Raw genomic sequence first — 58,523 nt, forward strand, 5'->3', positions numbered from 1 at the left:
CACCTGTAAAATCAGAGAAGCCATTCCATTAAATAGAAATGAATATTAAAAGTCAACAGTACGATGAACCTTTTGAACCTTTTGAATGACTGAAAAGATGAGACTTTAGGAGGTATTTAAAGGCACTTTTTGACATATGCATATTTTGATGCTTACCTTTGCCTTGTGATGTGTACATTAGTATGTGTATGCATTAGGCCTGGTTGGCCAAAGGGTGATAAACCATTCATTTCTTCATTCAGTCCTCTGTATTTCTAGTTGCTGGCCTTCCACAGAGCCCTTCATGAGGCCGATTTGAAAGGCAGCACGGCACCAACTCAGGGTCAGCTGTAGACACAAACGTTTCCTTTCAGGCTCTGACAGCTGTGGATTTGGGCTTGGTTGAATTGCCATGGGCTCAATGGGTGATGTGCATGTCTGCCGCCACGTACAGCGGACAGCGGCAATTGCCTTTTGAGCCTCCGTTGTCAGCCGCAGCTGATCCACGGAGAGCATCCTCTGCTAAACTACTGACCGGACAACAGTGATGACAATATTAATCAGGCTGAAGATTTCAATGGGTTGAACAGGAAGAGGTGCAGTTGAGCAATTGGTAATAGACCCTTATAGCCAATGGGACAAATTATATGTAATGGAACTAGGGACAGGGGGAGTAACTGGATTTGGTTCCCATTTAAAGGTGGACCTAATTTGCACTTTCTGGGGGGCGGGGTGTGGAACACAAACTGAAAATCAGCCTCCTTCAAAATCCAAGCGCCTCTGAATCTTTCAATGTGGTTCTCCAGCCGAGAAGTGTGCGCAGAAATACAAAAACTAGGGTAATGGAGACATAAAACTGCACACTTTTCACAGCATGTGAAAATGAATCATATTAGGGGGAATATCAAATGAGTCATATTAGGGGAATCAAATGAGGGGAAATATATATGGGGAAACAGTACTCTGTGTTCTAGTAACTTCCAGAATGGAGTCTCGCAATGAACTCTACATGGGGCTCGCCTTGAAGACAACTCAGAAGCTGCTCCAAAATGCACCCACCGGATTACTGGCAGGGGTTGCCTTTAGAACTCAAAGGAGCAGCTGTTTTAAAACAGCTGCATTGGCTGCAAGTTTGCTTCCAGGCCAAATTCAAGGTTGGCGTTCAAAGCCCTAAATGTCTGAAAGACTGCCTACTTCCCTACAGACCCTCTCAGGTGCTGCAATTCACAAAGGTAGTTCTACCACCCTCAGACGTCTGAGATGGTGGTTGGTTGGGAGAGGGCATTTTCTATGGTAGCTCCTAGGGTGTGGAATCCCTTCTCCACAGAGGCTCATCTCACGGCTTTGCTATGTGAATCTCTTTGCCCTAGTCTTTGACACGTGAGATGCGTGTTTTTGACTACCCTGTGGCTATGATTTGTTCTAACTGTTTTCAATGCTGAATTTTAGATTGTTGTAACCTGTCTGGGGATCGGCTGATGCAGGGTAGGAATTCCAAAGGGGATTGTGTGTGTGCTATACCTAAAGGTTGGGTTCCATCAATGGCTGCTAGTCACTATGGCCACCCTCTGCCTCCCATAGCCAGAGGCAGCATTACTTCTGAATACCAGCTCCTGGGAACCACATGAAGGGGAGGGGCTCTTGTGCTCAGGTCCTGCTGGCTGGTTTCTCACAGGCATCTGGTTGGCAACTGTGAGAACAGGATTCTGGACTAGATTGGCCACTAGTCTTCTTACAGCATGGTCCTCTTGCAGGGTTGGGACTGTCATGAGGCCAACTAGGAGCCACCTAATGTGCAGACCTCAGAGGGGCACAGGTTAGTTATGTGCTAAAACAGGCATCCCCAAACTTCAGCCCTCCAGATGTTTTGGACTACAATTCCCATCATCCCTGACCACTGGTCCTGTTAGCTAGGGATCATGGGAGTTGTAGGCCAAAACATCTGGAGGGCCGCAGTTTGGGGATGCCTGTGCTAAAACATTTTCTTTTGTATTTGAGAAAGATAATCCAAATCGTCATATTCCTATGCATTGCTGTCTTATTACAGTTTGATAATATTTGTGATATAGCTAGTTCAAAATGGGGACCTCCAGAACAAATTAAGTTATTAACCCGAGGTACCACTGTACAGGGTGTAAAGGGATGCGGGTGGCGCTGTGGGTTAAACCACAGAGCCTAGGGCTTGCCAATAAGAAGGTCGGCAGTTGGAATCCCCACGAAGGGGTGAGCTCCCGTTGCTCGGTCCCAGCTCCTGCCAACCTAGCAGTTCGAAAGCACGTCAAAATGCAAGTAGATAAATAGGTACCGCTACAGCGGGAAGGTAAACGGCGTTTCCGTGTGCTGCTCTGGTTCTCCAGAAGCGGCTTTGTCATGCTGGCCACATGACCTGGAAGCTGTACGCCGGCTCCCTCGGCCAATAACGCGAGATGAGTGCCGCAACCCCAGAGTCGGTCACGACTGGACCTAATGGTCAGGGGTCCCTTTACCTTCAGTTCAAAATGACTAACTGGGCTTAGAAAAGTTGCAGAAAGGGCTATAAAGGAAAATTCCTTTGATGAAACCTGGTCTCCCTTCTTTTCATACAAAAGGGGGAAATAAAGTAAAGCTCTCCCACCAGCCTCACAAACCTCTCTGTGGGAGAACCTATGTGGACTGCCAATGTTTTAAGACCATGTGAAATGCCACCATAAACTTAATACTATGGTTGTTTTTTCTTTCTCTCTATGGAGACTGTATTGTATTGTGTTTTTTTTAAAAAAAGATTGTATTACTTATTCTTGGAATTTAAAATGAATTTAGCAGTTTCAAGTTTTGCTTTTCATTTTTTCTACAAGGCATCTGTTTTTGAAAATTGAAGTTAGCAATTTCGGTGTGTGTGTTTGTGTGTGTGTGTGTGTGTGTGTGTGTGTGTGTGTGTGTGCAAGTAGTTAGCCTTGCATAAAATGCAAAATGGCCGGGCACCAGCAGCACTGACCACCTGATAAGATTGTATCTCCTGCAGATTGTAGCAATCAATTGGGTATGTAATTGTGCAGCTGGTAAGAAACTAACAGTTCTCTATATTTTGTAATTCAATCGGACCCTTCAAAGAGACTTTAGAAACAGATCTTTTCCTTAAGAATTTTAGTAATTTCCTTGGAGACCTTCTTTAATTTAGGATAAAACAGATGCAGTGTCTCTTGTGCGCTCCTCATATATTAAATCCTGGACATCAGTGCAGTGCAGATTCAAAACAAAGGTCCTTTGTATTTTCCATTGCCAAATGCAGCAATTATAAACACATCTAGTTTTCTAGTTTTCTAGGCACCCCAAAAGCAAGCTTCCAAAATTGACACTAGAGGGAGCCACAATTTTACAAATCACACAGCTTAATTCAAAATCCACACAGTAAACAAACAAACAAACAAACAAACAAACAAACAACAATAATAAAGACAGACTCTCCAGGTGTCCCTTTTTCCCAGGGACAGTCCCAGATTTACAGAAGCTGCCCCAGTTTCTGATTTGATCCCGGAATGTCCCACTTTTCCTTAGAACGTCCCTATTTTCATTTGATCAATGTTGGATGGTATGGAATTATCTGACCCCTGCACCATCTGAAGGCAGCTCTGTATAGGGAAGGTTTTTTTAAAAAAATGTTTAATGTTTGTTTATTTTTTTTCATATATGTTGGAAACTGCCCAGAATGGCTGGGGCAACCCAGTCAGATGGGTGGGGTATAAATAGTTAAATAACAATAACAAAACAATAACAATTGAACAGGATGTCCCTATTTTCATCAGAGAAATGTTGGAGGGTATGTAATGACTTACATATACTGCTACTTGAGTCCCCCAAAATTGATTCCAGATTAACAGAAACCGATTAAGTCCCCCCTTTTTTGGCATGACTGAGGCTATATTCTTTTAATAAAGTTCCTGATCAGTTGAACTGAAATCTGCCAAGATCTTCTTTGATGGGGAATAAATGTGGGCTCGCAGTGGTCCATTAGGGACACAGGTAGTGCTGTGGGTTAAACCACTGAGCCTAGGGCTTGCCGATCAGAAGGTCGGCGGTTCGAACCCCCGTGACAGGGTGAGCTCCCGTTGCTCAGTCCCAGCTCCTGCCAACATAGCAGTTTGAAAGCACATCAAAGTGCAAGTAGATAAATAGGTACCGCTACAGCGGGAAGGTAAACGGCGTTTCTGTGCGCTGCTCTGGTTCTCCAGAAGTGGCTTAGTCATGCTGGCCACATGACCGGCTCCCTCGGCCAATAATGCGAGATGAGTGCCGCAACCCCAGAGTTGGTCATGACTGGACCTAATGGTCAGGGGTCACTTTACCTTTAAATGTGGGGCATAATCTGCTAGGCTACCTGATTGCTCACGAGTTCCCTGAGTAATGATTAGCTCAGGTGGGTATGAGTGGGATTTAAGGTTGGCTTCAGGCTTCTAGATGCCCCCTAAAGGCTTATAATAAGCATTATAATAAGGGATTCTCAGGGAAGAGAGAGGACAAACCTAAGGATGCCTCTTGAAGGAAGTCAAAAACAAGGGTGAGGAACCTGGGCCCCTCCCTTCTGTTGGATTTCTACTCCCATCAGACCCAGCCAACATGGCCAGAGGTCAAATATGTTGGCAGATGTGGTATAGTAAAATATATTCGGAGTCGAGAGTGAATTTCATGCTCTTTATTCAGCTCTTAGTCATCAAGGAGAAGAAGAGAAGAATGCCCTTTCCCCAAAACCATCTGCTTATATACATTATTTACACAATGGGCTTTGCGTGATTGGCTACTTCAGGGCTACACCTGTGGGCCAATCAGTTTGTGGATTGACTTCTGCCAGCAGCCTGATTGGCTGCTCCTGCAGGCCAATCAGGTTGCGGATTCACTTCTGCCAGCCGCCTGATTGGCTGCTCCTGCAGGCCAATCAGGTTGCGGATTCACTTCCACCTGGAGTTGGATTGGGTGGCTCCTGCGGAACAATCAGACTGCTGATTCTGGATCCTATTGTTCTATGATTCAGCACAGTACATAACATATAGCAACACTCAGAGTGCCGCAATGTGGTGGGGGCTGTGCTGAGGTCTGGTCTGTCAAGAAGACAAACTGCAGTCTGAGGCTAAGGCAACAAGGAGCAGCTGCCCCAGACTCTGAGGGGTTTGGTAGTGCAAAAATGGTGGTGATGAGTCTTTTTATCCCTCCTCTGCACCTGGAATTTTGACCAAGTCAATGCTGGAAAATGTGGAACAGTGACTGGAAGCTTTGTCCATTTATGGCTGCTCTGTAACAAAGCAAAAGAGCTTTGGTCTCAAATACGGAATGTCTACTTGTTAGGCTTTTAGTCTTGCTTCACAGGCGTTTGTTTGTGGTTTTAACTGTTTTAATGATCTTATGTGTAAACTGCCTTGAGGTGGTGGTTTAGAAGGCGATTATTAAATTAAATGTAATAATAAGAAGTACACTTCGATCTAGCTTGTGTCTTATTTCCATTATTAACCAATTCCTGCAAAAGTAGAGTTAACAAACTGCTGTCGCAGCAAGTTTGTGTAACGCAAGGTCACACTTCCATAGCCGGGTGGCATCAAAATGTTGTTGGGTTACAATTTTTCCATCAGCACAATGAGGCTAGATACTGGGAAAAGGCAAAATAATAATAATAATAATAATAATAATAATAATAATAATAATAATAATAATATATCTCACTCATTACAGAATAGGAAGTGAAAATGGCAACAGTGTAAAAGTTACTTAAGAGTGAAAGGAGCTCATATACTTAGTACATTTAGACAGAGTTGGACAATGATGACAGAATATTGGCCTAATGTTCAAGGACACATTGCAGCCAACACACCTCAAGGTGATGTGAAGCAAAACCAGTGTGTATGTGGCCCAAGGGCCAGGCATAGAAGCATGAGGGCCACATTCAGACCCCAGGCCTGAGATTCCCCACCTGTCATCTGACAGTAGCTCTCCAAGGTTTCCACATAGGAGACATTTCCCCCTCCCTACTTGGAGATGCTGGGGATTGATCCTGGGCACTTTTGGCATAAAGAGCAGGTGCTCTGCCACTGAGCTACAGCCTTTGGATCACGTCAGGAGCTTGAGGAAGCCAAGGACTGGCCACTCCCTCTCTTTCCTCTGGCACCTGAGTGACTTTTCTTTCTTCTCCGAAGCAAAGATCAAAATGGATTTCTACTGAGGCTTGGGGGTTTGGTTTTGTACAAAAGCAGAGCCCCTTTCCAAACTGCATGATTTCTCCAAGCCTTTCAAAACGCTGCGATTGCAAGCTGTTAGATTTGGGTAGCGAATTCTGTTTCCTTTTAAAACACACACACACACACACACACACACACACACACACACACACAGAGAGAGAGAGAGAGAGAGAGAGAGAGAGAGAGAGAGAGAGAGAAACCACATTCAATTCTCCCAGTATTGGCCTTTGGGGGATTTGCTGTGCTCACTGATTTAATCTGTCCTGACATCTCACCCATCTTATTAGCAAGGCAAGTGAAATGTCAAAAAACATCAAGTCATAAATAGGCTGCATTCTTGTCCTGGGGTGGTATTTGGGGTGGGGATAGGATGCTACACGTTGACACGCCAGAGAAACCCATTCTGAGCAGTAACAGTTGCCTCATGTTGAACTTGCTTGATCGATTAGCACAGCATGCTAAGTCCGGGGCAGTGTATCAATTTCAGGCTAACCTAGAGAGTTGTAACTGAATTAATGAATCGATTTGTATGGGCCTCTCTGTCAAAAACAAGCAAACAAACCCACAAATAATTCCTTCAGGGACGGCAGAAGGGGGGGGGGGAAGCAAGTAGTCCATTTCCACAAAGAAACATCAATTTGACATCTAGTGTTGATTGGATAAGGACTGTGCAGCGCTGAAATCTGTCCTCCCATTTCCCATAGGGTTTCTTCTGCTGCAAAAGAAATGTCCAAATTTAATTTAATTTTTTTTAAAACCTCCTTTTCAGGGCACTTTAGAATTTCTCTAGAATGATGCTAGGCTTGGCACTCCCTCCTTTTCTTTTTTGTTAAATACTTCTCTGACTCTGTGCAGCCTCTTCAGTTGCCTGCACTTCCTGAACTTTGAAGGGTGGGAAGAAGCCGTTAAGTAGAGTAATTTCACTTACTGAAATTGGGGTTGCTTGAATGCATTACTGTGTGTTCGATTCTGGAATGTTCCCCAGTAACTCTCGTGTGATAGGTTAACTCTGGTCACATGGGAGGCATCTTATTGCATCCTCCATTTTGTTTTCTGTGTGAGGGACTTGTAATGGCTGCATCTCCATGAACACTGAAGAAGAGACAGTGTTAGATATAATAATAATAATAATAATAATAATAATAATAATAATAATAATAATAATAATATTATTTATACCCCGCCCATCTGGCTGAGTCTCCCCAGCCACTCTGGGTGGCTCCCAATTGAATATTAAAACAATACAGCATTAAATATTAAAAGCTTCCCTAAACAGGGCTGCCTTCAGATGTCTTTTAAAATTAGGATAACTGCTTATTTCCTTGACATCTGATGGAAGGGCATAACTCTCTCTCTCTCTCTCTCTCTCTCTCTCTCTCTCTCTCTCTCTCTCTCTCTCTCTCTCTCTCTCTCTCTCTCTCTCTCTGCAATAAAGAAGGGGAGTTCTAATGTTTCTGTGTGAGTGTATGTGACAGAAAGAAGTTGATGTTCTCCCAAAGAAGCAGTAAGCAGAAGTCTGCTGGAAGGAGAAAGTGGAAACCTTCAAGAAGGAACTGTATGGCCTGGCTGCATGTGCAGAAGGCTGGATGCAAGTACTGGAAAGAGAGAAAGACGCAGTTTGTTTGAATGTTTAAGGAAGAAGCTGTAATCTTCAGCTAAGAAAAACCAAGGCCATGCTTGGACAAACATGCAAATTCAAATACTTTGCATATATTTTTCTTTAGCTAGATGTTCTGCAAGCAAAAGCTTTGGAAAATGTTAACAAGTGTTTGGGCACTGTTTTAATTTCAAGGAAAGGGGCAGTATTGCACATGATGTGGCTTCCTAGCTGCAATTCTGCTACTCTGCCGACAGAAGCTCCTTCGGAGGAGTTACCTCATCACTTCTTCCCCTGGGTTTTAGCTGAAGTGTAATCACCTGGGCAGAATGTGTGTGCTCACTCACACCCAACAGCAACTCGCAACCACAACAATTAGTGCACCCTTCACCTAATTAGGCAACGCAACACTCAGCTGCAAGCATTCTCTGCCTTTGCATCTATCTCTGTTTACGACAGAGCTCTATTTTACAACAGAGCTGGGAGAGTAAATGGGTCATCACACCAGTTCAGACAGACTATTCAAAGATTCCAGTGCTGATAATTTAATCCAATCCAGAGTGCCCGGCAACCCTTTTTGGGTGGTTTGATGTAGTGTTATGTCACAAATTTGCTTATTTTTACTTAAGGATTTATAAACTGCTCTAATACTAATCCTCAGAACAGTATTAAAACATTAAAAAGTCAAGAATTGAAATCTGCAAAAATAAAACAGACTAAAGCTGCAGCACAATCCATACTCTCGGAAGTAAGTCATTGAATTCAATAGATGGACACATCTGTCAATTTTGGTTTTTCTCTGTTCCTCAGTTTGCCAGCCTAAAATTCTGTTCTCCACATTTCTGCAGCTATTTTCCATTTATTTGTTTTTTAATCCCCATGAAAACTCATCAACATTTAGTGCAAATTTCTCTCAATAAAACCATTTGTGCATGAATTATTGACTAATGCATACATTTTTGCAAATATTTCCTCTTAATATAGTGCATCTTCTAATGTTTTTTTCACTGATTAATTCATCATTATGTCGTAAACAAAATCTGCCCTTATTCCCTTATGGGGTATACAAGAGCCCTTATGTATTTTGTTATGTGCAAATGGCTTTAGATACCTATTAGGTCTATATTATGGGACCCAGGTGGCGCTGTGGGTTAAACCACAGAGTCTAGGGCTTGCTGATCAGAAGGTCGGCGGTTCGAATCCCTGCAACGGGGTGAGCTCCCATTGCTCGGTCCCAGCTCCTGCCGACCTAGCAGTTCGAAAGCACGTCAAAATGCAAGTAGATAAATAGGGACCGCTCCGGCGGGAAGGTAAACGGCGTTTCTGTGCGCTGCTCTGGTTCGCCAGAAGCAGCTTTGTCATGCTGGCCACATGACCCAGAAGCTGTTTGCGGACAAACGCTGGCTTCCTCGGCCTGTAGAGTGAGATGAGTGCCGCAACCCCAGAGTCGGACACGACTGGACCTGATGGTCAGGGGCCCTTTACCTTTTTAGGTCTATAAATTACCATATAGCATATATTCAACACACAAAAAATAGTGACAATTTGTTGTTGACAAAAGACAGCTGAACAAATAAAGGGCCCCATTACCTTCAGTAGCTTAGGGCCTCATCAAACCTAAATCTGGCCCTGGACACCATCCACAAATTTCCACCCAAGGATCCAAGCAGAAGTGACTCACTGGGTGGAAGGGAATCTCTCTGCAAGCTCCCCAGCAGATGGGTCACTGTCGCTCATTGGGAGGGGCACATTAGCAGCGAAGGCAGTGTGGTGCAAGTGTGGTGGCAGAACCCGCCCAATGTTCCTCCTGGTGTATTTGCTTCTCTGTCACCTTTCCCTTCCCTCCTGGGAAGTAGCAGCGACCCATCAGCAAGGTAAGATAGCAACATCTGCGCCTGGATCTAAGTGATGGCGGTGAGTTGGAATGTAGGGTGATCTTGGCTGTTATAAAAACACCAGAAGAGCCCTCTGCTGAATGAGGCCAATAGCACATGTAGCCTAGCATCCTGTTCTCACATTGGCAAACCAGAGGTCTGTGGCAAACCGACAAGCAGGACCCGAGTGCAAGAGCTGTAGCTTCTAGCAACTGGCCTTCAGGAGTAGCACTGCCTCTGACTGTAGAGGCAGAGGAAAGCCATCATGTCTAGCAGCCGTTGGCAGCCCTCTCCTCCTTGAATTTGCCCAATCCTCTTTTATAGGCATCTAAGTTGATGCCCATCACTGCTTCCTGTGGGAGTGAGTTCCATAGTTTAACTACATGCTACATGAAGAGGTCCATTCTTTTTCTCCCTTCTGAAACTTCCAATATTCAGCTTTCTTGGATGCCCACAAATTCTAGTGTTATGAATGGGGGGGGGAAGACTTTCTCTATCCACTCTCTCCCTGCCAAGCATAATTTTATAAGCTTCTCTTGTGTCACCTCTTACCTGTCATTTCCCTAAGCTGAAAAGCCCAGAACGCTCATAGGAGCATCACAGTGCTATGGGCTGGCAATCTGGGAAAGACAATATATATGTCAGAGCATTATCTGCCAGAGAAGCGGATACTGTGCCCGGCCTGATCTACCTGTTAGACCCACTTCCTGGACTTGAAGCCTCTGGTGCCCTTTTGAGATGCTGTGAGATGCAGATTCATATGAACTGACAGTCGTCTTTCTTGCAAAGTTAGCAGCTTGTCGGAGAGCATCAAAAATGCCCTTTGAGCTTCCGCAATATCAGCCCTTTCAGCAGTTTCCTCTTTAGCCAGCATCCTATGGAGAAATGAATGTCATGGTCTACATTTAAGAAAAGCACTTCCAATAGGAATTGACTTCACAAGGGTTAGGGCCAGGGGCTCTGGAGCTTTGTTGAAGAAGACAGGCTAAGGCTGTGAAAATAAGGTTGAAGCAGGTCTATTATTATCCCTGGTTCCAGCAATAGCTCCTGCCTCCACCAGGTAGGCAGGCATGATTCAATGGTTCTAGATCAGGCATCCCCAAACTGCAGCCCTCCAGATGTTTTGGCCTACAACTCCCATGATCCCTAGCTAACAGGACCAGTGGTCGGGGAAGATGGGAATTGTAGTCCAAAACATCTGGCGGGCCAAAGTTTGGGGATGCCTGTTCTAGATTCTAGCTATGTTAATGGACTCTCCACCTTTATTGCATGTTCTGGCTGATTCCCTTCCAAGCCCTATACAGAATCCCTACTAGATGTGCCCAGCATACCCCCCAACCAAGCTCTGGTCACTCCCAGACATTGCATTCCATTGTATTCCAGGATTTCCATGTTCCTGGATTCCTTACACAAGGGTAAGTCAAGATGGCATTCCTGAGATGATCTGACCTTCTCTTTCCATCAGGGGCCTTAATAACCCCTCCTAGGGGCTGCGTGTGGACACCTTTGATTTATGTATGATTGTATTGCATGCTAGTCCTACTCAGAATAGACCCGTTGAATGTGCTTAACATAGGTCCATTAAATTCAGTGGGTCTACTCTGAGTTGGACTTAGTTGGCTACAAGCCTAAGAATATAAGGCGAGCCTGCTGGATCAGGCCAATGGCCCATCAGGTCTACAATCCTGTTCTCACTGTGGCTAACCAGCTGCCTCTAGGAAGCCAACAAGTTGGACCGAAGCACAACAGCACATTGCCCACCTTCAGTTTCCAGCAACTGGCATTCAGAGGCACAATGACTCTGGCGGTGGAGGTAGGACAAAGGTGCAGTGGCTAGTAGCTGTTGATAGCCTGGTCCTCTGTGAATCTTCCTATGTCTTCATCTGACTGGCCACTGTGAAAACAGGATGTTGGACCAGATGGGCCTTCGGCAAGGCTGGCCCACCCATGAGGCAAGGTGAGGTGACTGCCTCAGGTGGCAAGATCCGCGGGGCCAAGAGATCCCCCTTGCTTCATTTCCCCCTCGCTCCTGATATAGATCTTCACTCACACCTTCTTTCCTGGTGGGGAGAAAGAGTCACCATTTTGTGGCTTGCCTCAGGTGACAAAATGTATTGGGCTGGCCCTGGCCTTTAGCTTTTCTTATGTTGGGAGGATTGCATGCTCTCAGAGCAAAAACATGCTGCTCGTTTCCGACGCGGCTAATGTAACATGAATTTTTAAAAGTTATATGGGAATGGAGGTGGGGTGGGGTGGGGGGGAGAGAATCCAGAATATTACAGGCCAGTGAGCTTCACATCCACTCTGGGTAATTGGTGGAAAGCTTCATTAAAGATAATCAAGCATATAGAATAACAAGTCTTGCTAACCATTAACAAGGAATCCTGAAGGAGAGCCGAGAGAACTTGTAAATTCAAGCGTCTCTTCGTCTCCTTCCTGTTAAAAACTAAAACCTGGTGCACCAAGTTATTGACATCTGGGGAACTTGAATTGTCCAGATACCATTCTTTAAAATGTGAGGTTTGAAAGTGAGCTTTGGTACCCAACAGCTTCCTTTGAGCACAGTGGGATCCTTCTATATACTTTACCTTTTCTTCCTCCTGACCTTGATTCTCAAACTAACAGGACCTCAAGTGAAGTGTGCAGCAGAATATCAAAAAACCCAAACCAGTTCAGTTCCCCACATTTCCACAACCCTTTGCCCTTAAAAAAAGAAAAAAAAAGTCCTCACGAATCTTTACCATCATTTTATGGCCCATTTCCTGCAATGTGCACATTTTTGCAAGAAACTTCCCCAATAAAATGGATTTTTTTTGTATATCATTTTCATTAGTTTATGTATTTCTATGCACATTTACCCCTGATATACAGTACATTATATGTTGCGGCCCCAGAAGCATACCTCTATTTTCTCGAATCAAGAAACACAAGAAGGGCCTTTACTCTAGCCAGAAGCTCAGCCTTGCCCTCACTGGTTTTGGAAGGAACATTTGGAAAAATCCCGTATGCTCAGAGACTTTGTGCCTGCCCATTAGGGGAAATAGGAAGCCCCGAGCATTTATGTTTTAGATGTCCCTTATATGACGAGATACTCAGAGATACCATTGACCCTCAGTTGGAGAGGCTTGCTAATCTTTCAGATAAGTCTAAACTCAATTTTCTCCTCTTAGGCAAAGACCATAAGACGACCAGGATGGTTGCCAGATTCTGTGCGCAGATTTGCAGGTGCAGACCACCCCCTGAAACAAATTAGTAGGAAAACAGTCAAAGTCGGCCTCCATGGTGGCAGGGCCAATTTGTATGGTAGCCCAAATATTAGGTCTTTATGTGTATACGTGTTTATCTCAGATTTTAATCTTTAAGCTGTTGTTGTACAATGTTTTAAATGTATGTTTTATTCTTGTGAAAGCTGTCCCAGTTGTGCTTTTCAAGCTGGTCTTTGACTGTAATAAAATTATGATGATGATATGCACATTTGCCCCTGATATACATTATTTCTTTGCACATTTCTGGGCTGGAGAGTTGAGAATTTCAAAGGATAGCTATGTTTCCATTGGTACGTCGCTTCAGGAAGTTGTGAATTATGTAATTTTGCACCGAAATGTGAACCAAATCAAAGTTCTCCCCCTTCTTTACATTCAGAGCGGTGGGTGGGAAAAATAAGGATGACTGCCACCCTGAATCTAAGCATTCAAAAACGTGTGAGTAAAATGCATCTTTCAAGGAAACTCTTCTCATGAGCAGCTGTCCACATTTTGAAGTTCATTTCAGCTGTTTTTTGAACCAATGCAAGTGTAGATCTCAAAAGCATACCGGTACTTGAACCAATTTATTAATGGCCAGAACATTTTGAGTCTGAAACTCAACGACAATTGAAATAATGGACCAAAGTAATATCGCAGACTACCTGAAAAAAGGTATGGTAATTGCTCTGGAGGGAAACACCACTCTGAAATGATTATTTCTGAAAGAGTAGCTGGAACTATAGGTGGACTAGTCAGTCAATTCATTTTCACATTTGTAATTCTTCACTGGGGGTGGAGGTGAAATATGTTGTCTGCTTTTTACAGCAGGTCGACCAAATTTGCTGGTCTGGGACTTGAATCTCAGTGCTAACTCATTGGCAGAGCATCTGTAAAGGTGAAATTTACATCCAGCCCTTGCTCCACCCATCTTTCCCTCTGGTCTTGCTCACCAGTGGCACATGGCCCCTAGAAAATTGCTCAGGAGAGAATGATGAAGAGCTACCTACTGTCCTGGCAAAAGTATTGCAATCAGCGGATCTTGGGTCTTACTTTTCCGTGAAGCAACCAGGCTGCACCCCGCCCCCCCCCCCGGTGACTATCCATTACCTTAATTCCCTTTGAAACTTTAGCTCCGCACTTAGCCAGCATCTGAAGTTACCTGCTACCATATGTCAACAGCCAACAGGAAACTAATTACATCTCATCTTTTTGTATCCAACACCTTTGCAAGGTGGGAAAGTAGAATGGGCACCTTTGGTCCCTGTACAACGGAAAACAACCTTCCTTTTCTCTTTTACAGTCTGCAAGGTCATTGCACCAGGAATAGGGAACCTGGAGTGTTTGTCTATTTGCTTTCAAGCTTCTTTCATCACCTTTAGCTCTGGTGCACACCAAGGAGCCAGCCAGTCCCTATCAATTGGGAGAGGGCGCTCAGGGGCCATTGTATCAACAGCCCAGTCCATCCATCCCAGTCCTATTAGAACAGAGCTTCAACAGGAGCATGAGTCGTATTAGTTGGAAAATCCCCCCCAAACCACCTGGACCCATTAGCCTCCATAGGTGGACCATCCTAATAGGTTTCCCAAACTCTGCAGAAGGGAAAAGCCACTGGAAGTCTAAATCTCATCAAGAGGTTTATCTGACCATGAAGAAAAGCAGCTGATGTTAATATCCCCCCACTCTCCGATCACCCTCTTCTGACCTGGTTGAGATAACCAGACCCAGAGAATGGCATTCCACATGTGTTAGGTCAATGATATGTTGGGGGAGCTCCGTGGTCATCAACAGGGCAGCCATGAAGTCCTGAGCTGACCCAGAGTGAGTGACCATTGTCTCCCACAGGGAACAGTGGGAGAGCAACTGTTAACACAGAAATGTAGGAAGCCGTCTTATGCTGAGTTAGACCATGGATTCATCCAGCTCTGCATTGTCTACACTTCTATTCAGTGGCTCACCAGGGTTCCAGGTGGGGTTCTCTCCCAGCCCTACCTGGGGACGCCAGGGATTGAAACTGGGAACCTTTTGCATGAAAAGCAGGTGCTCTGCCACTGGCCTATGGCCCTTCCCCAGATGATTCAGAACTCCAAAATCCATGGCAAAATTCAGATGAGGAGCAATTTGGAAACGTAGTTAACAATACTGTATATGTATGTAAATAGCAAGAGAGAAGTTGAGAGTCAACTCATGCCTTGCAAATGTCCTCTGGGTTTGTCTGTAGTATTTATATCCTGCCCTTCACCCAAATTTTGCAGGGTGAGTTTCAGCACAATATACTCTACAATAGAGAATACCAAGTACACAACCTAGTGGATTAAAAAAACCCCGTACGAAATGACTTCTTGCATCTGAGAATATAACAGGTAGGATATTCTCCCATCACCCACGTAGGCCTAGTGAAACATGCATGTTTCAATTTGCCCCTGAAACTGAATGGGTCTTCAAGGTAAGAGTAGAGAACCTCAGACCCAGGGCTAAATGTGGCCTTCTAGGCCTCTCTATCTGGCCAAGGGCCGGCTCACCCATGAGGCAGGGTGAAGCAGTTTCTTCAAACAGCAAAAGGTCCTGAGGCCATGCCCCTATGGGCGCCCCACCCAGCCTGCTGCCTCGGCCACTGGCATCGGCACTGATTTCTGGCAAGATCTTGCGAGATGCGGCATGGAGGTGGCGTGGTGGCAGGAGGCACGGTGGCAGGGAGGGCTGTGGGGCAGAGCGAGGCAGCACTTCTCGCTTTGCCTCAAGCAGTGAAATGGGACACAGCACCCCTGACCAGGCCCCTGGGACTCACCCCAGGCAATGCCCCTCACTACGGTACTCTTCCTTCATACCCTCCTTGGGTATTTTAGCCAGGGTGGAATGTGCCTTTGAAGTCTGATAATGCCTCTTTCTTCACTAGATGGCAGGCAAAGAGGGGTGTGTCAGTGTGGGTAGAAACTAGCTGACTGCACAATGTTTTATCAACTGCTCCATTCACTTTGATAGCCTTCCACCTCCCCATGGAACAGTGAAACAAACATTCTCTCCCCCCCCCATCTGCTGTTGAAACTGAATGGAAGTGGGAGCTTGGTTGAATTCAGGAGGGAAATAATGAATGAGCACAGGAAGAGTGTTGGGGCTGGATCAGGCCAAAGCGGGCCCATCTAGTCTAGCACCCTCTTTCTCCATTAGGTCAGTTGGATGTCTCAAGGCAGAGCCTGCAAGCAGGACCTGGGAGCGACAGCAGCTCTCCTCACTTGTGATTCCCAGCAACTCATAGGCAGACACTGTGTTCCCAGTAATCTTCTCTCACTGGGCGCATTGCCACAATTTCCTGCACTGGTTTCTGAAGAGTCTCCAAATACAGCCCTATAAAAGCGGCCTTGCTGTGAACTAGCATGGCATATATGGAGGCACAAGTTAAGCCCTACATCATCTCCTTCTTGATGGAGGGGGGGGGAGAGATCGGCTTTTGTGGGGAGGGGCAGCTTTCCCTTTCCAAAGGTGAGCCCTTAACAAAACTCCCGTGCAATAGCCCACATTCAATATGGAACAACACACAGAGATACGGAGAAAGAGGCACTGAGGAGCAATAATGCCACGTCCAGCCTTGCCCTCTGCCTCCTTCTGCCTTTGCAGCATCAGCCAATGCGTGTACAAAAATACATTCAATGACAGACACAGTCAGCCTCGTTTTTATTATCCGCTCCCTTACTGTAAACCCTGTTGCTGCTGACAAGGCCTTTTTTTGGCAGCAAAACCCTCATTTCCTTTAGCGCTGAACCCTTAAGAGGCTCATCCGTGTGCTCGGCCGCCTTTCATTCCCCCCTCCGTTCGATGGTACTCTCATTCCCCTGCTGCCTGCACAAATCCTCTCGTTCATCTCCTCCTCCTCCCCCCTCCACTAGTCTCCCTCTCTCTCTCTTTCTCTCTCTTCCCCGCCTCCTCTTTAGCCTGCTGCTATCTGATCTACGATATGTGATCTCTCGGATAAAACAACACACTTCCAAGCCACGCACGCACGCTCCATCTCTTCAACACACGGGTACTGCTACTGAACAGCGGCGGCGGCGGCGGCGAAAAATGCCGTTCTCCTAGCAGCAGGAGCTCCCCCCCTACTTGGCTTGTGCCTGACGATGTGGCCATGTCCCCCGCTCTGCTGCCTACCTCCTTTGCTCTTTCTCTGCCTGCTCTTCTTACCCTCGGGGCACCTCTGCCCCTCCGCCTGTAGCTGCATGGACTACCACACCATCGACTGCCGGGACCAAGGGCTTCCCCGAGTCCCCAGCCCGTTCCCGCTGGACGTGCGGAAACTTCTCATCGCCAACAACAACATCCAGGAGATCCCGGGAGACTTCTTCATCTTCTACAGCGACCTGGTCTACCTGGACTTCAGGAACAACTCCATCGCCACCCTGGAGGACGGCACCTTCAGCAGCTCCAGCAAGCTGGTCTACTTGGATTTGAGCTACAACAACTTGACACAGCTGGATGCCGGCATCTTCAAGTCGGCGGAGAAGTTGATCAAGCTGAGCCTGGGGAACAATAACCTGGCCGAGGTGGACGAGGCTGCTTTTGAGAGCCTGAAGCAGCTCCAGGTCTTGGAGCTGAACGACAACAACTTGCAGACGTTGAATGTGGCCACTTTTGAAGCGTTGCCCAACCTCCGGACCATCCGCTTGGAGGGCAACCCTTGGCTTTGCGATTGTGACTTTGCCAGTCTCTTCAGCTGGCTGGAGGCTAATGCGCCCAAGCTCCAGAAAGGTAAATCTTTTCCAAAGCTTCCCAGGGCATGCTGCCTGCCACCCAGCTTTGTCTTGTTTTGTCTGTCTTCCTGTCTGTGTACAGGCTGTTCTTCGCGGACAGATGGTCTCTTTCTTGGGTCTGTTGATTCCGTGAGAGCAAAATATATGCCGTCTAAGGCAGGTTGGCGGTGAGTTTCTCCACTGGCAGGAGGGAGGAGGGGGCTCCTCCTGCATGCAATTAAGAACTCCTAATAATGAGAGCTTCTTATGCTCTTTAACTACATAGGGAGACAGGGGGCCTTGTCAAATAGGATAACCCATAATAGAGTCTCTTGGAGGTTGGTTGTATACATAAATAAGGAGCACTCCTGCCGCCGCCACTCCCGCCACATGCAATAAGCCTTCTGAATACTGAATGGTTGTGACACTGTGCTGGGAATATTCACTTTATTTGTGCTACTTCAGTTCACGCATGGAACAGTGACATATTCGTTGTGATTCCCACCCACCCACCCCCCCAAAAACCCTCCAGCTTTTGTGGATAACATGGATTTTGCAAACGTTGCGAAGTTGTCTCGAGGCACTTCAATAGTTTCTGTGTATTTATCCATTTTTAATAATAATAATAATACTACCTTGCAATTGTGCATTCTTTTTGTCAGGGAAGGGCACATTAATTATCCAAGTCAAGTGTAAGTGGGGGGGGATGGGCTCCGTGAGTTGATAGAAACAGGGGGTGCACCACTGAATTGCTAGGCTGGGTGAAGTACCACAATTTCCTGACAACTAGAAGTTCCAAGTGCAATGGAGTGGTGTGGATAGTTTTTTTTTGGGGGGGGGGAACCACTTAATTTGTCACTGCATTTTTGCCTGAAGTGATATTAGAGGCAGGTTTGCTGCTCTAGTGAAAGAACTGTAAGAATTGGTGTGTGTGTGTGTAGTTCAGCAGTTTCCACATCTCTAGAACTACACCAGATCTTTCTGCCACTTTGTATCAGCTGATGGAGGACAAAGCCTTATGACACAGCAAGCCGGCCTCTCCCCAAGGCCATCAGAGAGCTTTTAACAAAGCACTGCCAGAGCATCTAGCATTGTGGCTCTCCCCACCTTTTCTGAAGCACCTGCTCCTATATAGACACTCGCCTCCCTTCAGTATGTTAAGATCTGCAATTAGGCCATGGACTCCAGTTCCCCCTGTAATGTTCCATGGGTGCTGGGTTCCCTTAGAGATGTAAGGAGGCAACTTTTTCCATTTTCCCCTGCATTCATCCATGCAGCACTGTTTCCCTTCTGCTGCAGTTCGTTTACAGCATAAAGCACCATTCATTTCAACATCTGCTGTGATGTAATTTACATAATTAATTATGTAAATTATACCGTCATGTTATTTCACCCTATACATTTCAGTGCAAAGGGAATGCAATGCAAAAACAGTGGTGTTGTGGGAGCATAATCAATAGTATTTCACCTGCAGACTGGAAGCAACAAAAGTGACTAGCATAGCTGCCAAGTTTTCCCTTTTCTTGCGAGGAAGCCTATTCAGCATAAGGGAATTTCCCTTTAAAAAGGGAGAACTTGGCAGCTATGGTGACTAGGTGTTGGGTTCATTATTGGTTTCCAAGGGTCAGTTAAATGAAACCTGGCAATTTCTGCTTCTGTTTCCACTTGAGGTGGAATTCCCCAATGTGACAAGCTCCAATTGTTTCTATAGTATACTATAGTATTTCTGTACTATTCTATGGGATATTCTTTTTTCCTGCAGGGATAGTTTCTGATTGCTGCTACCTCTCCCTAGGAGAATCCCATATCCCCATTCTTCCTTTTGGGAAGATTTCATGGATGTCTTTTAAAATTCAACCCTGAAAAAACACTTACCTTCTTCGCATATATTTCTATATACATTGAAAGTGTTAAGTCTGTCATTACAGCCCCACTGGAGGATTTGTAGAGCCTTGTCACAATGCTGGATTTATAAACTCAAGAGGCCAAGGAAAGCTTAGTAATTGTATGGGGTGTGAAGGGGAAGCTTCTGAGAGTAAAGGGTGGGGTGGTGGTGGCAAGGGGTTGGTGAGTGGAGCCACACACCACCCCCAAATGGTAGCGATTTTGGGTAATGCTACCACTACTGCCACCTGCAGCACTTTCTCAAAATTCTAAATTTGCCCACTGGTCCAAAATGTTAGGTACTCCCTGAAGTAGATCCACCCAAGCTGATGCGACGGAAGGCACACTGTCACCTGCCTGTCCCAGATGTTGAATGACAGTGGCCTGTGAGAGGGTTCTGGTTAGGGCTCGGGGAGAAATTCCATTCAGTTCACATTCACCGCACTTCCTAAGACATGATTCTCCGAATTTTGAAATGCAGTTCTCCAAAATAAATTCATAAAAGTGTGTATGTATAAAATGCATATATTAGTGGAAATAATGTACAAAAATGAATTATACGGAGGATAATTATTTTCCAAAAATGTGTACCGCGTGAATATTGCATACAAAAAAGATTTATATTGGGAGAAATTTGCACTGAAATGCTGGTGAATTTTCATGAGAACTTCTTTTTTTAAAATAATAATAATAATTAGAAACTGATGTGGAAATGTGGAGAAATGATCTTGAAATTGGAAAAAATGAGAAACTGATGGGAAAACCGGCATACTTGTCCATCCCTAGTGCAGATGCAATCTCCCATCATTATATTTTTGGTCACACACACTTTCTCCTCCTCATCTCCAGACTTCAGTGAAACTGGGAAGGTGACAGAAATGCCTTTCTGCATTCACTAGTGTCTCTTTGGTTCTTGCAAATTAGAAAATTACTGGATCTCCTGGGGCTGACATCTGTATGGGGCCTTTTAAAGGAAGGAAAATATGCTAATGAAATTGATAAGCCCCCCCCCCCAAAAAAACCCTTGCCAGTTCCACTGGAGGACAAAGACTGGTCTACAGTGAAACTGACAAAGTTTCTAATCTGCTGCAGATGGATGTCCCCATAGAAAAGAGGAAAAGGATAGCCAACATGACGTTCTTCAGGTTTTGTTAGCATCTTCATTGTATATTTAAGGCACATTCCAATAAGGCAGAATCAAAAAGCAGAAGACGACTTCCTGGTGACCATTTTAATATTGTCTCTTTATTATAAAGTTAAAAACCAGCATACTCTATTTAATACAACAGATCCAACAAGTGCAGTGGTACCTCGGGTTACAGACAGTTCAGGTTACAAACTCCGCTAACCCAGAAATAGTACCTCGGGTTAAGAACTTTGCTTCAGGATGAGAACAGAAATCGAGCAGCGGCAGCACAGTGGCAGCGGGAGGCCCCATTAGCTAAAGTGGTACCTCAGGTTAAGAACAGTTTCAGGTTAAGAACGGACCTCCAGAACGAATTAAGTTCTTAACCCGAGGTACCACTGTAATAACATGGTTAAAATGAAGTAGAATAAAATGGTAGGCAGGCAAAATTAAAAGTTAGTGAATTTTTAAAAAGATAGAAAGTGTGTAGAAGCGACTGACGTATTTTGTAAGCTGTCGCACAAAATATTGTGACTAATGCTCCATTCTAATATGAGAGAGACATCTTTTGGGACACATATCCTGCTGAGAAACCGCATGATAACATCACCCTAAATATATAAGCATATTTTATACAAAAATAGGAGGCAAGTGATAATAGATGACTTGGTGATGACTGGCCAGTTATAGGACTGTTTCCTGATATAAGTTGAAAATGGCCACCACATGGCTGCATAATCCATTGGTTTGGTTTTGCCTCTTGAAACTTGTAGTGAGCTAGTGAGTTTTTCACTGGCTATGCACAGAGCTTTTTTAAAAGCATGTGTGAAGAGAGAGAAAATCTGGAGCAATTTACCATCCTTATGCTATGGGTTGCTTTGCCACAACCAGCAGATATATAATGAGAGCTTTACAAGTTAAGTCAGCATTATAATAAACATATCATATTATAATAAACCAACATTGATAATAAACATAGGTTGGCATCAAAGTTAACTGGCTTACCTACGATCTCTGAGATTCTGTTTAGGACTTGCCTCCAGAATTTGTGGAATATGTCCCTCTGGTGGAACATCCCCTCCAGCTTAAGGGAGTGCATCTAGTCATATGAGCTAAGCAAACTGGGGTTTATTTTTAAAGTGGCTCAGGAGATTGGGACTACAGCCATTCCTTTCCTGTTGCATTTCTGATGACACTGCCCCAATCCTGCCCAAAAAACCCCCAACACAATTTGCTCAAGAAGGGAATAACAGACGTTTCAGTTGGGCTGATATTCACTGGGATTCTGGCAGGAGAGGAAAGGCTAACACCATATTTATGCACCATGGTCCTGATCCTGATGCTCCCTTGCATGCAACTTTCCAGACTTCTCTCATTGCCCCTTGGGACTCTTCCCAGGCCACCCCCAAAAGGCCATGCCTTCTATGCCAGGTCACTTCTCTCCTCCACACCCTTCCCAAGTGCTTCTGCCTGCCTGAAATCTCTCCCGGAACTGTAATAATGCCTCTTTATCAATGGACGATGAAAAGAGGTACAGTATATGAGAATGGAACCCCCCAACTTTTGTGTGGTTGAAATGTATAGCCTACCCTAAAAAAATAAGAGTCACGCTCACTGCTCTGCCCATTCCCCTCCCTGACCACACCCACCAGTTTGGCTCCATAAGCACCATTACTCATGTCTACATCATTTAAAAAATGATTTTTATAAAGACACATGGACACTTCTGAATGGAGCAGTTCAACTTTCAAAACTTGGAAGGCTCAGGGCAGATAAAACCACAGAGGACGGGGCTATCAGTGGCTACTATCCAGGGTGGCTATACTCTGCCTCCGTTGTCAAGAGGCATTTTGTATCTGAAAACCAGCCGCTGGGAACCTGCATGTTTAGTCCGCAGAGCAAACCAGATGGGATCTGGGGCTGTTGGACTCCGTCTCGTTCCCCTGTATCCAGCCCCGCCACACCTAAACCATCTATCTAACCTTACTATGTTTATCTGACCAAGCTTAAATGATTCCAGATTCCAGCAACGCAGTCTCAACTGGTAATGACGCAGTCTCAATTGGTAATGAGCCCTGCTGCTCAGCTAATATGTTTTGGAGCACTGTATTCGATCTTTGAGTTCTAGATTTTTCCTCCTTAGATATCAGTCTATCTCCTCTCATTCTTACCCTTGACAAACAGAACAACCACCACCATAACAACAACTCCAAGAACCATTCACATCCCAGTTACGTTTTGTTCCTTCTCGTTTTTGAAAACGGCAGACACACAAAGGTGTTGTCCTGTTTTCTAAATGTTCACAGCTCCTCTTTGTCAAAGAAATAGCTCTTAGGAAGTTTGTGCGGTGACCTGTGGGCTTCCCATTGGGGCATCTAGTTTGGCCACTGCGAGAACAGGATGTTGGACTAGAAAGGCCTCTGGCCTGATCCTGCAGCAGGTTTTTTCATACGCTACCAGAAACAGGAACCCCAATCACCTGTCTCTTCTCAGAAAGAACATTAGATTAAGTAATCTCTCTGGAATTAGTATTCCCTCGATACGTTGCTGTGAGGATCTCCCAATCCAAATTTTAACAGTGGGTGAGAATAAAAAAAGGACGAGTTTGAGGGTATTTCAAGGACACAGCAAATGTAGTTACATACACCTTAGCTTAATTCCACTTGGGGATAAGATTAATATGGCTCCTTGGCTGGATGCTAACACCTTTTTTTCTTTTTAAAGACTTCTTGGAATATGTTTTGAAGGGGGGTGCATATCCTTTCCAGTGTGAAACCATTTGCTCCTCTGTGTGCTCAGTTCCCCAAAGAAGAACAGCAGCTAAGAGCAGGATGTCTGGCAGAACTAAAAATGCCAGCAATCTGGTCTAGTTCGATTGTGTTTTAATACGGGATTTCCTGCCCCGCCCCCCCCCAGCCCCGGAGCTGGGGTGCCTTCCAATAGCCTTCATGCAGAACCAGGGAGTCATAACTGTGTGTTTGCTGGGAAGCAATGCTCTGTAGAGGAAAATGCTGTTATCCTTGCACAGAAGTTCACACTGGGTGGCTCCCCCACCCACCCACGTAGGGATGCATTAACTCCCCAGCCCAACACAGAACCAGGGAATCATTTTCTGGTTTGGTCCAAAATCCCAACTAGGATTCAGCTGCGAGTGGAATTTATCCAGCCAGGTTCAGAACCATAAATATGTGTTAACTGCTTCAGAGGATAATGATAACGAATAAGGTTTCAACCCAAATGCCTTTCCAGACCTTTGGCAGTGTTTTAAAAATAATGGATCTCTCATATATATATATGAGAATGCCCTCCCATCAGATGTCAAGGAAATAAGCAACTATCCTATTTTTAAAAGACATCTGAAGGCTGCCCTGTTCAGGAAAGTTTTTAATATTTAATGCTGTGTTGTTTTTAACACTCAATTGGGAGCCACCCAGAGTGGCTGGGGAAACTCAGCCAGAATAATAATTCTTTATTATTATTGTAAATAATAAATTATTATTATTATTATTATTATTATTATTATTATTATTATTATTATTTTAAAGATTAGCCCCCACTCTAAAGAATCTTTTATGTTTCCTTTTGGTGATGGTGTCCTAGCTTCATACTTTTAAGTGTAAAAAGAATGTTTAACGTTTGAATGCAGATACACCCATTATCCTCTACGAGCTGCATTTATTTACTAGGGTGAATGTGCCCTCCAAAATGCAGATACAGTCGTACCTTGGAAGACTTCCAAAATGTTTGGAAACCAAAGTGCGGCTTCTGATTGGCTGAAGGAAGCTCCTGCAGCCAATTGGAAGCCACAGAAGCCCTGTCAGATGTTTGACTTCTGAAAATAGTTTGCAAACCGGAACAGTCACTTCCGGGTTTGCAACGTTCGGAAGCCAGAACGTCCGAGAACTAAGCTGTTCGAAAACCAAGGTACGACTGTACTTGGTAAAACAACATACAAAATTGCATTATGTTACAGGCAATTGCCTTGCACGACTGTGTATATTAGACAAATATGCACCATATACAAGAATGTCTATCGGGAGAAATTCGCACCAAAATGCTGGTGAATTTTCACGAGGACCATAATAATAATAATAATTCGCAAATTAACTTATGTGTGAACATGGGGAACTGAATTTAAGATTATGGGGAAAATGAGAAACTGTGTGCAATCAAACTGTACAGATTTGCCCATCCTTAGTCTCCACTATGTGTGTTTTGTGTGTTGTGGAGCAAGGGCCTTGGCTAAGAGCAACCATTAGCATGGCACCCAAACAAGCCCTTCATTGGCGAAGTGTCTGAGGAGAGCCTTCATTTGATGGACTCAACTGTGGTGCTACGAGAGAGTCTCTCCCCTCCCTTACCTGGAAAGAAAATGTCTCCCAAGGCACTGTAAGGCAGCAGAGATGGGGGGGGGGAGAGATAAGCGAAAGAAGGTCAAGGATGAGAGAAAGGAGACACCGCTGCCACACTGCGAGGACTACTTAAACTCTAATTAAAAGTAATGTTAAAAATGCATCAGCCATTAGTAAACAAGGTCACTCTTGCAGCGACTCAAGACATTCCCATAAAAGGCTTTAAATGGTCACCTCTACAAACCACTTAAATAAATATGGCTGGGCTGAAGTGCTGGGCTTGCCCTTGGTAACTTATCTGCATCTTGCTAAACCAATTTCTTGGGTACAAGAACAGACCTGGCATGCCTGTGGGTCTGTGGCTGAAGATGGGAGGCTGGGGCGCCTGTCTCGCTGAGTATCCATATTGACTTTAATTGCATTACGAATTGCATTATTATTATTATTATTATTATTATTATTATTATTATTATTATTACCCCGCCCATCTGGCTGGGTTTCCCCCGCCACTCTGGGCGGCTTCCAACAAATACCAAAATACATTAAAATATCAGAGATTAAAAACTTCCCTAAACAGGGCTGCCTTTAGGTGTTTTCTAAATGTCAGGTAGTTGTTTATCTCCTTGACCTCCGATGAGAGGGCGTTCCACAGGGCGGGTGCCACTACCGAGAAGGCCCTCTGCCTGGTTCCCTGTAGCTTTGCTTCTTGCAGTGAGGGAACCGCCAGAAGGCCCTCGATGCTGGATCTCAGTGTCCGGGCTGAACAACGGGGGTGGAGACGCTCCTTCAGATATATAGGACCGAGGCCGTTTAGGACCGAGACCGAATTCTGTGAAATTGCAATTGCGCGTGAAGACCCCCAAAATAAAGACACAATAGACACAGATTTTAGTTTAAGGTTTTTTGCATTAATTTGGGCCACAACTTTATTGATTACAGCATGTGAGTGGTTGTTTGGCATTGGTTCCAGACTACCTGAATCTGCACGGTGGCAGGAACAGGACTGACACTGGGCACCACCATATGTCAGTAAGGGAAAGCATCTTGGGGAAGCGAGAAGCTGGCTTCGATCTCACAGCTCACCCCAGATGCTCCCAGGGGCTCTGGCCAGGGCCCTAGCCCCTTGACTGGGGTAGGACAAAAGCAAGGCGAGCCCCTGGATTCCTTTAACAGAATTCTCTAGCAGCAGCAATGGAGGGGCAGGCACAGCCAACCACGTCCCCTCCCCAAAACATTGAACCAAATGCCTAACCACCAACCTTACAAAGTTGTGACGATTTGCTACACGGTAGGCAAAAACCAAGTGGCACCAGCCAATCAGCCAAGTGGCAAAATTCCTACCGGGCCCCTGCTCCAAAACAGACAACCCCTAGACAGGCATAGCAAGGCCAAAAGAACAACCCTAAATATAGGGAGAGGAGGGCGGGTGAGCAGATTAAATAGCCCCATAGCAGCCAATAGCCATCCCAACCAGCCAAATTTCTGCCCCAGCAACAGAGGGGCAGCCAATGGGGAGTTGTGGCCAACCAAATGGTCCCTCCCCACAACAGGGAGGGAGTTTACGGTGATCTCACTGCAACACATGCTCTCCATGATGGAGGAAATGACTTGCAGAAAACAAATGGCTAAGTGGTCTTTCACGAGTACCTCCTGTAAGTAAATAAAGATCCCCACCCCATGGCGCCAGATATGGCCACTTAATCTTGCGGTGCAGCAAAGCCCTTGGTGACTTTCAGTTCATTGGTTAGCTTCTCCAAGGAAACAATATACAGAGTCTTTTTATACCACACGGTCAGCGTAAAGGTCGAGGTATCCTTCCAGTCCTCAGTTATAGCTGGATGGACTGTGAGTAGGAAGAATATGATCAAAGGTTTGAACTTTGTGGGTTTTTGAGTGGACATATATACCAAGACGCGGGACACGGGTGGCGCTGTGGGTTAAACCACAGAGCCTAGGGCTTGCCGATCAGAAGGTCGGCGGTTCAAATCCCCGCGACAGGGTGAGCTCCTGCTGCTTGGTCCCAGCTCCTGCCGACCTAGCAGTTCGAAAGCACATCAAAGTGCAAGTAGATAAATAGGAACCACTACGGCGGGAAGGTAAACGGCATTTCTGTGTGCTGCTCTGGTTCGCCAGAAGCGGCTTTGTCATGCTGGCCACATGACCTGGAAGCTGTACGCCAGCTCCCTCGGCCAATAACGCGAGATGAGCCCCGCAACCCCAGAGTCGGTCACGACTGGACCTAATGGTCAGGGGTCCCTTTACCTTTATATACCGAGAACTTTTCCAGGTGCCATAGGAAGTGCTGGTGGTCACACTGGTCCCAGCAGGTGCCATCTTGACAACCCTGGCTAAGGTATAGCCTGGACTGACACACTACGTTTGCACTATGTTTGGGAGCCCCCAAATCCAGCCTTCAATAAAACTCTCTCTCTCACACACACATGCTGCATTCTGAAAATGCACAAACCTCAAACACACCCACTAAAGAGGAGAAAGTCATGGTCCCCCCTCCCCCCAAGACATTCATCTGCTCCATTTAGCTGTCAAAGCACAGGTTCCTGGGTTGTCTTCTGTAGGCACTTAGTTTTGATGTGTGCTTTCCATGTTTCCTTGTTCAGGTAGCTGCAGGCGGGATTTGAGAGCCACTTCATCTCCCGCTCAAGAGTTCAGGTCTTTATTGCTACATAGCCAAATATATCCCAGATGGTGGGGCTGGCGGGGAGTGGGGTGGATAGTCACTGCAGGCAAAACTACAGCCATGAAAGCACTAAGCAGGATGCATTTTGTTTGTGAACTGCAAGCAGGGGCCCCCCGGTTTGTGCAGAAATGGCTACAGATCAAATGGATTGAAGCATTTGGGATGTTTTTAGGAAGGGTGAGTAAGGGCTTGTCCACACTTCCTTGTGGACTCAATCGGGGCAGGTGGCAATTTGGGTTTTCTCCGGAATGGCATTTGCTCAATTTATCACTCAAGAGCAGGTTTTCTTTGAGAAAGGAGAGGGGCAAGGGGAAAATGGCTCAGACCATGAGACATACAATAGTGTGGACAAGCCCTTAAGAGGCAACATGATAGAAGTTTATAAAATTATGCATGGCAAGGAGAGTGGGGCTAGAGAAATGTTTTTCTCCCTCTCTCATAGCACTGGAGCTCATGGACATTATAGAATAGAGTCATAGTATCATAGAATTGTAGAGTTGGAAGGGACCACGAGGGTCAGGGCCGGCTCTAGGTAGAGTCCTGGTGGCGCGGGGCACCAGGACGCCGGGCCAGTAGGCAGGGCGTTGCGCGGCAAGCCATGCTGCGCTCTGCGAGGGTGGGGGCGCCGGAGCGATCTCCGTCCCTCAGCGCCAGGGCGTGTGACCTGCTCAAGACTGCCCTGACGAGGGTCATCTACCTCAACCCCATGCAATGTAGGAATCTTTTGCTCAATGTGGGGCTCGAACTCACGACCCTGAGATGAAGAGCTGAATGCTCATCCAAGCTGAATGTTGGAAGAGTCAGGATAGTGTTTAATTTGTTCTTTATTTCAGAAAGAAAATACACAACTTGATTTTTTTTTTTAAAAAAAACCACCTCAAAGTGGTTTTTCAAAAAGATAAAAAGAGAAAACCAGGGTTTTTTTCTTTTGCAACAGTACTTTAAAACATGCAGAAGTTAAAATACTAAAACATGCAGCATATAAACTACAGAACTCGCTTCCACAGGAGGCAGTGATGGCCACCAACCCAGATTGGCTTGAAAGCATAATAATAATAATAATAATAATAATAATAATAATAATAATATATTTATTTATACCCCACCCATCTGGCTGGGTTTCCCCAGTCACTCTGGGCGGCTTCCAACAGAAAAATGAAATAAAATAATCTATTAAACATTAAAAGCCTCCCTAAACAGGGCTGCCTTCAGATGTCTTCTAAAAATCTGTTAGCTGTTTTTCTCTTTGATCTCTGATGGGAGGGCGTTCCACAGGGCGGGCGCCACCACCGAGAAGGCCGAGAAGGCATAGCTGTCAAGTTCTCCCTTTTTTAAAAGGGAAATTCCCTTATGCTGAATAGGCTTCCTTGCGAGAAAAGGGAAAACTTGACAGCTATTCTTGAAAGAGGATTAGGCAAATTGAGAGGGTTGCCAGTGGCTGTTCTTCAGCTCCTTTTTAAAAAGCTCCTCAGTTAGAACAATGAAGAGTGAAATCTTGCTTTATTTTTAAAGGGAAACACCACTGCTCTGAGTAGAGCATCTGATTTGAAAGCAGAAGGTCCCAGGTTCCATCCTCGACATCTCCAAGTAGGGCTGAGAGAGCCCCCTTTCTGAAATCCCAGAAAGCTGCTGCCAGCTAGATGGAGCAAAGGTCTGACTCAGTAGAAGGCTGCTTCTGAAATCCCCATGTTTCTCAGTTCCCTGGGCTCCAATGCCTTCAGCAGAAATGCAGGAGGCGGCAATGTGGGGTTTTCATGGAGGCAGCACTTTGTGGAAGGCTCAGCCAGACTCAGTGAGCAGATCACACGCAATTCCTGCCCCTTATACAGAAGTAGAGATGAATGGTCTTTCCCACCACCACCAGTTCCAGGCTTATCCTTCCTTTCACTTGCTTTGCTCTGCTTTCCGTTCCTCATACATTTCAGTTTCACTAGAAAGACAATTCAGGAATGTGAAGGAAGTGTGCTTTGCGCATGCCCCTTCTCCCTTTTCCTTCTTCTGAAGAAACCCCGTTCTTTATACGACAGGAATTTGCACTTCCAATCTTAGCCATTGCCAATTAAAGTTCAAGCTGAGTTGGTGCCCTCCAGGTTTTCTGAGGCACTGCCTTTTTGGTGCCGAAAACCCTCCTGTAAACGAACACACAAGTGGCGAGAGCGTTACAGATAGGTCACTTCTGTTATTTTGGTCCTGGGTCGCACATTATCTAATGATTTCAGCCCAGAGGGCACAGCCGCATGCTTGTGCTGTGCAAATCTCCTCCCCTCACTTTTTTTGCGGCCTTGTTTGAAGGACGCTGAACACTGTGTCGCCCACCCAATGCTGGCAGGGCTGTGTGTAGCTTCCAAAACTACCTTTTGGAAGGCTGTGGTGTTCTGTGGCTCGCAGAGCTAGTAGAAGCTTTGGTGAGGCCCTGGGACAAGATGGTGGTCATGTGTTTCCATCACTGTGAGGCGACACATGACCCTGCTGTCACGGTCCATATAGTCAGCTGTTCCATCCCTATTTAGAAGTGTTGTTTGTGCATTCTCCTAATGCAAGGGCCATAGAATCGTAGAACTGTAGAGTTGGAAGGGACCCTGAGGACCATCTAGTCCAGCCCCTTGCAGTGCAGGAATTACAGCTGAAGAATCCAACTTCAGACCCCGCCCCCAAGTGTTCCCAGAATCACAGAAGCCGTCTCGGTTTCTGATTTGGTTCTGGAAGCTCCTCCTTTTGGATGCCCCTATTTCTACTGAAGAAATGTTGGAGGGTATGGGATAGGACATCCTTCTTTTCACTGGAGAAATGTTGGAGGGGATAGAATAAGATGTCCCTATTTTCATTGGAGGGGATGGAATAGGATGTCCTATTTACACCTGAGAAATGGAGGGTATGGTAATAGGATGTCCCTATTTTCATGGGGGGGGGGATAATAATAGGATGTCCCTATTTTCACCAGAGAAATATTGGAGGGGATGCAACTTCTCTTTAAAAATCTTCAATGAAGGAGATTTTAGTACATTCCAGTGTCAAATGCAATTCTCCAGGCCTCACTCTCTGGCCATTGGGACTCTACCTGGGCACCACCCTCTCTGGAGCCCCGCCCTCTCTTCCCAGGCTCCGCCCCTCACTGGCCCTAATTTACATCCTTCTTAGGATTTTTACGTAGGTGGAATGTGTCCTTGAACAGGCTTCCTCCTTGCTGAACAGAGGCTAGAGAAGAGGCTGCGATTTGGCATCACTCCACCCACTTTGGCCTTTGGCCTAACCCCACTACTGGCATGTGGCCCTTGGAGGTGTTTCCAAAAAGGAATGCGGCCCTTGGGCTAAAGGAAGTCCCCCTACCCCTGCTATACTCATTTAAACATTGGCTGCTTGTGGGGCTTATTGCAGCGAAATACGATCGCTCTTGTATGCTTTGGATTTTATCATTACCATTAGTTGCATTTCTAAGTGAGCTGGACCGGGATTTGTAACATGTGTTGCAAAGCCTCTTTGTAGAGGGCTTCCTCAAAAAGCGGATTATATATCCCTCACTTTTTTTTTTTTAAAAAAAGAGAGAAATAAATGAAGGTTGCTTTTCCTGCACTTGTTTTCACCAATGTGCACAATGTCGTGATGCGGATTGTGGGTGCAAGCGAGCCGACAGACCTGCAAGCTGTTTATTTTTATTTATGCACGTACTGTATTTGAAAAATTAAATTTCTATACTGTTCTTCATCCAAGAACCACGGGGCGGTTCACAATACGAAAACACAAAGTTATATAACATAGTAAAAAAAACAACAACCAACAACCCCACCCCCAGTATTTATTTTGTTTGCAAAGTGTTCAGTGGCACAGGAGATCTAATTAGATCCACTAGGCCTCTCCATTTGGCTCATGGAGCCATTTTGGATGGGCCAGGGAAAGGTGTGCCTGAGACAAAACAAGGGGTTGCAGTAGGACTCAGGGGTGCCAACTTGGACCCCTGACTGTGGGTGACGTGAGGTCGTGAAGTTGCGCTGCATGTGGGCCTGCAAGTGCCATTAAAAAAAACCTGGCCTGGGCCTGTGCTTCGGGGGTTTGCGCTTCGATTGAAGGGCCTCAGAGGCCCCACAGCAGATGCTGTTTCATGGTAAGGTGGAAAGCGAGGGGGGGGGGTTATCAGCGGCAGGGTAGCAGTGGGATGGCATGCGGCAGGGGTGATGGGAACACAGGGCAGCAGTGACGAGGTGGAGGGGCTGGGCACCCACAACAAAGACTGTTCATGGGTACCCCTAATCTAGAGTTAGCCCTGAAACTCCGGCGCTGACCTGGATCTGAGCACTGAATTGATAGAATCGCAGAATTGCAGAGTTGGAAGGGGCCGCCAACGGTCATCTAGTCCAACCCCGTGCAATGCAAGAATCACAGCTAGAGAACCCCTGGCAGGTGGCAATCCATCTGCTGTTTGAAAACCATTGATAGAGAGTCCATCGCCTACCGAGGTACAGTGGTACCTTGGTTCCCAAACACCGAAAACCTGGAAGTAAGTGTTCCGGTTTTCGAATGTTTTTCGGAAGCCGGACGTCCGATGCGGCTGTCGGCTATTGTTTCCGGGGCGCCTGCACCAATCAGAAGCTGTGCCTTGGTTTCCGAACATTTTGGAAGTCAAACAGACTTCTGGAACAGATTAAGTTTGAGAACCAAGGTACCACTGTATTTGGCGCTTTTGTTTTTGCTATTTATTTTGCGTTTTGGTTTTTGAGGCTTTTTCGGTTAATTTGTTTTTGTGGCTGTGTGGAACCCAGTTCAGCTACTGATTGATTGATTGTGTGACTGCGGAAATGGATAAAAGACCCCCATCCAAACAATGACTATCATCAGTGCAAGTAAGAAAAAGAATTAATTGTTATCATCTACAATACTGTCTTATTTCTTTTATAGTACAGTACATTGATTAATGCTTTCATTTTATGGATCAATGGTCTCATTAGAGAGTAAAATTCATGTTAAATGGCTGTTTTAGTGGTTGTTTTTTAAAGTCTGGAACAGATTAATCTGTTTTGCATGACTTTCTATGGGAAAGCACGCCTTGGTTTTGGAACACTTTGGTTTTGGAACGGACTTCGAGAATGGTTTAAGTTGAGAACCAAGGTACCACTGTAGTCTGTACCACTATCTAACAGCTCTTAAGTATCAGAAAATTATTCACAATCTTCTTTCTCATAATTTGAATCCATTGGTTCGGGTCCCCACCCCCATCCCGGAGCAGCAGGAAACAGCATAACTGATTGTTCGCATGCTCATGTGGTTGGGGAAAGGGAGGAAGAGGTGAGGACCCCCCCCCCCCCCCGGAACCATATGTTTAATCCGGGTTTAAGCAAGACTGAGCATGTGGTCAGGGAGTGGGGAAAGAGGGCAGCTCTGTGCCTCCGCTTTCTCCCACAAAGTACAAAGGCAGAATCATAGAATTGTACAGCTGATCAAATCCCCTGCAATGTAGGAATCACAGCTAAAGAAGCCCCGTCAGATGGTTTGTTACTTCAATGAGTTTGCTCTGAGTAGAACTTAGTTGACTGCAACTTTCGCTGCACTGCTGTTTTTTAAAGGTCATACAGTGGTACCTCTGGTTGCGGACTTAATCAGTTTCGGGGTGTTCACACACCAAAAAGTCCGCAACTAGAGTGCCCCTTCTGCGCATGTGTGTGGCGCGATCGAGCGCTTCTGCGCATGCACGAAGTGCGTAGATAGCTTCTGCATATGCGAGGGTGGAGAACCCGGAAGTAAACACTTCTGGGTTTGCCGTGTTCGTAAGCTGAAAGCCCGTAACTAGGGCAGAACGCAACACGAGGTATGACTGTACTTCAGTAAAGGGATTGATTTGTGAATCTCTCCAGACCGGACTTTGTTTCTGCAGGCGCTTCATTTCATTTACAAATTCTCAAGACCAGTTCCAAAGTTTTATACTAACTTGTGGTGCATCTATGGGGAATACAGGTTTTCATAATGTATTTTGGGGGTCTCTGGGGAAATAAATAAAAAGCAATTAAATGAAAGGAAAAGCAGAACAATGTAACCACTTCAGAAACCATCCTGGTGAGTTTGCAATTCTAAAATCCCGATAGCAGTTTGGAGGAGGAAAATGAAGCATCCTTAAGAATGTAAGACGAGCCTGCTGGATCAGGCCCATCTGGTCCAGCATGCTGTTCTCACAGTGGCCAAGCAGATGCCTGGCAAACAGGATCCGAGCACAAGAGCACTTTCCCCTCCTGCGGTTCCCATCCTTAGCTTTCTGCCCTTGTGTTGGCTCTAAAGGAAAGATGAAGTCTTTGCTTCTGCCCTTGGAGTACCAGCCCCCCATCAATTTGGAAAGTGGGCAACATTCTGTCCCATGTAATGTTTCATGAATCTGTCCAGCCAGGAAATGACATTATTAACTCCAGGATAGTGTGGCTTCGCTTCAAAGGGTCTCCCAAATCCCGGTGTCTCTGCAGTGGCTGTAACTTCATGTCCCAGATGCTTTACTTAGCTAGCACCAAAATTCCTTGTAATTAGATTTTCAGGACCTTTGCTAGAGTTGCAATACAAACTGCAACTGTTTGAAATTTGAGGCCGGCACTGGGGGTGATGCCAAAATTCCAGGAGGTAGGACACCCAAATGCATGCAGCTAATTGGAAAAATAATAATAATGAAAGAAGTATGTGACCTCCACCACCAGGAATGGTTCTGAAATGCTCAGCTGAATCAATGCCTGGATTTTGGAGTAACTGGGCTTCTTTCTTAAGTTGAACCAATGCACTGAAAAAGTATTCATTTTACACCCACCCACCCACCCATGTCTGATGGCAAGGTGAGAGGGCAGGGGGAAGAGAGAGAGACAGGCTCCTTCCAAACCACATGTTTAACTAGAGAGGGAAGATCCACATGATGCAATTAAAGTCCATTTGATGCATATTTAAAGCACATGACTCTGAATCCTGTGATCTGTAGTTTGTTAAGGGTGCTGGGAATTGTAATTCTCTGAGGGGGGAAGCTACTGATCCCAGCACTCATTGGGATAAAACACGTGCTTTAAATGTGTGTTGAAGGGGATTTAAATACCTTTAATACCTTTAAATGGGTATTATGCTCTAATTAAACACAGTGCAAGGCTCCCAAATTGGTTTGGGGCCTAGATATAGGTTGCATCAGGGCCACTCTAAAGCCATAGGGGGGTTTTCTCTGTGTGTGTGGGAATTTATATGCATGCTTTACCCTAGTGCAGGAGCGGAGGAAGGGAGGGCGGTGGGGGTGGTCCGACCCAGGTGCCCTCACTGAGGGGGGTGACATTTGGCATGCCGCCCACCCACAAGTCCCAAGCCTACCCTGAGCCGTCAGGGGAAGGGACTGAGCTGCATCACCTTGCCGGTGGCCTTCCCCCTTCATTTTGACAGCTCGGGGGAGGCTTGGGAGTCACAGGTGGGCGGCACGCCATTGCTCCCTGCTCCCGGGCTGCTTCTGTTGGGGGGGGAGCCTCCCCAGAGCTGTCAAAAGGAAGAGGAAGGGAAGAAGGCTGCTGGCAAAGCGGCATGGCTCCCCCCCCTGGAAGCAGCCTGCCATGGGCTACTCACTCCACCCCCCATGGGTGGCTCTCAGGTGGCGCCCCGCTGGGACACTTGCCCCACCCCCTGGGATACTTGCCCCACCCCCTGGGATACTTGCCCCGCCCCTGGGTGCACAGCATGTGCGCCGCTCTGGGTGCCAGAGCAGCTAGCTCCGCCTCTGCCCTAGTGTATTCATTACTTGACTGGAGAACTGCATTGCAAAATTTGGAGAAATGTGAAATTCAAAGGATGGTTGTGGTTTGGTTCTTGTAGTGTTTCAGAAAGTGTGAATTAGGGAAGTTTGGCTTTAAGTGCAAGTTGAACCAAATCTCCCACCCATGGGATGGAGGCCAGATTACTTCACATTCTATTACTCCCAAGGTGTGTCAGGAAGCAGGTCATAGCTGCCAAGTCTCCCGTTTTCCCTGGGAAATCCCCGTTTTTCCAGCTGTTCCTAGCTGAAAAAAACGGATTTGTTTTTGTTTCCCCCCCGGTTTATTCTGGCACAGCAGCCATTTTGGAACTGGGTGGAGCATGCTCAGAAGCGACTTTTGATGATGCTCTGCCCAGTTCCAAAATGGCTGCAGTGCGACTTCTGGCGCGGTGGCCATTTTGGAACTGGGCAAAGCAGCATCAAAAGTCACTTCTGAGCATGCTCTGCCCAGTTCCAAAATGGCGGCAGCACTACTTCCGGTCTGCTTTTTCCGGCCCGGTCCCTTATTTCTCTGACAGCAACTTGGCAGGTATGAGGCATGCCAGCTAGGGGGGCTGAGACAATTTGCCCCCCCAATCTTAAAGAGAGCGCTGGGCCCCCTCAATATTGAGTGGCAATGTCATGTGCGCCACGTCAGCACGTCACACGACTTGGGGCCCTCCATGGCGGGGGCAAATCGGCTCCTCTGCTGGGAATGCACCCAATAGCTTTCCATAGTTTCCCATCAATGGCAGTGGCAATGGGCCTCTGGAGGCAATGTGCCAATTTGATTATTTCTGCAGATAGGAAGAGCGAAGCTGAAACCCCAATAAACTCCGGCAGCATCTGTCAGCAAAGCAGGCGGCTAAGCTGAGGCAGCATCTGCCTTATGTTCCTCTGATCCCTCTGGTTGTCCTTGGGATCGGGCAAGAGCATGAGGTCTGACACCACTCTTGCTACCAAAGGATGCTCTGCGCAACCAGGAAGGGCGATCAGTGACAGAGGAGATGCTTTATAGGCAGAAGACTCCTTCAATCCCTCCTTCAATCCTTGGTTTTTTTCCTAGCTAATATTACCAGCTAATATTATTCCAACATTTCTCTGATGAAAATAGGGATGTCCTATTCAACAACAACAACAACTTTACTATTTATACCCTGTCCATCTGACTAGGTTGCCCCAGCCACTCTGGGCAGCTTCCAACATATATAAAAACATTAAAAATTTTTTTAAAAAACTTCGCTATAAAGCAGGCACCCCCAAACTGCGGCCCTCCAGATGTTTTGGCCTACAACTCCCATGATCCCTAGCTAAGAGGACCAGTGGTCAGGGATGATGGGAATTGTAGTCCAAAACATCTGGAGGGCCGAGGTTTGGGGATGCCTGCTATAAAGGGCTGTCTTCAGACGGCTCAGGGGTCGGATAACTTCATACCCTCCAGGGTCTGTACTAGTCACATAGCACAGCACCGTTGAGAGACTTGCACTGGTTGACTGATAAGACACTGGGCCTGTTTCAAGGTCTTGTTACTTACATATGAGGCCTTAAACGAAGGTAGACTTCCCCTCTGTTGCTTGGTAAGGACTCTGGGATCGACAAAGGGAACCTGGTTGGTCTTGTTATGACCTGATGATTATCAGCTTGTGGTTACACGGAGGCAGGCTTTTACCCTGGTAGCACCAATGCAATGGGGCGCACTCCCTTCTCAGATACAAGAGGCCCCATTGGTATTCAGCTTCTGAAGGCACACCTGTTTACAGAGGCATCCCCTTGATCACACAAAAGAAAGGACCAAACATTAGGAAGAACTTTATGACAGTAAGAGCTATTCATCACCTCAGAAGGTGGTAGATTCTCCTTCATTGAAGGTTTTCAAGCAGAGGGAGGTTTTCAAGCAGAGGGATGCTTTAGCCATGATTCCTGTACTGCAGGGGGTTGGACTAAACGACCCCCAGGGTCCCTTCCAACTCTACAATTCTATGATTAGGATTCATCCTGGCTCTCCTGTTTACACCTCTGTGTTGTTTTCATTTTCTTTCAGTTGTGAGCGCTTATATTTTAATGCTTGAGTAACTGATTTTTTAATACTTTCTAAACTGCCTACAATCCTATTTAGTCATCAAGTGGAATAACTGTTTTATGTGTTTCATTCTATCCAACTTTTCCTCCAAGTTGCTCAAGGCTGTACGCATGGTTCTCCCCATCCTTTCCCCATCTGTGAGGTTGGTTAGGCTGAGAGGCAGTGACTGGCCCCCAAGCTTCATGGCTGAGAGGGGGTTTGGATTTCTGGTCTCCAAGGTCCTAGCGAAACACTCTAACCTCTACACCACACTGGCTCTCCATAGCAATAGTAGTAATTATAATAACAATAATAATCAGGGTTTGAATTGTCCCTAAGCAAAGTGTTCTCATCAAGTGGTTTCTCTCCTTCATTGTCAGGGGAGCACAGCTGCAATTTGGGAGTCTAACTGCTATTCTGTTGTGATTCACTGGCAATTACGGGCATTGAAAATGGAAGAGAGACCCAGTACCAACCATCTCAATTCAAAATAGTGCGCACAGCCCAAACATCAACACTGACAAAGACCACGGCCCCACCTTGGGAATCCTCATGCCAAGTTGGGTGGTGATATCTCTAGAGGCAGACAAACATAGAGAGAACATACAAACCATTTCCCAAAATATATAGTAGATGACACAGGGCCACCTGACCTCTGCCAGAAAAAAATGGGCAGGGTGGGTCTAAGGCAGGCATCCCCAAACTGCGGCCCTCCAGATGTTTTGGCCTACAACTCCCATGATCCCTGGCTATCAGGAACAGTGGTCGGGGAAGATGGGAATTGTAGTTCAAAACATCTGGAGGGCCGAAGTTTGGGGATGCCTGGTCTAAGGAGTCCTTCTCTGGCTTTGGTTGCAATGGAAGCTAAAAAAAGAACCCAGAGAGGGGAAGGATAGAGCTGGGTTTGTGATAAGGCTGAGCATCACCAGCTGGTCAATGTCATATTGCAAAGTAGCTTTTGCCCCCAATCTGTCTCTTCACTTGGAAGGGGAGAGGCTTGCACATGGATTCAGCATTGACCCCGGGGATTGAATGCCGCTCCCTGATCTGGGTGAATTTCTGCCCTCTCGGCAGGGAACTGGATTTTTTCCAGGCCTCCTGTCTCCTGTTCTACGATTAATCTCAGAGTGATCCGTCTCCTCTCTGCTGTAACTCCGGTCTTCCTGTTCATTTTAATCTGCAATATGCTGTAATGATTCACTTCTGGTTAAATCTCTAATTAAATGCTCATCTCTCTCTCTCTCTCTCTCTCTCTCTCTCTCTCTCTCTCTCTCTCTCTCTCTCTCTCTCTCTCTCTCTCTCTCTCTCTCTCTCTCTCTCCCTCCCTCCCTCCCTCCCTCCCTCCCTCCCTCCTTGTGTGTGCCTCCTAGTCTTTTTAAACACAAGGGTTGCATTAGTCTGTGATCCTAGACACACTTAATTGGACTCACCCATTCTTCCATTTCTCCTGTGCCTCAAAAGCATGAGTCTGGGCAGTTTTCTGCTTGTCGCACACTTTATAGGCACCGATCCGTGTAAAACTCTATTGACTTTTGCTCCGATTCAGAAGCAAAGGCCAGGTTTTCCCCAGGAGAAAGGAGCAGGGCATGCGGAAGTCTAGATGAGCCCTAATGTCACTTCCGACATCATAAATTGAAAGTGTATTTAAAGCACGCAGCTTCTTCTTAAAAGAAAGAAAAATCCTGGGACATGTAGCTTGTGGTGGCAGGGAAGAGGATCAGAGATACAACGTATTCTATGGGCTCTGAAGGCTTTAACAACACAATCCTCTACTGATGTTCCTTAAAAATAAAAAAAAAAACCCCAGAGTTATTCCGTGCTCCACAGGCAAGACTTTGGACAGCCTCACTTCTTGCAAAGCCCATGGATTAAGCGATCGTCCACACTTCCACTTCTGTGCCTGGAAACTAAAAAACAGATCGGCGTTTGTTTCATTTCAGTGATAAACAACAGGTCATCTCAGGGGAAAGTAATGGGAGAAGCAGAAGTGTGTATGAGCTCCTAGAGAAACATATAGAGGAAATTATGTTGTTGTTGTTTAGTCGTTTAGTCGTGTCCGACTCTTCGTGACCCCATGGACCATAGCACGCCAGGCACTCCTGTCCTGCACTGCCTCCCGCAGTTTGGTCAAACTCATGTTCATAGCTTCGAGAACACTGTCCAACCATCTTGTCCTCTGTCGTCCCCTTCTCCTAGTGCCCTCAATCTTTCCCAACATCAGGGTCTTTTCCAAGGATTCTTCTCTTCTCATGAGGTGGCCAAAGTATTGGAGCCTCAGCTTCACGATCTGTCCTTCCAGGGAGCACTCAGGGCTGATTTCCTTAAGAATGGATAGGTTTGATCTTCTTGCAGTCCATGGGACTCTCAAGAGTCTCCTCCAGCACCATAATTCAAAAGCATCAATTCTTCGGCGATCAGCCTTCTTTATGGTCCAGCTCTCACTTCCATACATCACTACTGGGAAAACCATAGCTTTAACTATACGGACCTTTGTCGGCAAGGTGATGTCTCTGCTTTTTAAGATGCTGTCTAGGTTTGTCATTGCTTTTCTCCCAAGAAACAGGCGTCTTTTGAGGAAATTATAGAGTTGTTCTTTACAGGGAAAAAAAACCCCGAGTGAAAGAGTGGCAGGAGGTTAGAGGTTGCATAGCTCAGTTGGCTAGAGCAGTGTACCGATTATGCCAAGGTTGCAGGTTCTATCCCCATATGGGAAAGCTGCCTATTCCTGCATTGCGTGGGGCTGGACTAGGTGATCGTCAAGGTCCCTTCCAACTCTATGATTCTAGGAGGCTTGGGTGGGGAATGATCCAATTGAGGGGGTATTGCCACTGAACTTCAACTCAGGGGATGGGGGTACGAAAGTCTCACAGATCAACTTGATTTGCCTCGTTATTTGGTCTTCACACAGAACTGAAAAAAAAAATCCAATTTACAAACATGTTAAATGGATTGGGTATGCTTACGAAAGTTATATATCTGTATTGCTATAGGGATGTTTTCATCTTACCATCAAAAATATTTGCCTCCTTTGAGTGAGCTGCCGTGCTTCATTTTGTATGGAAGAGTCGCATTTATAACTGGATAAATAATAATATTGCTACTTTTTTTGGAAAAAAAATCTCCTTCTTCCCTCTCTCTCTCCGTGCAGGTCTCGATGAAATCCAGTGTACTGTCCCTGTGGAAGACATCACCGTCTTTCTTAGTGAATTATCAGAAGCCAGTTTCAGGGACTGCAAATTTAGTTTGTCACTCACAGACCTTATAATCATAATCTTCTCTGGCGTCGCCGTCTCCATCGCTGCTATCGTGTCAAGCTTCGTTTTGGCTCTGATTGTGAACTGCTTCCAAAGATGTGCACCCAGTAAGGACGATGATGAAGACGAAGATGATGATGACTGAACCCCCTTCTCTTGGCATGTCACGGAATAAGTCCAAAGACCAGGGTAGGAAGAGACAACAACCGTTTAAAAGTGCATCGCAACTAAACAAATGTCTAAGGGCTCAGTACTCCTATCAAAGTCTCAGTGGTATTTCCCCATTTATAATATCCCTGGGAAATGCTTTGAGTTTTATGGAACCTTTCCTGGTTAGATCTCTTGATCCAATCCAGAGTTTAAAATTAATCCTAAAATAGATTCACTAGGAGGGAAGAAAATAAAGAAGATCAGAGATCGCCAATATTGGAGAAGGCTAGCTAGGATTTTGTTCTGGCCTCTCTCTCTCTCTCTCTGGTTTTTTTTTTAATAGTCTTTATTTTAGAATTTTTTTCACAATGTTTTTAAAGGAATAAAGACAGCCATCTGTTGGAGTTGTTCCAGTTCTGATTTCCTGCATCTAACAGTTAGCCTTGATGACCTTCAAAGGATCCTCTAGCTCTGAGTTTCTATCATTCTATGATTATGTCAGATGCAATTTCAGATAGCAGAGTTATTTCAATTAACAGATGAGCAGCAAGGAAGAGAAGTAAAACATCATTAGCCCAGCTGCAGTGTAAACGACAGTGTTTTCCTGGTATGGAAGGAAGCCTTCTTATGGATACCTGCAGCATTGTTCTCATGAAGTTTATTTCGTCCACCTGCTTCAGAGTTTACATGTGTATCAAAGTGTTTCATCCCTTGGTGTCTGAAGAAACACTAAGCCCTGCTAACCCTGCAGAATCACAAAAAGGAAAAGCATGCCTTCTTGTCTTTGGGGCACCTAATCTCTTGTTTGCAACAAGATCAAATCTGGGATTCATTTGGACAAACAACAAAAAGTCTTGCTGGGCTTGGGGCTCGTCCACACTTCTGCTTGCCTTGTACCTAGAAAGCACGGGTCTGAGTAGTTTTCTGCTTGAACCACACTTTCTAGGCATGGGTCTGAGTGGTTTTCCTTTACCCCATTCCTTTCCATGGGAAAGCCTGCTCAATTGGAGCAAATGTCAATCCAGAGAAAACCTGAATTGCTGTTTGCTCCGATTGAGCACTAAAGAGTGGTTCCCCCCCCCAGGGGGGAAAGCAGTGGGACAAGAGGAAGAGGCAGTGTGGAATGAGCCCACTAAATCAATCCCTCTTCACAGGGAACTCTGGAAATTGCAGCTCTGGGAGGAGAACAGGATTCTCCTAACAACCCTCAGCACAGTTAATGAACTACAGTTCCCAGAATTCTTTGGAGGGAGCTATGCTAGCTTAACGTGAATGTGGCCTGAATGCACCAAGAGCCTTTGTTGCTCTGCTTTTTTTAAAAAAAGCTCATATTTCTGAATCATAGTCATAGCACTGTGCAGGTGCCATTTGCCGTAGTTTTCTGATCCTTCATACCCTGCGTATCATTAATGATAAACAAGCATCCCTGATATGATTATACATTTAGCATCAATGAGATCTGTTTGCATGTCTGCCTCAGTAAAATGCTACACAAGAAGGGTCATGGTCACATCAACATAGTTTCTTGTGTGGGGGAGGGACTAGTATTTTTTTAAAAAATAAATACGGTCAATGGACACATGTGAATAAGTAAAGTATAAAGCTGAAGAGAACTGTGCATGGTTCAGTTTCATAAACAGGGAATTCTCCCTGCTAAATGAGAGTTCAGGAGGGGAGGAAAGGAGGGCAGAGCAAGCTGAGGAATCGAAAAAGCGGGGGAAGAAGAAGGGGGAGAGTATTCCTTTCATCCTTAACTCCATGAGATACTCCAACAGTTCAAAATTTAGAACATTTCCATCCTGTTCTTCGTTGCCTGAGGTGGCAATTGTTAAGTGGTCACACTCTCAGGAAACACAGAAGCTCTTCAGCATCCAAAACTAACCACCCAAGGAAAGAGAGTGTCCCTCAAGATGCAGTGGTTAGAGTGCCTGGCCAGGATGAAGGAGACCAGGGTTCAAATCCTTACTTGACCATGAAGCCCACAGGGCCATTCACTGCCTCACAGCCTAGTCTAATTGCAAAGGGTTGTCCTGAGGATCACACCAGGGGAGAACAGAAATTGTGTATGTCACCTTGAGCTCTTTGGAGGAAAAGTGAGGTAGAAATGAAACTATGATGATGATGATGACAGAAAATAAATAAAGTAAAACTTGGTAGAGACAAATTTCGACTGTATGTCATCCATGCATGAGATCTAGGTCTCTGTTCGCAGAAGAAATACTTTGAAACAGATTTTATTGCAAGTTACGTTTCATTAAGTTGTAATTGTTTGCTTGTTTTGGGTTTTTTTTTAAAAAAAACAACACTGCGGCAAGGGCACTTTTTTTAAAGGAGAAATTATTTTAGTAATTTAGAAAATGCTATATATATGTAGCTTAAAAGAATACCTTGCAAAACAGGGTGGGTGGGTTATAACTTTAGGACAATCAGAGAAGAGTTGGAAAGCCAAATCTCTCTCTTTTAAATTTTTGCTTTACTATTTTTGCTTTATTTTTGGACTCTCTGGTGTGTTATGATTGTGATCATGATAAATTTGGCCATCTGTTATCAACATGATACATCTCTTATTCTTATTATTTTACGTGTAATTTTGTTTGGGGGCTGAAGGCTTCTTTGGAAATGGAAGCCACTTCATGTGGAGTGGAAGCCTTGCCTTCCAAACTTTGACGAGCACTTTCTGTATGTTCAGTGCTACTCTCTTTAGTGTTATTTGCTCTTGTGTTGCAGACGAGAGGACAGGCACCGAAAATGCAAACCTGGGCGGAGCAAATTGGGCAGCAGCCCCCTGACCTAGAAATTTGCCCCATTGAACTTTGCAGGGCTTGCTTATGAGTAAACCTGCAAAGGATTGTGCAGCTAACCCCCCCCCCCCAGTGTGCATTTATTGTCAAGTCCATTCTCCCCACCTTCACACCCAGAAACACTGTTTTCATTTAGAGCAGTGGAGAGAACAGACCTAATGTGGTCCTTAAGCTTCTTCATCTGGCTCTTGGGATCCTCTATACACTGCAGCCCTTGAGTGTTTTGCCTGGCAGGAATGTATCCTTGAACTCTGGCCATGCCTCTTGCTTGTCTGGATAGAGAGGGGCATATGAGTGAGGTTAGAAACTAGCCTACTGCACAAAGGTGGAATTGACATTTGATGCTCTTGTCACCTTAGCCTCTGGCCTCACCCCTTAACTCCCACTTGGCTCCCAGAAGGTTGCCCAGATGTTCATCTGGCCCTTGAGCTGAGAAAAGCTCCTCACCCCTGTTTTAGGGTGTTCTCACTATCCAGGCAGACCCTCCAAGTGTCCCTGTTCTCCAGGGACTGTCCCAGACTTACAGAAGCCCTCCCAGTTTCTGATTTGATCCCGGAATGTCCCACTTTTCCTTAGAACATCCCTATTTCCATCAGAGAAATGTTGGTGGGTATGGAGTTATGCAACACCCGAACCAAGGAGATAGATACATCCTTTAGAAGGCACCTGCAGGCAGCCCCGTATAGAGAAGTTTTAAAAATATATCATGTTTTGTTGTGTATATATATGTTGGAAACTAAACAGAGTGGTCAGGGCAACCCAGTCAGGTGGACGGGGTACAAATAATAAAGTTGTTATTGTTGTTGTTATTGAATTATAGGGTTGCCATATGTCCTCTTTTTCCAGGACATGTCCTCTTTTTCAGGGGAAAAGTATCTGTCCGGACGGATTTTTTGAATTTGCCAAAATGTCTGGGGGTATGGCAGCAGACTACTTTTTATGTTGCATACACAATACTAGGCAACCAACATATACATACTGTGTGAGTTTTGCATGGTGCAGGAAAGGACCAGGTCCTTGTTTTTGCATATTTTGAAAGGACATTATAAAATGCGCCCGCTCCCGTACTACCACTACCACCCTCCCCAGGTGCCGGTAAATGTGTCCTCTTTTTTGCTCTTCAAAATATGGCAACCCTTTTCACCGGAGAAATGTTGACGGGCACCTCCAGGCAATGTCTAGGTGCGCATGAATATGCATGCATGAGTGTAATATCATTGTTCTATCATTAAGCCAGTGTGATGGGGTAAGTTGGTGGGTGGGAATAGGCCATATACCTTCATTCATCCTTGGCCAACTCTCCATTGCTCACAGGCCAGCGATGGCCATGACCAAGAGAGATGGCATCCGCCCTACACAGTTGGACAGTTGGACCCAAGACACGCAGAGGGACAGTCCGCTCTCCTCAGCTATTCCATGCACATCAACTGAAGAGGGGGTTTGTCACCCACTCTCTGTTCACCTAGTGATTGATCAGATGGCCAATGTCCCCAACAGGTCACTGGGCTCAGCCCACTCCAGCCCTCCTACATTCTTTCTGGTTCATTTATTTTGGAGGGATGGTTTATTTTTCCCTTCTCATGGGGGGATGGGATAGACCAGTCCTTTAAACTGGGGGTCAGAAACCCCCGGACTAGGGACTGGGAGCTGTTCATTCATGGCTCTCTTGAATCAGATGATATGCTATCTGTGTGTGCCTTGTAGGGACATCAGCACATATCTCAGTCAAGGGCTCTGGCAGCTTTGAAAGTCTCATCTCTCCCAAGCCATGTTGTTCTTGTTTTGTTTTTTTAAAAAACAAATACGCTAATAACTTTTATTAATTCTGCAAGTGGGGTGGGGTAAATGAAAGCAAACCATTTCACTCGATGTGAAACAGATTCCGGGGTCAAGGGTGGTTACAAATGAATGATCTACTGTTGATGTAATCATCTGGCAGAACTGAGCAGACAAAATAGATGGCTGAGCGCTACGAATTAAGAAGCATATTCCTTGCAGGTGCCAGATTAAAAGTTTCCTCCCTCCCAAACCAAAAGCTATTACTGGAATCACAAGCGAGTATATGCTGCAGACGCAGAGAGGACATTTGAAAGACTTGTAACATCCACAGAAGGACAAGGCCTATGTATAACACCCACAATCTATAAAATTCTGCTCAGTGCATTGGTAAGTTCACTTGAGCCTATTAAACACCAAAGGGAAGGCGATTTCAGCTATGAACTTGACCCAGGGGAATGGAATAGACTCAGGGGGGAAAGAACTTTTAAGTTTTTTTCACTGAGCAATAGAGAATTAACCTTTAAACTCTTATGTAGATGATACTTAACCCCTAGGAAGCTGAAAATGCTCCATCCTGGCACCTCACTATGTTGCTGAAGGGGCTGCGCCACACCGGGTACATATTGCCACATGTCGTGGGAATGTGCAAAAATCCAGCCTTCCTGGAATTCGATATTCCAAGGAATTAATGAAACAATGAAGTAACAATTGGAAGCTGAATTAAAATTCTCTTCATTATTACATATATTTCACGACAACAATCTGGATTTACATTTTATTACAAGTGGTGAGACGCAATATAACCACAGGACACTGGAAATACCTTTATGGCACAGAAATAGACAATTGGTACAAATCAGTTTGGGAAACAGCCCTCCTTGAGAGATTAGCAAATAAACTGCAGTGGATAAGAGGGCAGATCAAGAAAGACAGTCTTATCCCAGTCTGGTTTAATTTCATAACGTACACAAGTACGCCAGAAAATGAACAATCCCTCCCATCAGCATTTGGCTAAATCTGGTTGATCTAAATCTAAAGTTAAACATAAATGTAACCTTCACTTTGAACCCCTCCCTCCCTCGTTCATCAAATTTACGAACATTTTATATTGTTTCATTGGTAGTATAGGAGGAAAAATGAATATTACTGATACTTAATCTAAGCACAACCACAAGGGCTCTTGACTGGGCATTTAGCTATGCGATGTTGAATGTTATCTGATAATTCTGTTTTATCCTGTTGCTCCTTTGTTTTTCTTTAAACCAATTCACAAACCAAGAACCTATTCACTGACTACTAATAATGCACCATATATTGCAGATATTACTACAAATTTATTATGCTATTTTTGTGACATGAGAAGACTCGGTCTATTTATTTGTATGATTTATTATTCCTATGATCCTTATTTATAAAACCCAATAAAAAGTTGTTAATAAAAAAATAAAGCAATGTCACACAGCTGCAAACGTATCCTGTGTCCTTTGTCCCCTGGAAATGTCCACTTTCTGTGCATAAGTTTCTCTAACGGGGTAATGAACCACACCTTGTGATACCACTATTCAAGCTCATTCATTTGGGAATCTTCAGGGGGAAAGTGAATGATCCATTTTTTAATGGAGCAAATGTTTGCCCTCTTCCCCAAATAGGCTCAGGAACATCACTTGTTGGGAGGGGGAATCTCTTTTGTTTGGGATCAACCCAAATTCCCACTAGAAAAGATTTTGAGGCATTCCCACCTAAGATTGCGAGATGTCCAGGATTACCTGACCCTACAGATAGCAGGTGGAGGGTAAGTAAAAGCAGCTTTAATACATATTATTATTATTATTATTATTATTATTATTATTATTATTATTATTATGAAGACTATGCTGTGTGTGCAAATTTCAAGTTTCAACATTCTTATTATTTATTAGATTTGATAGCTGCTTGCTACCCAAAGGTCCCTAAGCTACTTACAACACACGGATACACTAACCTCTCCTGCCCAGTAACAACCACAGAAATCTTGGGCAGCACACTAGTTCCTAAACACCATCTCAGTCTGTCTGATCCTAGCCCTAATCCTGAGAAGAGCCCTGCTATCTAGTCCAGGGTCCTGTGTGTCAACCAGCTACATCTGGGAAGCTCTAAACCAGGATATGGAGGCAACAACCATTCACTGCCCCTGCTCCCCATCACCTGATATTCAATGGCATGCAGTTTCTAAATAGGGAACATAACTGAGTTCCCGAATTATTGGGGAGGGAGAAAAGCTTCAGCAGCCACTCTGGCTGCAGCAACCCTATGCTCGACCTCCCAGACCAAACAATGATAGGACCAGGGACCTTCTGCTTCCAAAGCAGGTGCTTTACCGGTGAGCCACAGACCCAGGGCCGTCTTACCCATAGGCGCTAGGGGTGTGGGGCACCTGGGCACCGGGCTCTCATGAGTTGAGTCCGGGGAAGAGCCTGCCCGTCGGTCGGAGCGCCCCGGTAGGCTCTTCTGCTGCGGGCGGCTCTGTGCCGCGAGTTTGGGGGCGACTGAGCCACCAAGACGCAGAGGCAGCTGGCTGGCTCCGCCCTCCTGTGTGCCTGGGATTGGGCAACCTGGGAGGGGGCGGGCGGATCTTTTCACCCTAGCGCCGCATATGCTTAAGACAGCCCTGCACAGACCCATCCCCAAGCACATGTCCAGACATCTCATAATGAATCTGAGCAAAGTACGGCCAACGTAGGCACCTGCAAATTCTTTGGGGGTACTGAGCAAGCAATTCCACTTCTCTCACGCTGTCTCCCTGGAACGAGCAAATGTTGTACCTGCCGCAAGGACGGGGGGGGGGACAAAACAACGAGCATGACCTAGATACAGTTTTGTGAGTGCAGAGCTAGAATATGGCTGTGAAAAGGCCCAGGGCTATATCTCCATCTCCTTGAACAACCCCCTTCGACCTCCAAATATCATAACTAGACTAGAAAGCGCTTCTCGTGTAGCGATTAGTTCAGGAAATCAGCACTGATTCCTACACACAGAGAGGAGAAACTCAGTGGTCGAGTCTGCAATGGCTGCTCCCGGATCTCTTTGGAGCTTAGTCTGCTGTATTTTTTCATTGACCTCTCTTCCTTTCATAGAGCCTTGCATCCATCTCTAAACAGCAGGAAGTGGCCTGGCTTTGCTGAGTGCTGCTATCAGCTATGTGTGAAAGAATTCTGCAGCTGTTGCATAGGGCTCTCACAAGGAATGAGAGTTGTTTCCTCCACTGCATTTTCATTAAAAAATTATTTTTTTAAATCGGAGAATAGCTCGGATTTTTCAGACTGCGCCATGCTCCTGATGATGTCATTGAGAGCACAGATGGGTCCAAACGCTTTCTCCCTCAAACTTGGCAGTCCAAGACTGGCAAATCACCATTTTTAAAAAAAAATTAAGCTAAAAGTGTCCAGGGGGGGAAATTGCTTCTTTGCTATTTTGTCTAATTTATACACAAATACATCAGGTGTGTCAGGTGCCACAGCTCTACGTGAGTGTCTGGATTCGGTACAGTCCATGGTTATTTTTTAATCTTCTTTTTTGAATTAAAAAAAAATACAATTGCTTTAATTCTGACCATGTGACTCTTTGTAATGAGAGGCCACACATCCTTTTCCTCTTGGTATTTTTATTATTGACTCAGCAAATCACATAGCTGTTTCCTATACTTCTTTATTGGCAATTGCAACAACTTGTCCTTTTTTGAAAAGCTAGTTTTTCTTCCATTCCTTTCTTTCTGCAACTTGCTAGCTGTCATTAAAATTCAATTTTAAAAATTGGAGCAGGACCCACCTGTGGTTTTCCCCCAGCCCCAACAGTGTCTTGTTCCTCCTCCAAACCTCCTAAATCGGGGGAGTGGGGACCTCCAGCCTATCCTAAATGGCCTCGGTCCAGTATACCTGAAGGAGCGTCTCCACCTCCATCATTCTGCCCAGACACTGAGGTCCAGCACCGAGGGCCTTCTGGCGGTTCCCTCGTTGCGAGAAGCCAAGTTACAGGGAACTAGGCAGAGGGCCTTCTCAGTGGTGGCGCCTGCCCTGTGGAACGCCCTCCCAACAGATGTCAAAGAGGAAAACAACTACCAGACTTTTAGAAGACATCTGAAGGCAGCTCTGTTCAGGGAGGCTTTTAATGTTTAATAGATTACTGTGTTTTATTTTTCTGTTGGAAGCCGCCCAGAGTAGCTGGGGAAACCCAGCCAGATGGGCGGGGTATAAATATATTATTATTATTATTATTATTATTATTATTATTATTATTATATTATCCTATGGGGCAAACCTGGTCCTTCAGGCCTTCTCATTTGGCCCATGAGGGCCCATGAGGGTCACCAAACCTTTTGTTATCCCATTCTCCCTGTGGATCTCAGTATGGAAGCAGCTTTGAGCCTCATTTGTTCCAGACCAGAACGCTCCGTTTGCTTCAGACCAGAGTGTTCCAAGTCGTTATGAAAATTCGCCAGCACTTTAGTGCAAAATGTTTGTATGCATTCTTGCCCAATAGACACATTCTTGTATTGTGCATTTGTGTGTGTGTGTGGGGGGGAGACATATCACTCCACGATATGCAATTTTGTACACGCTGGAGAACTGCCCTGCAAAATTCTGAGAAGTAAAAAAATGGTTCCGTCTCAGTTTGCATATCGTTTTGGAAAGAGTGAATTAGTCGAGTGAGCATCTAAATGCGAAGCGAGTTGAATTTCTCTCCATCCTTAGTGGAGGCAGATGATATCGGGTGGTACCATGCATTTGAGCCTCCCAGATCATATTCTTAATCTCTGCAGAGGATGGGTCAGACAAAAGGATTGTCCAACTCTATGACTCATGGAATAGACTGTGGAGCTGGCCAGAGGTGGGGGGTGGGGAGAAGGACTACTGATCCTTGGATTAAAATTAAAGGCAGAAAGTAAATGTTTTGCTCCATGTAATCTCCTTGATGAGCAGCTTTACTGAGCTGATTTAATTTGTTTCCTCCCCCTGCTGCACCAGACTCCCAAATGCGTATTACATATATATATAAATGAAGAGCCTTCAAATGGGAGCAGGGTTAAGGTTTTCACAGTGGCAACCTGCCTACGTGGGTGCAGAGGGAGGAGAGGCTGCATTTCCTGCCTCTGAATACCCTTGGTCACTGTGGCTGCTGTATAAAAGACAGAATGCACCCACAAGGATATTGGAATTCCCCCACTGAATTCCTCGTTCACAGCTCAGTGGCAGAGCATCTGCTTTGCATGCAGAAGACCCAATATTCAACCACTGGCATTTCCAGGTAGGGCTGGGAGAGACTCCTGTCGGAAACCCCAGAGACCCACCGCCAGCCATTGCACTGAGCTAATCTGCTTTTGTGTAAAACAGATTCTTATGTTCTTCTGATTCAATCTCCCCTGCCCTTCCAGTTTAACTCGACGAATTTATCAAAAATTTGTTTGTTTGTTTCTGGGTGCAATTCAAAGTGCTGGCTTCAGCGCAGTGTTTCTCAAACTTGGGTCTCCAGCTGTTTTCAGACTACAGTTCCCATCATCCCTGACCACTGGTCTTGCTAGCTAGGGATGATGTGAGTTGTAGTCCAAAAGCAGCTGGAGACCCAAGTTTGGGAAACACTGCTTTAGCCTTTGAAGCCCCAAACCAGGGATGCAGTGGTGAGAGGGAGGAGGAAAACCAATCTGAGCTTGAATCCTGGAATGATAGAAACACTGTGGGTGAGTAGTTCCAGTGTCCAAGAAATTGGTCCATTGCCTCCTGTGGATGAGGCTGCACTCCCCTTGACGGAGCAGGTTGACTGTTTGGGAGTGCTTCAGGATCCAGCCATGTCATTGGAGACTCCAGTGGCTAGACATGCCTTTTACCAGCTGCAATTGGTTTTGCAGAATCATAGAATTGTAGAGTTGGAAGCGGCAACGTGGGTGGTCTAGTCCAACCCCCTGCAAAGCATGAAGCTTTTTTGCCCAATGTGGGGCTCGAACCCACGGCCCTGAGATTAAGAGTCTGATGCTCTACCGACCGAGCTATCACTAGTTCATGCATTGGTTACTTCCAACAACATCTGGAGGGCCACGGGGCTTCTTCACCGCTTGTCTGAAGTGTGTATCAGAACTGGCCAGGCTTTCAGTTGCTGGGGAATTCAAAGACAGGCTTGAAGGCATCTCCATGACAACCTTCTCTGTTACAACCATACCATGTCACTCTGAGGGACACCTCGGTGGTGAGCTCATATATGAATCATTTCTGCAGAAAGTCCTGGAGTTACATTTCAAGGCGATTGTTGCTGTAACACGAGCACACACCCTGCTGTGGGCTGGTTGGAGAGAGAGGACTGTGTGCTTAATTTGTCAATAAATTAACCAGCAGCTATGCAGAAATGATGCCTTTGGTTGAATTCTATTCTTAATAGGTTAATCGGGCAGACACGGAAAAACAGCTGCGCATTAGATCAGGTTAGTACAGGATTTGTAATGCAACCAAACATGACCAGGCACCTGTATGAATTGTTTTACATCTGCCCCATCCTTCTACAAAAAAGCATTTCTTTCTTTTTCTAAAAAAGGAACTATTATTATTATTATTATTATTATTATTATTAAATGCAGTTATTTAGTTATTTAGGATTGTGTCCAACTAAGTCTTACCTAGAGAAGACCCCCCTGAAATTATTTTTAATGGCCCTGCTATGAGTAGGACTAACACTGGACACAACCCTTACATTATATCATTTCAACAATTTTCAACAGCTTCTAAATGGCATACAATGATTGTACAGATATATCCTCCAAGTTTCCCTATTTTCCAGGGACAGTCCTAGATTTACAGAAGCCATCCCCGTTTCTGATTAGACCCCAGAACATCCTGCTTTCCCTTAGGACATCCCTATTTTCATTGAAGAAATGTTGGAGGGTGTGTATATATGAATGAGATAATTCAGTTGAAGTTAACAATGAAGTTAGAAAAGCTTTCTTAAAATGCCTGCTGAAATAAATAAAGTCTTCACCACACACCAAAAGTTCAACAGGGGTAAGGCCTGTCTGATCTCAGCCAGAAATGGGTCCACAATACACGTCTCCTGTGGAGTTCAAGACAATGACCTCAGAGATCAGGACTCCCCAAAGTCCAAGTTTGTTCTGACCATGACAATCCTCCCCCCCCTAAAACGTATATGCTGATTGATTAAAAGCAAGAACCACCGCTTAGAAACAGGCAATGGGGTTAATGCACCCCTCCCCAATATCTGGACTACTCCTCTCTCTGTTTGTGATGCCCACCAGCAGATATTCAGGGGAATTTGCTGCCTCAGAAAGTGGAGGTAGAACACAGTCTGGGTCAGGACTGGATCAGCTGCTAGTCAGCATAGTGACTCAGAGATGAGCAATAAAGTTGACTCTTTATTCAAGGAAACAGAATACAGAGAAACCTACAGCCAGAACTGACAATCTGTGCCTCCCTCTTCCCTCTAAGTCTCCTTCGTGTCCAGCTGCTTTCCCAGCAGTCTTGAACTCCATCGGGGAGGGGGCCCCTGTGCTCTTTCCTCTGCAAAGCTCTCTGTGCCCCTGGAGACAAGGGAGGAGGGGAGCTGAATACAGTAGGACTGGCAGGCTCCTGTGAATCTGTTGCAACCTCAGCCCCTACCTCTGCCTCAGCTGCCTGTCCTGTGTCTGCAGTGCTCTCTGCCTCTTCTTCCTCTCTCTCACTCTAGCCTGTTGCTTTTTCAGCCAATGCCAATGCAATTCTGGGCTGCATCAATAGGAGTATAGCATCTAGATCAGGCATCCCCAAACTTTGGCCCTCCAGATGTTTTGGACTACAATTCCCATCTTCCCCGACCACTGGTCCTGTTAGCTAGGGATCATGGGAGTTGTAGGCCAAAACATCTGGAGAGCCACAGTTTGGGGATGCCTGATCTAGATCTAGGGAAGTAATAGTACCACTGTATTCTGCTCTGGTCAGACCTCACCTGGAGTACTGTGTCCAGTTCTGGGCACCACAGTTCAAGAAGGATACTGACAAGCTGGAACGTGTCCAGAAGAGGGCAACCAAAATGGTCAAAGGCCTGGAAACGATGCCTTATGAGGAACGGCTTAGGGAGCTGGGTATGTTTAGCTTGGAGAAGAGAAGGTTAAGGGGTGATATGATAGCCATGTTCAAATATATGAAAGGATGTCATATGGAAGAGGGAGAAAGATTGTTTTCTGCTGCTCCAGAGAAGCGGACACGGAGCAATGGATTCAAACTTCAAGAAAGAAGATTCCACCTAAACATTAGGAAGAACTTCCTGACAGTAAGAGCTGTTCGGCAGTGGAATTTGCTACCAAGGAGTGTGGTGGAGTCTCCTTCTTTGGAGGTCTTTAAGCAGAGGCTTGACAGGCATATGTCAAGAATGCTTTGATGGTGTTTCCTGCTTGGCAGGGGGTTGGACTGGATGGCCCTTGTGGTCTCTTCCAACTCTATGATTCTATGATTCCCTGAAGGGTTTTCTGGCTGCAGCCATTCCTCATCGTCCAGCCAGTCCATAACAATCTGTGACTAGTAGCCACTACTAGCACTACCCTCCATGGAATTGTCTAATCCTCTTTTTTTTAAAAAAAAGAAAAGAAGAAAAGACATCCTCCCATGTAGCTGGGGAGCTATTTCAGTGTTTGTTTTAATCTTAGTATTTCTTTTTTAACACCTTCAAGGCGATAACAGCTTTGGTGGGAAACGCAGCTCAGGCTTCTTAGCAGCTGTGGCAGAGTCAGGTGAGGGGAAATATACCAAAGAGCATCATCAAAGCACCATCTTGTTGGGTTCTAAGTGGAGCATCATGCTGCCTGCAGCAACGAGACGATGGGAGGTGCGCGCATGCTGTTTGGGAGAGGTGGCTGGGTGACACTTCTCCTATAAATAAAAACTGTCGAGCCAGCCTGTGCGAAGTATCCAGATCCCAGAAAAAGAAGCTTGCTAATTAGTGTAAAAGGTACACCGTGCTTCATTAAGGACATGGCTGCTCCATCTCCTGGCTGTGCTTCTTGCTGACAGCTGATTTCAGGCCAAAGTTCAAATAGTGCAGCTCCCTGTTAACTCGATGTCAGTGATGGGGAAAGCTGCACTTTAAGAGTAGGAAAATCGGTTATTTAATCAATCACTTAGTCCTTAGAAATGTAGGCAGCCGCCTTTGCACACAGACACTCGTCGCAGGTTCAATCCACAGCATCTCCCGGTTGGGTTGGGACAGATGCTACTCTGAAATCATACAGGGTTGCTGCCAATCAGTGCAGAAAATACTGAGTTGGATGAGCAATCGTCTGACTTGGTATAAGGCAGATCCTGACTTTCCTAAGATAACAGGACTATGAGTAGCACATCTGGGGCTGGGGATTCTCTTTAGCATGGACACTAACACTTCCCCAACCAAGAGAACCAGAGATTTGCACAAAGTTCACCTATCTTGATTTATAATTTAAGTAGGAATATTCAGTGCCATCAGCTGCTTTATTCAGTCTCCCCTGCTCCCACCCTGGGCAGGACCATCTTGTGACTTAACTTCTGTGCAAGGAGCAAAAGAAGAAGAAAGAAACACTGACTCTCTTTCCCATTGGAGGAGTGGAACTGTACCTGCAAGACTTCGGCATGGTAAGAGGTTCGGGACCCCTGCCAGGGGATGCGCTGTGCCATGGCTGTCGTACTATCAAATCAGGGCACAGCACTCGTGTTCCAGGCAGAAGTTGCCATGGTCAATCTTGGCATCCCCAGGTAGACCCAGGAGACACACCTGCCAGCCAGTGGAGACAAATACTGAGTTAGGTGGAGCTGATTCGGTATACGGCAAGGCTGGGTGGCGCAGGGCGCCAGGGCGATGCCGCGCTAGGAAACAGAGCGGGGTGGTGGTGTTAGAGGGATCTTCGCATCACGGCGCCAGGGTGCCAGATATGCTTAAGACGGCCCTGGGCAGCTTCCTTTGTTGCAAATGAACAAAACAGCAAGGTCTCCTTGAGAGATCCTGGTGGCCAGCCTCTGTGCTTTTCAACCGTGGCTTGACCTGCAAATATTAGCAAGCGGCAAACTTTATCTGCATCCCATGAAACACTTCAGCTGTAGGTTTTTGCAGCTCCACCAGCACTTAAAGGTAAAGGCCAGGTAATTTCCATCACGCGCACAAACACTTACACACACCGCCAGGTGGTTGGCAGCCTTAACTTGAAGGTTGTGTCCTCATTTTCTACAAAGCAAAGGCAAAACCTGCTGGTTCAGTGCATCTCCAACTGCTTTTGTGTACGTAACGTGCTTCCCAGAGCGTCGGGCGATGTACACATCTTCAAAGCCAAGGGTGTATAAAGGTCTACTGAAGCCAAGGGCACAGAAAGGTTTGTTTGCAAGTTGCACAGAGAGCCAGAGAATTGGCAGGAATGTGGTGACTTTCGTTCACCTTGAATGCATTCCTTATTTGCATTAGGGTGGCCCTGTGTTCTGCCTTTAGAGAGGACCGCCTCTCTGTTTGAAGAGGGTTGTCTGGTTCGAGTCCAACCTAAAGAGTTATTTTTGTATTCCTTTAAATAAGAAATAAGCGAACCCAAGGCGACGTAAAGATGTAATACTACCAAATCATCAGTTAAGAATGGTTTGTGTAACAACAACAAAAGCCTCCCAAAGGGCCTATCTGAACAGATACAGGTTTGTAAAGATATCTCAAAGAAAGCAGGATTGATTCTGGCAGGACTTCTGCTGGTAGGATTCTGCTGAATAAACCTAAGAGCCAGGGTGGTGTCGTTGTTACTGTGTCCTGGGAGACCTTGAGATCTGTCAAGTTGCGAGTGCTAGCTTAACTGCATTGGCACACTCTGCCTTGAGCAGTGGTTTTCAACCAGTGTGCCGTGGCATGCTGGGGTGCCTTGAATGATGGTCAGGGTTGCCATGGACAACACTGGCCTCTGTCCCTCTTTCCTTCCCTCCCTCCTCTGATGGCTTCTCGCGTATCTTCCTCCCAAAGGCTTGCACAGCTGTTTGTTGCAGCAGCCCTGGCTATGAGCTCCCCAGGCGAATGGTGCCTCTAGGAAGCACCTCTCTTTGGGCCAGTGGGGGCAGCTCAGAGAACAGGGACAGCAGCAGCAACTGCCTAGAGGAGTCCCACAGAGAGGGGAGAAGAAGAGTTTGGATTTGATATCCCGCTTTATCACTACCCTAAGGAGTCTCAAAGCGGCTAACATTCTCATTTCCCTTCCTCCCCCACAACAAACACTCTGTGAAGTGAGTGGGGCTGAGAGACTTCAAAGAAGTGTGACTAGCCCAAGGTCACCCAGCAGCTGCATGTGGAGGAGTGGGGACACGAACCCGGTTCACCAGATTATGAGTCCACCGCTCTTAACCACTACACCACATTGGCTCTCTGGGAGAGTAGAGGAGGCTGAGGGAACACTCCACAAGGGAGGGTTTTCAAAAAAGGGTGAGAGGCTGTCAGCTCTGCAGGGAAAGGGTGACATAACTGGGCTCCTGAGTCCCACAGGGTGTCACAGGAATAATGTGGTTGGTCAAGAAAGACGTGGACTCAATAAGGGTGAAAACCTCTGGCCTAGAGCAACTCACTATTGTACAATGGTACTTCTGGTTAAGAACTTAATTTGTTCCGGAGGTCCGTTCTTAACCTTAAACTGTTCTTAACCTGAAGCACCACTTTAGATAATTGGGCCTCCTGCTGCCGCTGCCGGAGCACGATTTCTGTTCTCATACTGAGGTAAAATTCTTAATCTGAGGTACTATTTCTGGGTTAGCGGAGTTTGTAACCTGAAGCGTTTGTAACCTGAAGTGTTTGTAACCCGAGGTACCACTGTATTCAGAATACTTATTCCCCACTCCTGAGCAAACAGGAAGTGAAGTGTGCAAAGTTGGTGCTGTAACACTCCTCTTGGCAAAGGAATAGTCCTCTTCCTTCTGCTCATAAAGGTCTGTACAAGATGTGTCTGGCTTGTAGTTGATATGTGCATTGCGTGGACACAAACATGCCACGTGGCATGCAGCAGTCCATTTCACATTCTGAATGGTTCCCTAGTAGGCTAACTGAGCATTCCTAGCACACCATGAACACAAAGAACGGATGCATATATAGTTTTTAAAACAAGGCCAGGCGGGTCCAATATCGCAAAGCAACGATTACAGCAAGAGACCATGGATTAATTGTATCCAACATTAGTCCAACTCGGAATAGACCATTATTCACTTGGGGTCCATGAGCGTCAATGGGTCTACTCTGAGTAGGGCTTACTTGGCTATGGACAGACATGTGATGGGATGGGTGTGCTCTCACTCCTTGATCCTTGCTTTGGCAATGAAGCTGTCATAAGCATGTCCACTGGGGAACTGGTAGTTAATTCAAGGGTTCAGTGGCCCAGGCTCATGACCCAAATTTGCATACAATCTGCAAATGGGAAAAAAGAGAGGGAAAGGAGCAGAATATTATGATTGAGGAATGGGAGAAATTGTGGAATGTGAATATAAAGTTTACTGTGTGTAGTTTATTACAAGAAAATTTAATGAAGATGGTGTATAGATGGTATCTTACACCAGTAAAATTGGCAAAGATATACCACAGTCATGATAATAAATGTTGGAGATGTAAGAAAGAAGTAGGATCCTTTTACCACATGTGGTGGACGTGTCCACTAGTAAGTGACTTCTGGAACAAGATTTATAATGAACTAAAGAAAGTGTTGAAAAACACATTTGTTAAAAAACCAGAAGCGTTTCTAGTGGGCATTGTAGGGAAAGAGATTCCAAAGAAAAATGTACCTTTTTAAATGTATGCTACAACGGCAGCGAGACTTCTGATTGCTAAGAACTGGAAACTACAAACATTACCAACGATCGATGACTGGCAGATGAAGATGATGGAGTTTATGGAACTGGCTGAGATGACCGGAAGAATCCGCAACCAGGGAGAAGAAGCGATGGAAGAAGAATGGAAAGATTTTAAATTATATCTTAAAAAACATGCCAAAGTAATATTTTAGAATAGAAATTAAGTTGTAAATGAACTGTGGAAACTTATAATATGTGAGATGACAGTCAAAAAATAAGATATATAAGGTGATTAAAATGATATAGAATTTGCTAAC

At 45.5% G+C, this 58,523-nt stretch overlaps 1 protein-coding gene across 1 annotated transcript; it reads left to right on the top strand.

Moving 5' to 3' along the window:
- Positions 1-17,004: 17,004 nt before the first annotated feature.
- LRRC38 (leucine rich repeat containing 38) lies at positions 17,005-40,854 on the top strand. Its single transcript, XM_035118808.2, has 2 exons — positions 17,005-17,632; positions 40,604-40,854. Exons 1-2 carry the CDS (start codon positions 17,005-17,007, stop codon positions 40,852-40,854), a joined length of 879 nt encoding a protein of 292 aa, XP_034974699.2.
- Positions 40,855-58,523: the final 17,669 nt, after the last annotated feature.

The sequence above is a fragment of the Zootoca vivipara genome, chromosome 6, assembly GCF_963506605.1.
Source record: "Zootoca vivipara chromosome 6, rZooViv1.1, whole genome shotgun sequence".
NCBI classification, from domain to species: domain Eukaryota; kingdom Metazoa; phylum Chordata; class Lepidosauria; order Squamata; family Lacertidae; genus Zootoca; species Zootoca vivipara.

What these genes read in the sequence shown, in the direction of transcription:
- LRRC38 (XM_035118808.2), top strand. Translation starts at nt 17,005, where the DNA reads ATGTGGCCATGTCCCCCGCTCTGCTGCCTACCTCCTTTGCTCTTTCTC. An exon ending in TGCGCCCAAGCTCCAGAAAG is followed by an intron (nt 17,633 to 40,603) that starts GTAAATCTTTTC and finishes CTCTCCGTGCAG; the next exon opens with GTCTCGATGAAATCCAGTGT.